Source organism: Apodemus sylvaticus, chromosome 16 (genome assembly GCF_947179515.1).
Source record: "Apodemus sylvaticus chromosome 16, mApoSyl1.1, whole genome shotgun sequence".
Classification (NCBI taxonomy): Eukaryota; Metazoa; Chordata; class Mammalia; order Rodentia; family Muridae; genus Apodemus; species Apodemus sylvaticus.
In genome coordinates, this window is record NC_067487.1 from 45,978,956 (window position 1) to 46,051,044 (window position 72,089).

Genomic DNA, 72,089 nt, shown 5'->3' on the forward strand with positions numbered 1-72,089 from the left:
ACGTCACCACACCTTGTTTCTGTGCTACTCGGGACCGACGGCTGAGTTAGGCAAGCACTCCACTCACGGAGCTACCTCTCCAGCCCATTTACAAAGACGTCTCGAGATCAAATGTGTGATGTCTCCCTGGAAGCAAAGTGAAGTTTTTCAAAGTTACTACTTTATAAAACACCATACATTATTTAGTTTTTGTACCAGGTATACAGGGTTTATTGACACAGAGCAAAACCGTGGATAATGTCACTTTTAAAATAACTTCTTGGTGGTCAAGTTCATTTCCAGGAATTACACTTGATCTAAGTTCTAAGATCTGCCCCTTACCTTTTAGAAAGACTGCAAAGAAGGCAGGTAGGGTGGCACATACCTAGAGGTGGATCTCTGTGACTTCTGGACCATCCTGGTCTACACATCGAGTTCCAGGCCAGCAAGGGCTACATAGTGAGACCCTGAAAGAAATAAAGAAAAAAAGCCATAAACATTAATAGATCATTCTGAGAATAAGTTTTTAAAAATGCAGAAAGTTAGAGTTCCAGCCAGAGAAGCGCAAAGGGCAAAGGCTCCCTGGAGCAGTGGTTCTCAATCTTCCTAATATTGTGACCCTTTAATACCGCTCCCCACATTGTGATGACCCCCCAACCATAAAATTGTGTTTGTGGCTACTTCATAGCTATAATTTTGCTACTTCTATAAATTGTAATGCAAATATTTCTGGAGACAGACGTTTGCCTCAGGGATCTCTATCAACCAGTTGAGAACCACTGCCCTAAAGAGTCTTGCTTCTTTCTTCTTATAGATATCAGAGAACCTACCAACAAACCAGTGGGTAAAAGATAACGAGGTTCTTGAACAACTTTTATATTTTCCTTTCTCAAACTCTGTATGGTCCCTACCTGGCCAGAGTGTCACCAAGAAATCTTTAGTGTCTCTTTGAATTGAATCAGTATTCATTCATTCATTCATTCAACAAATATTTATTCATTACTTTCTACGTGCCAGAACAGTGTAAAAGAATCAACAGTGTAGTAATCAAACAAAATTGACCTTACGCTCATCTTCAATTGGTTGGGAAAGAGTTTGTTAATGCAATCAATAGGCTAATTTTTTTAATTAGAATTGAAATGTTTTGTTGTCTTGAACGTAAAACAAATTTTTAGAGAGTGACTTAACTGTTGAAAATTGATTGAACAATGACCCAAAATTCTTGTGGTGTGACATTTACTCCAAGAAAAAACCTCATTCACCCATCCAAAGAGATATTACAAAAATGACTTCTGGTAGGGATTCTAATATATTTTATATAAACTATAAGGTATTATACAATTACTTTTTCCAGTCCTCAGACCCTTGGTGGAACATTATGTCACCACGAAACATGTCCTATGCCTCACTCAACTCCTGAATGCCAGAAGTCAACTCTGCTGAGGGGTACTTGCCATAACTTGCCTGCGTGGGTCCAGGTGGCACATCAGTTTCACTTAGTCAGTTCCCAGGAGACCAGAAGGAGCACAGTGAAGGGGTTGAGAAGGGAGACTCTGACCTGTGTTGTTGGAGTTTGCACTTAACTGCGTAACCACAGCACCTGTGCTTTAGCTTGCTTGCTCTGAAAAAAAAAAAAAAAAAGACAATAGATGACAGTCAAAGAGATGGGTATGTGGATTCGTAGGATAACTTTATAAAACCACATACATTATTTAGTTTTTGCAGCAGGTAAACAGGGTTAATTGACCCAAAGCAAAACCACTAATAATGTCACTTTAAAAAATACACACACACATACATATAGACAGACAGACAGACAGAGATGGATAAGTAGAAAGTAGATGAGTATGTGGGTACGTAGAATATGCCTACCACATAAAATTATTGTGACTTGGTATATGATTATACAGCACTTTCGTGGCAGGGGCAGGCAGAGCACTGAGGTAACGCCAGCCTGATCTACATAGTGAAGTCCAGGCTAGCCAATAATGAGTTCTAGGCCAGCCAGGGCTGCACATTAAATCTTCGTCAAAAAAGCAAAAACAAACAAACAAAAACCCAGCCATAGTGGCACACATCTTTAAAGCCAGCACTTGGAAGGTAGAGGCAAGCATATATCTGTGAGTTCAAGGCCAGCCTGTCCTACGTAGGTAGTTCTAGGTCAGCCAGGGCTACATAGTGAGACCCTATCTTGAAAAAAAGGGACGTGATGAATAGATAGATAGATAAATACATACATACATACATACATACATACATACATACATACATACATAACATACATACACTCTAGTATAAAGTGTCACAACAAGAAAAGGAGGAAAACAAGGTGACTAAAGACAGTGTGCCCTTATGGCTACAGAGGAGAAAAAAAGAATTATCAACAAAGAAAATTCAGATAAAGTATAGACTTTCAAACTCTATATGCACCATAATTAAGTTGTCTTAATTAATTATATGTTCCTGTAAAGAGAAGGCAATATAGAATTTTTATACTATCTTTGTAACTTTTCTATAAGTTTAAATCTACTCTAAAATTGAGAAAAAAATTATTTTAGGGGCTGGCAAGATGGTATCAGGTAGAGCACCTGCTACCAAGCCTGGTGACCTGGGTTCCATTCCCAGGATACACATGGTAAAGGAAAAAGATCTCTGACCTCAACACATGCCTCACCACATAAGTAAATTAATGACTGCAATGTTAAATATATTTATACATTTAAGTAAAATTTATAAAACTTGGGACTGGAGAGGTGGCTTAGCAGTTAAGAGCACTGGCTGCTCTTCTAGAGAACCCATGTTCAAATCCCAGCACCCACATCACAAACATCTGTAACTCCAGTTCCACGAGATCCAATGCCTTCTTCTGGCCTCTGGGGACATCAGGCATGCAAGGCAAAACACCCATACCCATAAAATAAAAGTAATATTTCAATTAGAAAACTCTTAAGTGTGCTAGATTCACTTCCTTTGCTGTGATAAACTGCTGAACAAAAAGTAACTTTCTTTGTGGAAGAAAGAGTTGTTGTTGTTGTTGTTGTTGTTGTTGTTGTGGCAGCAGCTGCTGTTGTTGTTTGGGGTGAGGGGTAGGCCTAGAAGTCCAAGTTGTAATCCATTATGCCGGAAGGTCAGGAACTCAGGGTATGTCCAAGATCAAGAGTTGACAAAGAACCAAGGCACCTATACTGCCTGCTTGCTTCAGCTTCTGCTTCTGCTCAGCTAGCTTCATTCTTACACAGACCAGAGCCCAACCCAAGCAATGGTGCCAGCCACATTTAGGGTGGGTCTTCCTATCTTAATTATCAAAAATAAAAATGTTCTCAACAGATATGCCCACAGACAGACCTGATCTAGATAATTCCTCTTTTTTTTTTTTAAGAATTATTTATTTATTTTATTTATGTGAGTACATTGCAGCTGTCTTCAGACACACCAGAAGAGGGCATCAGACCTTATTACAGATGGTTGTGAGCTACCATGTGGTTGATGGGAATTAAATTCAGGACCTTCTGAAGAGCAGTCAGTGCTCTTAACCACAGAGCCATCTCTCCAGCCCCCTAGATAATTCCTCTTAAAGACTTACTTCCCAGATGATTCTTGGTTGCATCCAAGTTGTGCACATAGATTTCATAGATACCCAGTACCGGCAAAGGCATAAGGAAAACACAAATAACTGAATAGCATAGCACTTGAAACAGTTAAACGATTGATGTGGGGAGATTTAAATTGTGTAGGTCCAGTTAGACTTGGTCCTGGAGGCAATGTAAAGTCATCAGAAATATGAAGCACAACTATGCACTTACTATAGTAAAACAAAACAAAACAAAAAACAATAAGAACAACAAAAACAAAACAAAAACAAAAGCATGAACACCATCCAGAAATTACAACAATTTAAATAATTTAAACCTAAAGTTTGTATCTTCTTACAGAGATGCTACTAACACTGTATCTATTTGTAATTATTTGTTATATCTACTTGCAACAGTTAAAACTAACCAATGAATATAGTTACAATGCTAGAAGAATATATAGCCCATAATAGGCATTCGGTTAAAGTTGCCTTGGTTGAGTAGCATACTAGTAACTAGAGTAGAAAGCTAATAAAAACCTATGAGGCAAATTTTTCAGTTTCTTTGTCCTTGTGATTTCTATTTGTGTTGTTGCTTTAAAGGTTTCATAATGGCACAGTATTTAACAATAATCTTTAACTATAACTATTACTATTTTAAATACATTGTTTCACCATTATGGGGGGAAGGGGTAATATGCCAAAGACTGTATTGATTATAGTGCCTTTGGCCATGATCATATGAGATATGATTGGTTAAACAGGGATGCCTGAAATGTGAACAGTTATAAACTTACACATGAGTTCCCATTTCCACTGTTTTACTGGATTGTACTTTTATTATTTTACTATAGTAAGTGCATAGTTGTGCTTCTTATTTCTAATGATTTTGCATTACCTACAGGACCAACTCTAACTGGGATCTACACAATTTAAATCTTCCTGTGTTTATCACTTCAAAGTGATCTGTTCCAAGGGCTATGCTATTCAGTCATTTTCTCCTGTCTTTGCCTGGACTGTGTATCTATCAATTCTATTTGCAATGAGACAATTCTCACCTTTGAAGCGTTCTTCTATATGCCATGAACACACTTATTTCTTTGGAGAAAATTAACCACTGATCCCTCCATCTTCCCATACCATACGAACATAAGTATTAGAAAAAATGATAGTCTTCTGAGAAAGATTGCTACTTGTGGGTTGTTCATCTATATTAGAGTTTTCTGGAGAAACAAAATCAATGGGACAAATCTACATATATAAAATTGGGATTTCTTAAGAGTGGCTTATAGGTTGTGGTCTTATTATTCCAATATTTGTTGTTCCTTGTTAGAAACTTACAAGAATCCAATAGTTGTAGACAAGGCTGTATGTCTAATGTGGCTTTCAGAATAGTTCAAAATTCCATAGAAATATACTAATAATACCAGTGAAAGAATTTGCCAATCCCACTAAAATCAGGGAGTAGACAAGGCTGCTCAGTCTCTCCCTACCTACTTAATATAGCACTCAAAGGCCTAGCCGGAGCCTTTTTTTTTTTTTTTTTTTTTTTTTGGACAACAAAAGGAGGTCAAAGGGATACAAATTGGAAAGGAAGAAGTCAAAATATGGCTATTTGCAGATGATATGATAGTATACTTAAGTGACCTTAAAAATTCCACCTAAACCTGATAAACAACTTCAGCAAAGTAGCTGGATATAAAATTAAACAAATAAGTGGCCTTCCTTTCCTCAAAGGATAAACAGGCTGAGAAACTATGGAAACAACATCCTTCACAATACTCACAAATAATATAAAATACCTTGGTGTGACTCTAACTAAGCAAGTGAAAGATCTATATGACAAGAACTTCAAGTCTCTGAAGAAGGAAATAGAAGATCTCAGAAGATGGAAAGATCTCCCATGCTCATGGATTGACAGGATTAATATAGTAAAAATAACCATCTTGCTGAAAGCAATCTACAGATTCAATGCAATCCCCATCAAAATTCCAACTTAATTCTTCATAGAGTTAGAGCAATTTCCAAATTCATCTGGAATAAAAAAAATAAAAAAAAAAAAAACAGGATAACAAAAACTGTTCTCAACAATAAAAGAACTTCTGGCAGGATCACCATTCCTGACCTCAGGCTATACTACAGTGCAATTATAATACAGAATGGCATGGTCTTGGTACAGTGACAGGCAGGAAGATCAGTGGAATAGAACTGAAGACCCAGAAATGAACCCACACACCTATGGTCACTTGGTCTTTGGCAAAGGAGCTAAAACCATCCGCTGGAAAAAAGACAGCATTTTCAACAAATGATGTTGGTTCAACTGGCAGTTAGAAGAATGCAAATTGATCCATTCTTATCTCCTTATACAAAGTTCGAGTCCAAGTGGATCAAGGACCTCCATATAAAACCAGATACACTGAAACTAATAGAAAAGAAAGTGGGAAGGACCTCGAGCACATGGGCACAGGGGAAATTTTCCTGAACAGAACACCAATAGCTCATGCTCTAAGATCAAGAACTGACAAATGAAATTACATAAAATTACAAAGCTTCGGTAAGGCAAAGGACACTGTCAATAGGACAAAATGGCAACCAACAAATTGGGAAAAGATCTTTACCAATGCTACATCCGATAGAAGTCTAATATCCAATATATACAAAGAACTCAAGAAGTTAAACTCCAAAGAACCAAATAACCCTATGGTACCCAGCTGAACAAAAAATTTTCACCTGAGGAATACCAGATGACTGAGAAGCACCTAAAAAAATGTTCATCATCCTTAGTCATTAGGGAAATGCAAATCAAAACAACCCTGAGATTTCACCTTACACCAGTCAGAATGGCTAAGTTCAAAAACTCAGAGGAGACAGCAGGTGCTGGAGGGATGTGGAGGAAGAGGAACACTTCGCCATTGCTGGTGAGATTGAAAGCTGGTACAACCACTCTGGAAATCAGTTTGACAGTTCCTCAGAAAACTGAATATAGTTCTACCTGAGGACCCAACTATACCACTCCTGGGCATATACCCAGAAAATGTTCTAACATGTAATAAGGACAAATGCTCCACTATGTTCATAGCAGCCTTATTTATAATAGTCAAAAGCTGGAAAGAACACAGATGTCCCTCAACAAAGGAATGGATACAAAAACTGTGGTTCATTTACACAATTGAATACTATTCAGCTGTCAAAAACAAAGAATTCATAAAATTCTTAGGCAAATGGATGGAACTAGAAAATACCATACTGAGTGTGGTAACCCACTAACAAAGAACACACATGATATGCACTCACTGATAAGTGTATATTAGCCCAGAAGCTCAGAATACCCAAGATATAATTCACAGACTACATGAATCCCAAGAAGAAGGAAGACCAAAGTGTGAATACTTCAGTCCTTCTTAGAAGAAGGAACAAAATACCCATGGGAGGAAATACAGAGACAAAGTGTGGAGCAGAGACTGAAGGAAAGGCCATCCAGAAATTGCCCCACCCAGGGATCCATTGAATATACAGTTACCAAACCCAGACACTATTGTGGATGCCAACAAGTGCTTGTTGACAGGAGCCTAATATAGCTGTCTCCTGAGAGGCTCTGCCAGTGCCTGACAAATACAGAGGGGGTCACTCTCAGCTAGTCATTGAACTGAGCACAAGGTACCCAACAGAGAAACTTAGAGAAAGGACCCAAGGAGCTAAAGGGGTTTGCAGCCCCATAGGAGGAACAATAATATGAACCAACCAATACCCTCAGTGCTCCCAGGGACTAAATCACCAACCTAAGAGTACACATGGAGGGACCCATGGCTCCAGCTGCATATGTAGCAGAGAATAGCTTGTTGAACATCAATGAGAGGAGAAGCCCTTGGTCCTGTGAAGGCTAATTGCCCCAGTGTAGGGAAATGCCAGGACAGGGAATCAGGAGTGGGTGGGTTAGTAAGCAGAGGGAGTGGGGATAGGATAGAGAACTTTCAGAGGGGAAAGGAGGAAATGGGATAGCATTAGAAATGTAAATAAAGAAAATATCTAATTTTAAAAAAAGAAAAGAGACTTTGCAACAGAAAATGGAATCAATAAATAATTAATTAATGTAAAAAAAGAAGAAAAAAAAGAATTTGCCAGCAAGAATAAGGAGGAACAGACAAAGAATAAGGGTTTCCTTTTCCCATGTTATTTCTGTAGGCAGCTACTAGAAGGTGTGGCCCAGATATATGATAGATCTTCCCTCCTCGAATGATCCAATCAACAAAAATCCCTTACAGGAATATCCAGCAGCTTGGGCCTTGGTTACTTCCAGATGTAGTCAAACTGACAATCAAGAACAGCCAACACATCATTTTCATTATTTAATTTTTAAGCGACTCTCTAAGATTCACGATAAACCTAATTAACTAAGCTAACACATCTACACAGAAGATATTTCTACCAAATTCTATTGGTCATCAATCAAATTACCTATGTACCATACTGCTATGCTGGTGGAGTTTGTTGTGTGTCAAAGCTTTTCCTGGGGAGATGTATACATATCTCCTCACCCCAGATAGGGATCCCACTACACACTAAAATAGAGATACCACCAAAGTCCAACTTGGTGAGCTAATGAATTTGATTGAAGTTACTTACAGGAATATGAATGAGGGGTTGCTTACAGCAACCAAAATGACAACTGCATCACAAAGCCCACCCAGCATGGGTGGCACAGGTCACAAATCTGGGAACCTGGGAACTACACAGCCTGCAGGCAGCTCAACAGGTCAAAGAGTTTCCTTTTCAAGTGCTTCGGTTGTTCCGAGTCTCTTCCAGAAGTTTGGCTCATCTCTACTTCTTCCAGGCGGTGGGCCTACTCTTAAAGAGTCTTCTTTGCAGCTTGCCTTGTCTGAGAGGGACTCTCGACTTTTATTGCTGGCATATTCTAGCAGGGAGATACCTAGTGAATCTGGTCATTTTCAGGGACTTCCTGGAGCTGTTTTGAGCTGTTTACCTTCCTGCTTAAGGAACTTCCCTGCAAAGAAGAATGTTTCAATCTCAGAAGCAGAAGTAACAGTTTTTGGAGTGATCCCTTAGCATTTCATGTACATACATGTCTATCTTAATTAAACACTCCTCAAGATACATGATCATACTTTTTCTTTTTTTCCTCTCTTGAGTTGAAAGTGTCGGTCACAGTGGCTACATATAATGAATAGTCACATATTAATTGACAACATGGTCTACCACCACTCTTAATTCAAATATTCTAATTCTTAGTGTTTACTTCAGTTTATTTCCTGAGTTCCCTCATCTTATTAAAAACTTGCCTACATTATTTCTTATCCTTAAGAATCCCATTACAAATTTTTTCTTTGTAAGGATAATTGAACCCTCTTACAGATAGCTAAAGTTGACCTTTCAAACGTGTATTTTCTTTTAAAAATAAATAAACTGAATACAAAGGATTCAAATAATACCAAAAATCAGAAAGAATATCCCTCATTACCTCCTATAATATGTCAATTTATTGCATAATATGTAAGGTATCTTCTTGTATCTATATATTTTAAATACCTCATGTATATGAAACACGTACATTCTTCTTATGTTAAATACATAGCTAGATATTTCAACACTTCTGCTTTTAAACAATAAAAATAGTCTCATGCATTTATTTTATCTCTTATTTTTCCTACATAAGAAAAGCCTATTTGGAAAGAGAAGTTTTATTAAGAGGCAGAATATTAAATATAGAATATGGTTTTTTAAGGCCCAAATTTCACCTCTGTCTTCCAGACACACATTGTTCTTCAAATAAACCCATCTGGAATAAGAAATTTTAATAAGAAGCTATTTTGGGGATGCTTTGGTGGGAGGCTTTGAAGTCTGGAACTGAGGCAAGCAACATAGTGGGACTCTACCTTTAAAAAAAAAAAGGCACAGAATTTAATTGTAAATTTAAACTTAATCCTGCCTCATTTTATTTCCACATCATCCCTACTATAGCTTCAAGCCCCTCTGTTAACCTAGCTCACACTCTTAAACCAGATCCTCTTCACAAGACAATTTCCCTAAACTCAGAAAATTACGACGAAGCCAACATGTTAGCTTCAATGGCAGACTCTGCTAAGCTGGGAAATCTGCTCTCCACCACCAGTTGAATTTGGGTACATCTATTTGTGCAGTGTGCTAGACAAAACCATGCTTCTAAAAGCCAGAATCAGACTATGCCCAGCATCCTCTTAAAAACCAAGCCAGCACAGAAGGCGGTGTCACGTGACGTTGGTGCGCTCATTCAGGAACTTCTATGCAGTCTGTGACTCTGCCTCCAAACCCAAAGCACATGAGATCCCTGGGATCCTTTCCTAGATTATACAAAAATGGAAATCAAAACGCAGGGAGCATAGTCAGTTTTCACAGAGGAAGCCTCCTCAGGTCTTTTGGGAGGAGAATAAAGCACCTTCCACTGCCTAGGGCACAAACTGGTCAGACTACAAACATAGAACACATTCGAGCATCCTCCATCCCCCCTCCAGTGGAAATCACCCTAGAAGGGCTAAGGCATGGCACCAAAGGCAAATGAAGAAACCTGTACACTCTATTTAATAGAACGACCAAAAAAAAAAAAATGGGTTCCCATCTGCTTCCCTTAGCAGTCTCCACAGCATCATTCACTGGCCAAACTGACAGGAGGGGAAATAGGGACTGCCAGAAACACAGACCCAAAATGTCACGGCATTCAAGCTCTGTTCGTTGACTCCCTGACCCTAGGCTTGTATGTTAAATCCCAGCCGTTGCTAACCGCTAGTCAGAAGGCTTGGTAAGAAGCGGGGCCAACAACCGAAGACAGGAAGAAGGTGTCGACGCCGTTGGCAGTGCAGCACAGACTCCAGTCCTTGGAAGACCATTCAACACATCCATGCTGCTGACTTCAGAGCTGGGAGATCTTCTGTTAACTGAGATTTCCCACAGCCTCAGAGGTAAAGAGGCAAGGCCATCAATGGGAGACGCAGGCTAGACCGGCTACGTGTGTGTTTACACAGGAGGGTTCTACTAAGAGTATTTTCTAATAGCAAGACGAAAAATAAATACATCAACATGAAGTGGCACAAAGTAAGATGGGACACTCCCTCTTTAATAATTTGTACTTTTATTTTACGTGCATTGGTGTTTGCCTGTGTATTATCTGGGTGAGAGTGTCAGATCCCCCTGGGACTGGAGTTACAGACAGTTGTGAGCTGCCATGTGGGTTCCTCTGGAAGAACGGCAGGTGCTCATAACCACCGAGCCATCCCCAGCCCTCACTCTCCCTTGAGCTTTGAATTTTCATCATAGTCTAAGGGTGGTGGATAGTGCTGATGGTACACGTTAGTGGGTGTGACGGAGTTTCCCATCGACTTTTCCAATGCCTGCTGCAGATTTTCTTGATCATTTTTAGCCTTTACAAATGCTGTTCTTTCTGAAATCCCCCAGTTCACTCTCCCAAATTGCCTCGGCTCACCTATCCAGGCCGCTGCCCTTCATTTCTGCACACAGCATGTAAGCTTCCATTGTTCACCCACCTGAGCCCTCCCTCCCCCTGTCCCCAGCACCCACCTACCCCCTCCCACCCAGTTCACCAGTTTGTGCTAGTCTATCAAGATGAAAACAACACTATGACACTCAGAACAAACTTCTCCTGTGAGATGCACACAAGAGGCTCTGTTGCACAATCTGCACTCGGCCCTCATGCAAGGGAGATTCAACTCGCCGATAGGAGATCCAGACTGCAGATCCCAGGGCAGACTGACTTCTGCCCTTCAGTTGAGTGCAAGAATGCTTATCTCCTTATTTCCAAATTCGTCTCAAATGGCAGCTAGTCCTGGGGAGATGTAAATATGTAAGCAAAACCCAGGACCATATTCACAGGTTATCCTTTCTCAAATGCCAGCACTTTGCAGTTGCCTTATCAGGAGCTGATTCAACTCCTTATTCATAAAAGGCCAGCAACAAGAAAGGGCAGCTAAGTATGCAGGGAAGACTGCAGGAGTTACCACCATATACTGATCCTTTTGTTCTGGTATACTGTGTGGGATCGAGCTGTGGGCAACTCTTCTATGTGTCTCTTTCTTGGAGCCCCCGAGGCTACTCTTAGCCTCCCTTTCAGGAGTAGACACAGGAAACTTTTTAACAATTGTTGGTGGTGTTGAATATTTATCCAACACCCAGGACTACCCTCTGCACTCTACCAATGTGTAGCTTGCAACTTGTTACAACTTTTTAGAAGGAAAAAAAATCACATTGGCTAAAAGCTAAACATTGTTTAGTCATTGTAAGGGCAACAAAGATACACATTTTTCAAATATCTGTAGTTGCTTTCCATAACACAATGCAATTTTCTGTCCCTGCCATTAAGAATAATAATAAGCACAATAGAATCTATGAACGTGTCTATTATCATACTTGAAACATTTTTCTACACTTGCCAGTAGCTCAGGCTGAAAAAAGAAAAAAATAAAGTTGCCATGTTAAAACATATTTTAAAGGTTCTTCTCCCAGAAAATATACAAAATAATTGGAACTAAGTTAATTCATTTTATTTTTCAGTTTTCATTTTATTTCATATGTATGGGTATTTCAAGTGTGTTCCTATGTCTACACATCATGTACACGCTTAATGCTTGCAGAACCCACAAGAGGGAATCAGATTCTCCTGGATTAGAGTTAAGATGGTTGTGAGCCACTATGTTGTTGCTAGAAATTGAACTCAGGACTCTAGAAGAGCAGCCAAATGCTCTTAACCTCTGAGCCATCATCCATCCAAATAGATTTGTTTTCTGTCTGTACAATGTTAATGCTTGTCTTGGTTCCCCTTATGGCTGTCTTCTACAACCCAAAGTTGGCACCTTTGAAAATCTCCACCTGGGAAAGACAAGTCCACTCCCTTTCTTGAGATGCCCTAACAGGAATAAAAGTACAGAGTGATCATAATCCATCATCCTTCTAGCAGGTCAATATTCCTCCACTCGGGTACCTTCTGACCTGTCTTCTTCCTCTTCCTCATTGGAAAACTGATCTGGCATATAGCTAGAAACAGTATGTGAGCTAAGAACCCTGAAATTGTGTCAACTCCTTCCCAACCTTTTTTTTTCCTTCTTTTTTTTTTTGTTTTGTTGTTGTTGTTGTTGTTGTTTACTTCACAGTATTTTATTTCATTTTTATTGCATTTAAACTTTTCATACAACATATTTTGGTCATATGTTCTTTCCTTTCGCCAAGTCCTCCCAGGCCCTCCTGGATGCCTACCCACCCAACATTATGTTCTCAATCTCTCTTTCAAAAACAAAGACAAAGAAAGACAAAAATAACAAAAACCTCTAACCCTAAACAGAAAAACATACACACATGCGTGAGCACACACACACACACAATGGAGTCCATTTTATATTGGTCAGCCACTCCTGAGCACGGGACCTGCCTTGATATGTGGTTGATATGTTCAATGTCACTTCACTGAAGAAAACTTGTTTTCCATTTTCCAGCAGGTATCAAAGCAAATGTCTCCTTGGTTACGGATGGGACCTTATGCGTACTTTACTTTGTCTATACTGAGATTTTTTTTTATTCTATATATTTTTTATTTACATTTCAAATGATTTCCCCTTTCCTGGCTCCCCACTTCCCGGAAGTCCCATAAACCCTCTTCCCTCCCTCTGTTCCCCCATCCACCCCTTCCCACTTCCCTGTTCTGGTATTGCCCTACACTGCTTCACTGAGCCTTTCCAGAACCAGGGGCCACTCTTCCGTTCTTCTTGGACATCATTTGATGTATGGATTATGTCTTGGGTATTCCAAGTTTCTAGGGTATATATACACAATGGAGTACTATTCAGCCATTAGAAACAATGAATTCATGAAATTCTTAGACAAAAGGATGGAGCTGGAGAACATACTAAGTGAGGTAACCCAGTTTCAAAAGATCAATCATGGTATGCACTCAATGATTAGCAGATAGTAGCCTAGAAATTTTTTCTTCCTTCTTAGACCCTGCATGTTGGCAGAAATATTGAAAGGTAAGGATTCCTACACTTTTCAAAATACCTAGATCTCTACTAGATTTGACCTGCCATCTTGGGATGGTATTGGTGATTTCCTGTACATGTGGAGAGAACTCTGTGGTGGGGTACGTACCAAAGCATGAATCATTACCTCTTTGTAGTAAGGACTACATGGGCTCAATTGGTATCTTTACATACTGTATTCTCTAAATGTTCTGCAGATGAATTATTTTCATGCTCAAAAAGAAAAGTGGTTTTTGTTTTGTTTTGTTTTTATATTTGGTTTAAACACTATACCAAGACATACTGTTTACCTTGTCCTGTGTTTTTCCCTCAGTGTATTATTATTTCTTCTCTTCTCTACACCCAGCCTGATGAGAAAGGGCTTTCTCTCTATGAAGAAGGCTGAAATCTAAAGACAAAATTTTAAGAGAAAATACGTGTTGAAGGTTTTTAAACCTTATCTAACATAAGCCATGATTTGCCACCATGTGCTTTAACATCATAGGAAAAAGAAAGTAAGTCATTTATCGACAATGTATTACATCCGAATTCTTCTGGTACAAAAAGAATCGTAGGACTAAAATTTAAGTTAAATATAGTTTGTAATAATTAAATTTGAATGATACAAAGTTAAAACTGAGTTGAAAAAAATGTAACTCACAACCACAAATAAGGGAGCCCTGGAGATGGAGAATTGTCCTAGAGGCAACGCCCGCTGTCCGTCAGCTACAGATAAGTTTTCCTACCTGCTTCCCCATGCTGTGATTTGGTTGAAAGACATGTATCCTTCTGTGTTGATGGGACACACCTGTCCTACTGATCTTACTCTGACTGTGAAGCATCTGTCCTCCCAAAATGTACTCTTTGTGCTTGAAGAGTTTGTAAGCTACTTCCCTCTTCTGTGTCTAGAAGTATCAAAATCTACTGCAGAATATTTGGGTTTCTTTAGTCAAAAATCTGCAGGTCTCTGTTACTGATTTTCTCACTACAAAAAAAAAATCCCTACATGTGAACTTAGTAACTAGAGTTTACTTGTGAAAATGAAAATATATGAAAAAAGCCCTCAGCAAACTACCATTTCATGCATATTAATACAACTACAATTTTAAAAAAGGTAGTTAATAACAAGTGTTAGAGAAATTGGAACACTCGTACATTGCCAGTGTATACACTGTCAATATAGAAAACATTAGTTTCCAAAATACCATTCTAAAATTGCTTTAGTGATTCCTCAAAATTGTCCACATAGAATTTCCAAACGATTCAAATTCCATTCCTGTGTACAAACCTACGAGGAAAAAAAAGACGTGGTTAAGTGTTTATAGTAGCATTGTTCATAATACTTAAAAGGTAGAAATAACCCAAATGTCCATCAATAACATTGTAAATCCATGTGATGATATATTTATTATTCAGCAGTAAAAAAAATAAAGATAAATAAAGAAGGATGGTAAAAATGGTCCAGTAGAAAACGGCATTAACTGTCAAATCAGATGAACTGAGCTCAGTCCCTGGGATACATATAGTAAAAGGAGCTTGTCATTGACCTCCACATATAAACTGTGGTATGTGCAACACTTTGTTATTCCAATTGCAAGGAGTGCCCTTCACACACAGTTTCATCCCTGACATCATTCCTCAATTTTAAAGAGAACTGGGACTTCTTGACAGAAAGGTTTATTCCATGCTTACCTAGGACAACATGTGCCAGAAAGCAATCGGACTCTCTGTGGTTAACAAGATTAGAGAAAGCTGATATGAAGCTACCCATGAGGACTGCCCAAGGCTCACAAAGGTGACCCACGTGAGTTTTCTTCTGTACGTTATTACTTCTCCTCTCTTGAATTCTATCGAGTTAACCCTTCGGTCTAATGAAGACAAACAAGGTCTCATGAAACACGTCCACATGGTGCTCAATAAAATATGTCTGAAACTATATGTCTAATAGCTTCAGGATTCTTTTCTGCTCCCACCAGGTCCAATTTACCTATTTACTATTTGCTTCCTCTAAGTGAGGCTTGCTCAGAAAACAAAACTTATAAAAATGCATAAGTGAATCTTAAGCACTTTCTTGGCGTATGTAAATCATGGACAAGTAGTGAGGGATACAGACTAAAGAATGAAAAAAGAGACAATCTAACGTGCTATAGAAATAGCCTCCTTGACTGTGACTGGATGTGCAGCTAGACAAAGCAAGTGGATATTTTGCATACAAAGAAGGTGGGAGTTAGAGAAAGGAATAAGGAACTGGAGGGGATTGCAACCCCACAAGAAGAACAACAATATCAACCAACCAGACCCCCCCCAGAGCTCCCAGGGTCTAAACCACCAACCAAGGAGTACACATGGAGGGACCCAGGGCTCCAGCAGCATATGTAGCAGAGGATGGCCTTGTCGGGCATCAATGGGAGGTGAGGCCCTTGGTCCTGTGAAGGCTAGATGCCCTGGAGTGTAGGGGAATGCCAGGGTAGGGAGGTGGGAGTGAGTGGGTGAGTGGGGGAATACCCTCATAGAAGCAGGGCAGAGGGTAGAGGTGGGGAAAACCAAGAAAGGGGACATTTGAAATATAAATTAAAAATATCCAATTAAAAAAGAAAGAAGGTGGGAAAATTTATCCATCAGCTCCTGAAGTGGAAATTTCTAGTTTCTTTAGAGACTCAGTTGTGTTATATGATGTTTTTCTGCAAGCTGTTTTATGGGAGGATGCTTTTGCTGAAGCAGACATGTGGGAGGATGTTTTGCTGAGAGGAGACACTGGTTTTTCCAGAAGTTGCCTGGGAAAAGGACATGTGATGTTTTGCTAGAGCAGACCGTTGAGAGAACAAGGGATGTTTGGAAAGGATATAAACATGGCCCAGCAGACAGTGGATGGAGCTGTGGCATTGGTTTGCCTTGCCCCTCTTTGATGGTCTTCCTTGTGCTTCACTGGCACTGGTCTTCACTGACAACACTGGCATTGGTTCGCCTTGCCTTCTTCATTGACTTCATAGAGAGAAACACACCAAAGAACTTCCATGGTATTCCAGTAGCTTCTTGCCACTTGTGCGGACTCTTGCCACTTGTGCTATTAGCAGAGCCTTGTGGCTTCTTCTGGATCAGCCACTGCTGGTTCACCAATGGCATTTGTGAGTGGGTTGAGCCGCTGCTGCTCATTTGTGTGAGGTGAACTGCTGATATCCTGACAATGCAGATTGGATTTGCACCCCAAAACTATAAACTCTAAAGAGGTCCACATCTTCCTTTCCTCTATTAACCTTTCCTTTCCACTACCCCTGGTGGATGGTGGGATAGAAGGGAGATTAAAGCACTTAAGTACGCTTATTAAAATAGGTTTTGAAATATTTAAACCTACAGGCTCCTGTCTTGATTAAGTCAGGTGAGCCTTCTGTGGGATGGCTTTTCCACTAAATTAGACTGCTTCCCTGTGATAATCTTCTTCCCTCTCCTGACTATCCTATAAATGGAAAGTTATAGTTAACACCTTGATTAGATTCAGCTTACACATTTTTGTCTATCGTGGCACTCGATCCTATCAGGACACACTTAGAGCTGACTGATAGATACAATGGCTGACTGCTGGTTTTCAGTAGTAAACTGCTCTCTCCATAATGCCTTTCTAAGTTTCCTCTTGATACAAGAGAGAGATATAATTACTTTGGGACTATATAATTGTCTATATAAATTACTAGCGGGCCAACACTTCCTCTGAGATCGAAGCATTCCATCCTGCGGGAAGCTGTGGATATTTACAAGTATGTGACGAGTCAGATAGTTTTCCTTTAAAATCTTTCACATTTTTTTGTATGTGTGTGAATGTATGTGCATGCATGTGCAAGAGCACATGTAGAGATCAGAGGACAACCTGTGGGAGTCAGTTCTCTCTGTGTAGTGTATGGTTCCCAGGGATTGAACTCAGGTCGTCAAGGTCAATAGCAAGCACCTTTCCCTGATGAGCCACCAGGCCATCCCTAAAGCCATTTCTCACTGCTGTACATACCTTGTTACAGGAAAGTAAACAACTCAAAATAGCTTCAAGAAGTCCCTGAAACTAACCAGAGGCTCCTCCCTCCCTTGTCAGAGTAAGCAAAATAAAGGCTGAGAGTCCCTCTCAGACCTTAGGAAGATGAGCTGCGATGAAGATTCTCAGAAGAGAAATGTAGCCAAGGAGACTCTGAGACCAGACCAGACACCCGGAGAAAGCAGAAACCATCTGAACTGCCTGGAAGATGTTTGAGCCAACTGAGGTACCGAGAAAGGACACTCTCCAATATGTTGAACTTACTTTGTGAGCTGTCACCCATGCTGTGTGAGCTTTGGTGATGCAGCCTTCTTTGAGTCACTTCTGCTCTTCTAACCAACCCTTCACCCATATTCCCATACGTAACCCCAATAAAACTCATCAGTTCATCAAATTGGACTTTGGTGATATCTTTACTTTGGTCTTTCTGTTTTCCTATGTAGGGTAAGGAGATGTGTGTTGTGTTTCCCAGGAAACATCTTATCACCCATCAGTTACCCATTAAACATTCCCCCAATGGCTTTCATATCTATTCTCATTCAGGCCTTTTCAATAAGTCTTACACACAATGATATTGTTCAGTGTGTAAATGTATGTCAGAGCAGGTGGGGATTTATTTCTCCTCTCCACTGTCTTTAATCCCACTCCAGGTATTGGATTTTGGGTGGTCTTCAAGAGACTGAGATTAATCTGCATAAGATAAAAGGCTCCGAACATTTCTACAACCTGAGAGAGTGTTTAGCCCCCTTTCATCCTGTTAATAGGCAAGTGGTGAATCTTGAGCTGTGACTTTTCCTTAAAGCTAATGCTTCCAAAATACAAAGGAAGAAAGCATCTTCCTAAATGTTAGTTTATGAAACATCCGCATTCATTTGTTGGCTAATTCATGCAAAACTGCTTTGTGGCTTTGGTGGTAAATGGTTGTGTCTGCAACCAGCTGTCTCCAAAATCATAAAGGAAAACTAACCTTTGGTACCTACCAGACTCTTCTATAAAGATGACCTTGGCAATTTAGGACATAAAAAAAATGTTTACCTTCTGAAAGCTCCTTAAATCCAAGTCCTAAACAGAGACTGCCCAGCCTTCCATTATTGCTTACATTGTGAAATGATACTGCCACCCACTCAGCCCCTCACACTGGAAACATAAGAACCAGCCTCGTTTCCTGTTGGTTCTGCCTATTCTTTGGCTCTTGAAAGCATCCTTTTCCTCGGTGCCAGCGCCTCCCCCATGTCAGCATCCCTCTCCACAGAGCTGGGAGGAAAGCATTTCAAAATGCAAAGGGACTCCACTGCTTTCACGTCACAGGATTTCCTCTGGGAAACCCAAAGCATCCATCAGATTTACAAGAGCTCGTAGAATGGCAACCACCAGCTTCGCCACTTACCTCAGCTTCTGTGTTTCTCACACTTTAGTCTTTAAAAGTTCCTTTGGGTTATTGAACGAGTACTTTCTTACCTCCCAGGCTTGACAAGTCTGCGTCTATCTTCCGAAACACCACCCATCACACACAGGACTGCTAAAGTACTACTTAAAGAAATCCCCCTCCTGGTTCTCTTTAGCAGTATTCACTGTCCTTATTACACAGCTGTCTTCTCTTTCATACTGAAATTTCTATAAATGCTTCAACTGGATTTTTCTTCTTTCTTCTTCCTCCTAGTGAACCTCAACTGCAAAGACAGCAGAAAAACATTAAGAATATCTTACTTGGTTTAGCATATAGCAGTAATTTCATACATGCTTATTTAATCTTGCCAAGCCAAATTCAAAATGCTCTTTTAAAAAGAAAGGCTGCCTGGCAGGGGTGCACGTCTTTAATCCCAGCACTCAGGAAGCAGAGGCAGGTGGATTTCTGTGAGTTAAAGGCCAGCCTAGTCTATAGAGAGAGTTCTAGGACAACCATGGCTTCCAAAAACAAATAAGCAAAACAAAACAGAAGGGATTCTGAATATAAAATTGTCAGATATATCAGAGGTTTATTGTTTAGTTGATTTATTTAAAATCTAGAGTGAAGTTTAGACCACTTGCTACCAAGTTTAACCTTAAACTTGAGTTCAGTTCTTGGGATGAACATGGTAAAAGGAGAAACCGACTCCTGCAGGTTATCCTTGGACCTCCAAACACATGCAATCACAATAAAAAAAGATAATGAAAGTTGGACTATTTCCTAAAACTACCTCAGCTTTGTTATGATTTCTGGAATAACCCCCCAAAATGGTGATGATAACAAATACATCTACTACAAGATACAGGAAAGGAAATACTGATGGCATAGGAGGGTCATGTTTCTGGCATGCAATATGTACTCAGTTTGAGACAATTATTATTAAAGATCAAAATAATTGATTGGTGTGTGAACAGGAAATAAGGAACAGGGAGAGTTACTCAAGATGACACTCAAGCCATGATGGTAGCAACCACTAATTTTGTAAGATGACAAAATATACGAAGTTACACACTAGCAAGAACATTCTAACTTCTAAAATCTGAAGGGTTCTTGGAAGGCAAGTTGACAAAGTGTACTGGCAGAAGGAACAGCCTGTATTAGAAGCTCACGCCTTCAAAAATCTGGGTCTTAATCCAGGATCACTGAAAGCATACAATATCCATGCATAGACTTCTATGTCTATAACTCTTTTAGAACAAGTGCAAATTTTTGTTTGAGTGTGTAAGTGTTCTATTCTCTGTACTATTCTGGGAAGATGGTTCATATATTGCAAAGCTGTTCAAAAGGACCACAAACATTAAAAAAAAAAAAAGTGAAGAATCACTGCCTAACAGTTTCTTCAGGAAATCTGGTGCCTTGGCAAAAATGGAAATGTTGACAGTGTGACGGTTGTGTCATCTGGCTGGCCAAAACAATGTTTTCTGTTAAAGCAAAGATTAGAAGTCTTGAGGCCAAAATGATCTCAACTAAATGGTTCTTCTATGCTAGGTTTCCATCTGTCCCACATGTGAGCCATTAGCACATGCTTCCTGTTGATTTTCATACCCTGTTTGCAAGAAAATCGCACTGAGACCAGTACATTATTCAACTAATGTATTGGAGAATCAAATAAACATTCCTCTGATACATGCTATTTTATACCGTTACACAATGGGTATGAGTTTAAGCATACATTAACCAGAACTGCGTCTAACTAATCTGCCTACCAGTTTTTTATATACACATATATGTATATATAGTTCCATTCCAGTTCAGGAACTAGTGAGGCTCACCATGTGTTGAAATAATTTATTTCAACACTTAACGCATCATCAGTCCTGTATTTCCACATGTTGTGACACCATTTGACCTCAGCCCATTGTTAAATATTTAATAGCACTGTTGAATAAACAATACAAAGTATTGTTTACTTTTGAATGTGACACTTACATGAAAAATAAATAAATAAAAAACAATACATGCTCCAAAAGGTACAAGGTATATTGCTGTTGTTGTTACCTTCTTGATGGACGGAAAAGGAAATACAAGGGGAAGTCCAGGGAAGATCAATGAATCAGGCGGCAACCACAATGGAAAAGATGCCACAACCCACCAAGAGAGAGTGAAGGCAGTGACTGCCACCCAAATGCTGGCAGAATGGACACCGCAGGTTTCCACCTCTCCGAAATGCAATGATGGATTGTTCCGAATAGGAATCTACTTACGTAAAAATGATAGAAAAATATTCAACAAACCACTAGCCAATGAGGGATCTTTCTCAACATTCACTGAGTATAAATTCTGTGGTGGATGATTTTTTTTTTTCCTGACTAACTGACTAGGATCTGAAGGAAACACCAGTAAGAACATGTAAGCAACTTTGGTCAGTTAGTGTGCCTCTCCTGGAAAGTGTGCTTACTACATTCCTTCTGATGGCCACAGACAATCAGCCTTTGGAAGGAGGAAGACAAGGGTCAGCCTACACAAGGAAATGTCCATAACTTGTTCAGCTTCTCTGAGATACAGAAGTAAATACTGCTCTCATTCTCTCTGTCTCTTTGTCTGTCTCTTTCTCTGTCTCTATCTCTCTCATACACACACACACACACACACAAACCCTTTTTCAACATATGCTCTTCATTAACAAACAAAGCACAATGTGAATCCCCTAAACCATAGTTGAGAGAAATGTTATTTTTTTTGTTTTGTTTTTTAAGTGAATGAAAAGATATACTATGTTTATAGTTTTCAAAGATTTCTTTTTGCTAACAGGCTACCTCTCCACAATTACACTATCACAACCATAAACTCTGTCAAGATTTTGTAGAAATAGACAAGCAGATTGTATAAGTTGTGTATATAAAAAAAACAAGTAGATTACCTAATGAGATCTTGAAAAGAAAGAACAGAACAGTAGAATTATAGTCTCTGACTTCGTTGCTTCTGCTAAAGCTGGTAATAACAACAGTTTGGCACCGGCTTAGGATCAATAAATAGATCAATAGACCAGATCACAGGCCAGATATAGAGCTCAGTGATGAGGCCATCTGATTTTTTTTTTTTTTTTACAAGATGCAAAAGCAAGGCAAAGCAAAAGTTCCCTACATGGAAAGATGGCGGTCCTGTATCATTCTGCTACTGTAACAACACACCATATGTTAGGTCCTTTATAAGCAACAGCAGTGTATCGGTCACTGTTTTGAAGTTTTGGTTTATCCTGATATCATGGCATCAACAGATTCGGTATCTGTTAAGGCTTCTTCTCCCTGCTTCCAGAGCAAGGCCTTGTGGCTGCAGCCTCACAGAGAATGAAGAGGTAAAAGGGACAGACGCCCACCCTTAAGCCCCTTGATAAGAGATGAAATCCCAACCATAAGAGCATAGTCCTCATGGCCACTCCTCCTAAATATGTTACTCTAAACCCTAGCAACAGCTGGACAAAACTTATCAACATAATACAGTAGATGTCCATAGTTAGTCTAACTGCCTACAGACTGAACTCTGACTAAACAATACTTCCTTCTTGAATGAAGTACACATCACAACAGAGATAAGATTCATGCCAGTTTTTTTTCTTAATGAAAGTGACAACAACACAGATGACCAAACAACAACTACACCAACTACTAACTCCAATAATCAACAGGAAGCCCTTAGAAGGAGCTAATTATTTCAGTACGTAAGTTCAATGGCTTGCTGCTTAATTGAAAGCCAAAATGAGGTATCAGAAATCAAACTATAGCAACATGACTATAATATACCAACTCACCTTTAGCCGATGAATCACCCAGGAAGGAGGCTCTCGCTTTGATCGACACATTGTTTTGAACCCAGTATGGGAAGCAAAACAGCAAATACTGGGTTTGTTCTCATGCTTTCCATGATGTAGGATGTGTACATGGAATTGGGGCAGAAAGTACTGAAGTTCACATGCTGACATTTTCAGTCACACTCAAATATATGAGTCCCTTATCTTATCCAAGTGGCCAGAAACTTGTAGAACTTTCTATGAACCCCACATAATATTTCTATCCTGGGGCAAAATTTGAATGGCTTGTCTTAATGAATATGCTGATAGTGAATTAGTTTAAGTGCCTGTGTGTCCCAAATCTTAGCTGAGTTCTGGAAAATCAAAGTAGTTCTAAAATGAAGGGGGAAACAAAGCTACACACACACACACACACACACACACACACACACACACACACACACACAAAGTTACATAGAAAAAAAGTACTCCTAAGAAGAAAGAGTGGAGACACACCATATAAAGCAACCAACTAATCATTACCTTAATGCTTTATTTAAAGACAGATTTTATAATATTTTTTTCTAAACCTTAGTGGTTTTCATATCCTATACAAACACTGTTTGACTGGGACCACATTTCTTTGCAATTTAGGGTCACAACAACTCAGGCAATGCAGAACTACCACTCCACCCCCAACCCTGCAAACGTTCATTCTAACCTATGAAATTACGCCACTTCAAAAACACACCCATGCACCAACTGTCTTTATATTTAAAAGGACAAAATCTGATTCAAGAGAAGTTTGACTTTCCAAACACAAAAGGAAACCCATCAGGTTATGGCTTCCCCCGCACTCTACACTCAACCTCATCTCTCTCCTACGGTCCACTTCAGGGACTGACATTAAACCAGGTTTGTTCCAGTGTGAGTTTAATAGCCATCATAGAAGCTGGCTGAAATCATTTGTTAAAGGCTAATATTTTAAATTTATAAACTTCAGAAGAAAGATAGCTTTTGAAGCTGGAAAAAAATCAGAGAACAGTAGTCTTTTTTGTGTGGTGCCCAGAAATTCGGCTACAAAGTGGTTCTATTGTGTTTCTCATAATTTACATTTACTTTTTGGCAAAGCAGAAAGGAAAAAAATCAGTCAAACTTGAAGGCATACAATGAAACTGAAAAAATGGCATTTTTTTTCTTAATTTTAAAATGTGCCTTTGACATTTAGATATCAGCCAAACCAATATTCAACATTATAAAACACAAAACAGTAAAAGAGGCTGCAGCTGTTTGTCTGTGATGTCACTGAACAGGTGTGTGGTACCGTATGACACCATAGAAACTGCATGGATCTCTTGGGGATGCCCACAGGAAACCAGTATGGAGCTGGCATTGGCTTGGGACTCGGTTCCTCAGATGTGACGAGAAAGCCACCAGGGATGACAAGAGTCCTGGTGACCGATCTGGGCAAATTCGGAGGCAGACATTCTCCCAAACAGATCAATACTATCCAAGGTGCAGCTGAAAAACAGGATGGGTTTGTACCACTAAGCAAACAGAAAACCTGCTTATTCACAAGGCCAAAAGCACCGGGAACTTGTGTTGTCCACATTGTGTTTGCCAGTGACCTCGACTGTGACCTACAGGGCCACCCTGTCGGGAACTAGAAGTAATCTTGTGTTGGGGTTTCTGGCCACAAGGAAAGCCTATGGGATGGTGGCATTTTTAACTCTATCCCGTGTTAACCTAACCAGAGGATTGTGTGATGCCAAAATGGCTCATCAATGTAGTTAGTAAAGTGAGTGCTCTGATTATTTGATATGACAAAAGGAAAATAGAAATGAATGGCCATACATGAAGGACGTCTGTCTGTCCTCCAAGCACTTAGAAAGTAGAGGCAGGGGTTCAAAGGCATCCTCAGCTATATAGCAAGGTTGGGGCCAGCTCAGGCTACAGGAGGCCCTGTCTCAAAAGGCAAACCAAGAAAAATTACTTTTTTTTCCCAGTCATTTTGGAATTGTGTGGGTACATCTGGGATTAAATTGATTTACATCGTTTTTTATGGTACACACCCAGAGATACACACACACATGCACATGCCATTTAATTTGTGTGGGTAGACCAAATACTTTCATTTGGATAAATATGCTTCTAAGTCAAATTAATTGTTTCCTAGTTTCCATTAAGCCTGAAATACTGCAACCCCCAAAAAAGTAGCATTTGTATATGCTTGTATGAACCTTTTACACTGGGTGATGTGTGCTTGCATAAATGAATATTTAAATCCAATCAGTTCATGCAAGATACATCAGTATTTTCGATGTTTAATGTTATTTTTAAAGGGGGGCGGTTGTAGTCCTTTAAACAATATTTCCAAAAAAGAGCTGAGAATGTGAAGATATTAAAAGTGGTCTTTATTTTGTGACGAAAGGTTCCATAAGGAGATGAACACACACATCTACTCAACCCAGACAGAGATCCTGTGATGGAACAAAACACAGATACCACCACAGTCCAACCCATGCCTTTTATTGGGGTTACCTACAAGAGCCTAATTGACTCAAAGACAGCTGCATTACCATGGCCCACCACAGCATGGGTGACAGTTCACAAAAGGAAACCCATAGCACACTTCACAACCTGCAGGCATCTCAGCAGGTTCCAGAGTGTCCTTTCAAAGTGATTCTAGTCTAAACCGCTTCCAGGCAGCTTAGCTGGTTTCCGATTCTCCTGGGGAAGGAAGCTGCTCTAGTCTCAGAGTCTTCTTTGCAGTCCTCTTTGTAGCTCATCTTCCTCTAGACTCTAAGCTTTTCTTGTTAAGTCTGTAGGAAGGAGCCTAGTGAATTTGGTCATTTTCGGGGACTTCCTGTAGCTGTTTTGAATTATTTGCCTTCCTGCATAAGGAACTTCCTGTAGGAGAGAGTATCTCAATCTTCTCTGTTACACAACAGTCCAATGCGAGTCTAGGCAAACTGACCTCATAAAGGATGCTGGGTATACCTAAGGGGTTAAGAAGGTTCAGAACACGTGCTGCAGAGGACCTGAGTTCAGTTCCCAGAACCCATCCCATGGTCCTTCTTCTGAACTTCTTGGAAACCTCCACTCACACATACATACATAATTTAAAGGAATAAATAACCTTTATTTATAAAATGACCTCATCTACAAGTAGGCATAAGTATAATTTGAACATCTTATATGGTTCCAATTTTGAAAAGTTTTAAGACAAACCTCTCAAGTTTCAAAGGCTACCCGATGACTTGGAACCAAAAGATGTGTTTAAATTGGAAAGAAATAGAAATTTCTGCAATTATGCTTCTATCCTAAAGACATTCTAATGGCCATTGGTAGCCATAGGAATCAGTAATCTACCAACTAAGAGTTTATGTGCACTTAAAATGCTTATTTTCCAACTCCAGATAAATAGTTTGATATTTAAAAAATAAAGTCTAGCTAAAACAGAAGCTGGGTGTTTTGCTGGCAGGGGAAAAAAATCATATAGGATGGGGAGAGGTCAAGTAACAGTAATTGTTAGCTCTCCTTTAAGTAAAATTTCCCCCTGGAATATTGGTGGGGAAATATGAAGGGGAAAAAACAAAGTTCCCCGGTAGTGCATCACAGCATACGTATCTCTGAGTAAAGAAGAAATAGTTTAACTTTGAAATCCTGCCTTTAAGTGGCTGCTCCTGCAAGGGGGACAATTTGCTATTAATTGTTAATGTCGCCTACCATTAGAGGGCACTAAACAACTCCACATTAATGCGTTGGAGGGAAGAGAAAAGGAAGCGAGGAAAGGGGAGGGAGGGTATGGGCAGAGTTCGGGGAGAGGGAGGGGGAGAGAGAAGCCGGGAAGGGCTGGGAAAGAGAGATGAGGGGAGTGGGAGGAGGGAGGAAAAAACCCGAAGAGGAAGGAGACAAACAGGCAGACAGACAGTAACAGACAAAATGAATCAGGAAAGATTAAGAAGGATGTGGAGCCCCAGAGCCGTCTAAAGTGAGCAAAAAGCCGGCTCTCCCGGGTCACCCACTCCCCTCCCCGCCGCTCCGGTCCTCATGACTGTAATTATAAAGCGAAAAGCGGCGGCGGCGGCGAGGTCACTCGTTTTTACCAGCCTGCTGCACCGAATGCGCGCGGTGCAGGTGCGGCGGCCGCGGGGCCTTTGTGATTCATGCCCACTTTCAAAGGGGGGCTTGGGCCCGTCTGAGAGGCACCCAAACAACTGTCTTCTAATATTAGCACGGCTGTATTTCGGGATCTATTATAGTCTGTCCAGACAGATCCCATTGTAATGGGACCTTTTATTAAAAGATTAGCACTATCTCCTGCAGTTGGTGGAAAAAAATCTGTTATCACTGAGTTATTTGCAGTTGTGGAGGGGGTGGGAGGAGGGTGATGGAAGATGGGGGTGGGAGGATGAGAGGAGGACTGGGGGGGGGCTCTAGGGCGGGGGTAGAGAAGAAGGGCGAATTTGAAATCTGCAGAGCAAATCCCAATGACCTGGGAATGTCCAAGAATTTTGTCTGCATAGTTCGCTGTTTGTTGTCGTTCGGGCTTCAGAAGCGAAAAGAACAGAAAAATGTAAAAGGCAGCTTTGAAATAAACAATATAGCATTTTCCGTGAAGTAATCGTTTTAAATAAAAGGAAATATCGCCTCCTCAGTTTCATTGAGCCGTGCCAGAAAATGTTATAAATGAGAAGACCCGCCAACTTTCGGCGAAGAATGCCAGGCATTGCACTCAAGAAACTGAAGCTGCAGAAGTTCATTATCATGGTGCAATCTTTTTTTTTTTAAATATGAGAGGAGAGAGAGAGAGAGAGAGAGAGAGAGAGAGAGAGAGAGAGAGAGAGAGAGAGAGAGAGAGAGAGAGAGACTCGGGACAGAAACTGGGGCGTCTCGGAGCGGGGGAGGAGGGGGGCAGACCGCCTACGTCGGCGCCCCCGCTCGGGGCTGCGACTCCAGACGCGAAGTGAAAGGGGAGAAAAGAAAGGGAGAGGGCGAGACTGCCGGGGGCGGCCGGCTCCGAGGTGTTAAACATTTTTGTTTGCCTCTGACTTGTGGAGACCGAGGGCCGGGTCTCCGCAGCGCTCGGCCCCGGGCAGAAGGTGCCCGGGGGGTCGGGGGTTCTTAGCAACCTACTCCAGGTTGGGGGAGTGGGAGGCGGGGGAGCGGGCAGGGTGGCCGCAAAGTGAGACACGCAAGAGACCTCGGGACACAAAACGTCTCCGGGACCCTGCGCCAAGGCTCCGCGGGAAGGATCCTGAAACTGCTCCCCGGGGCATTCCCGCAGCTCCGGGATCCTGCGGCTTGTCGCCCAAGTGTCTCCCGAGCCCTGGAGCAGTGGTGCTGGGGACCCACTCCCGGGGTCCCCGCGCTCCGCCGCCGGTCGCCTCCTCCAGCGTCCTCACTCACTCGCGCACACGCACACACGCGCGCGCGCGCACACATACACACACACACACACACACACTCGCACGCCACCCCGGGCGCGCCGGCTCCGAGCGGCGGCTTGCAGGACTGAAGTGGATGTTCCTCCCCACCCCCGACGCGTCGCCCCCCAGCCCCCGCCCCTGCCTCCTTCCCCCTCCCCTCCCTCTCCGACGCAAATAAGAACTCGGCGATTCCCCTCCTGCCGCTTTGATTTCGGGCACCTCCGACAGATAATTGGGAAGGGTTTCCAGAAGGTGGGAAATGTCACCTGATTCACACTGAACTTTTAAAAGCTCCCCACCCCCAAAAGAGCCGGCACACCCTCGGTCTCGGCCGCCCTCCCACAGCCCCACACACTGGGAGACCGCCCACCGCAAACCTCGGAGACCCCCGTCTAGATTTAAAAGCGCGGCTGCGCCCGGCTTCTGACGTCCATTGAATCGCGCGGGCGGCCGGTGGCGAGCGCGGGGCTGCGCCGGGATCGCTGCGCCCTCCGCCGCTCGCCTCTGCGACGCGCACCGCTCGCCCAAGCCACCCGCCGCCGCGCTCCTCGCCCCGCGCCGGCCCCAGGATGGTCTGCGCCAGGCACCAGCCCGGCGGGCTCTGCCTCCTGCTGCTGCTACTCTGCCAGTTCATGGAGGACCGCAGCGCCCAGGGTGAGTGGTAGGGATGCGACCGGAGGCTCGGGGCTGGGGCAGGGGTTCTACTTTTCTGTCTTCTCCACTTGGTCTGTTCTGACCGACGCTGCTCTCGGAAGATGTTGGAACCACCCGGCTACTCCTATAGAAAGGAAAGGGAGGAAAAGACTGAAGGCAGTGAGTGACACTTCGGGACAGAGAGCGGAGTTTAGAGCCAGGTTATCCTCCAAAAGGAAAGGGCTTGAGTTGGGGAGCTGGAGCCTCAGTAGTTAGGGGTAGATGCTCCAAGTTCTGGTCCTAATGACTTTAGATGTTATCTCCCGTAGCTGGCTCGGGAGAAGGACGAGCATCCGTAGCCTGGAGATTACAGTCGACCCTACTAGCAATCTACCCATCTTCCTTCCATATCTTCTGGAGACTTTTTTTTTAACAAATGACGGAGTGGGGGATGGGAGATACCGAATTTTCTTGGGTGGCTGGGGGACGTGGTTTCAGAAACTTTGCCCAAACTTGGAAATGTGGGTCCTGAAATTTTTAGAGGGAGGTGGTTTTGTGCTTAGCGGTTGCTCCTTCTACCCCATCTCCCCCCGCCCAAGCCCCGCGAAAAAGAAGAAAGACAAACCAAATTATTAGCCCGAAGTGTTTTAAGTACTTTACAGTTTTCTCCACTTTGCCTCATTCCTGTTAACGTCTGTGAAACAAGCAGCCCACGAGCTATTTAGACTCCGATTAAAGAGCAAATTTCTGAAGTTTATCTTCTAAAATTAATAAAGGGATTTATTTTATTGCAATTAGTCTCCAGGCGGGATTTTTTTAAAAAATAGTGGTAACCCCGCAGTTTGCGCTCCAACTGCTCGAGTCACTTTGGTGGTTCATGAGAAGTCGGCTTTGCCCAAAATCTGAACACATAAAAAGAGACAGGGGAGGAAACTATTTGTAAAGAGGTTCTTGGTAGACATGAGGTAGGTATGTGTGACCCGGTAGACGCCTCCCAGTTCTAACACTGCAGCGCTGCCTGTTGGATCGGTAAGGTTTTGTGTGTCGTAAGCTGCCCTCCCGGGCACCGGCCCTAGCCGTCTGCCCGACACTAGGCTGGGCAATCCGCCTTTCTGATAGGGGCGCTGCCTGGGTGCCCGGACGTGGGCGCCAGGGAAAGCAGCCCTCGGAGATTTCGAAAGACCGCGGTGGCTGCGGGCGTGCTCCGGGCTGACCGATTGCAAAACGGGCCCGTCGGGCGGGCGGGCTGCGCCTCGAGGCCGCTCAGGGCAGATCCAGGCTGGGCCCGACTGCATTTTTTTTTTTTTTTTTTGCTTTCATTTTTCACAAATGTCCTTTTGCTTGATCTGTTCCTGCAGATTCATATTCATTCTCCCTAGCCCCCTCCTTCGCTCCCTCCTTCCCCTCCCTTCCACATCTCCCCTCTCTTACTTTCTTAAACCCCTGTCACAAATAATTCTCTTACCGCCTACATGAAACCAACATGTAAAAACATCCGTCGCATCCTGTTTTTGTCAGGTTCTTTAATCTGTTCTTCCAGTCGCTGCAGGTTATGAAATGGGACGAATAAAAGTAAACAGTCTAGTAAAAGTCACTGCAAGCTGCACGTGTTGTGTCTGGGTCACTGGTAACTGACATTGATATGGCTGGAGCACGGCGGCGGCTGCTCTAGCCCACCTCCCACCTCGGTGACGGCTTTCCCCACTCTCCCCTTTGGAGATTCATATATTCTCTCTCTCTCTCTCTCTCTCTCTCTCTCTCTCTCTCTCTCTCTCTCTCTCTCTCTCTCTCTCTCTCTCTCTCTCTCTCTCTCTCTCCCTCCCCCTCCTGTCCCCCTCCCGTCCCCCCCCCCCATCGTTTGCTCTCCCGGCCCCACCAGGCCTCTTTGCCGGGCTCTATGCAGCCTTCCTTCCTGGCCACTACCCCACGGCTGGCTCCTTCACCTCCTGATCCCTGTCTCTTCACAGCTGGGAATTGTTGGCTCCGCCAGGCAAAGAACGGCCGCTGCCAGGTCCTGTATAAGACCGAACTGAGCAAGGAAGAGTGTTGTAGCACCGGCCGGCTGAGCACCTCGTGGACCGAGGAGGACGTCAATGACAATACTCTCTTTAAGTGGATGATTTTCAATGGGGGAGCCCCCAACTGCATCCCTTGTAAAGGTGGGCCTCCTCTCCCCTAGGCGGCAGGCCCTCAGTAGAGGGCGTCTTACCCTCAGAGTTTCTACTATCTGGCTGAGGCTTAGGATTGACAGAGTTTTTGTTCAGTTTCTCCATTTTTTTTTTTTTTTTAATTTTTACCCCGGGTGGAGTTAGCTAGGTGAAATCCGTCTCGCGCTGGAGGCCAAACAAGGTCGGAAGAGGTCAGTCCCCAGACTTCTTAGCCGAGAATGGTAATGGAAGCGAGCAACCAGTGTGGTCTTTGAGAGAATTTGGATGCGGGACTTGGCCTGAGGTCCCCCAACCCCCATATCCCTTCCAGGAGACTGTCTGGGGTCCTCCATCTCGGATGCATGATTGCGCAAGACATCTGAGACCACCAGTCCACCCCACCCCACCCCCTGCTGACCCTCCAACTGCCCTGGCCTTGGTTTGAATGTGTGCCTCTTTCCAACTCCTAGAAACGTGTGAGAACGTGGATTGCGGACCTGGAAAAAAGTGTCGAATGAACAAGAAGAATAAACCCCGCTGCGTCTGTGCCCCAGACTGTTCCAACATCACCTGGAAGGGTCCAGTGTGTGGGCTGGATGGGAAAACCTACCGCAACGAATGTGCACTCCTTAAGGCCAGATGTAAAGAGCAGCCGGAACTGGAAGTCCAGTACCAGGGCAGATGTAAAAGTAGGTCCTGCCTACTCTTGAGCATCTCCATACATTCATAGACCCCCTGAAGACCCAAGGGGGATAGATAGTACAGTCTGCATAAAGAGCCCGGGATATGGAATAGTGATACCAAATAAGGGGGCTCTTATCTAACTCCTAAACAGTAATGAAGGGGCCAGCCTGGAGTCACAGATGCTCTGGGAAACAGCCAGGCTCCCCCAGATGCCTGCTTAAGATCTGGATATTTTGCTTTTAATGATTTCCTTCATAATATCAATTGCTTACTCCCCAAGGACCAGAAGATGCCTATTGAAATGCCATCCTCTTTTTTTTTTTTTCCTTTTTTACTCCAGAGACCTGCAGGGATGTTTTCTGTCCAGGCAGCTCCACTTGTGTGGTGGATCAGACCAATAATGCCTACTGTGTGACCTGTAATCGGATTTGCCCAGAACCCTCGTCTTCTGAACAGTACCTCTGTGGGAATGATGGAGTGACTTACTCCAGTGCCTGTCACCTGAGAAAGGCCACCTGCTTGCTGGGCAGATCCATTGGATTAGCCTATGAGGGAAAGTGTATCAGTAGGTATTCTGGATTGAGGAGAGAAAAAAAAAGATGGGAGAGTAAAAAAAAAAAAAATCTATTTTAATAGTGTAATTGGGGGCTGACCAATGAATAAATCCATTAAACATTTCTCCCCCCCCAAAAAAAACCACTGTCTTCTAGAAGTTGCATTGACACAACAGCAAGAAGCAGAAAACAATTTTCTATCTTAGAAAACTTAGAACTCACACAATTTTACACATTTTTTTAAAGTGCCAGACTTGCTGGAGGCGAAAAATAATTACTTAACAGTTCCTAAAACCTGTTACCGGATTCCAGTAATTGATGGAATTTGGTTTTGTTTTGTTTTGTTTTTTTAATCCCACTTGTAGGAAATAATCAGATGCAGAGTTAACTCAAGGAGATTGTGAGATTCTGACCCAGAGAATATTATTTTTAGAGTGGTTCTATAAGACGCAAGAAAGCACGGTGTGTATGTGTCTGTGTGGGTGTGTGTGGGAGAGACTATAAAGCAGTTTTGTGCAGCACTGTTATTAACCCAGTAGTCATAATATATATAATATGCATATATGAATAGGGAATGGAAGAAAGGGAGAAAAGAAATGAGACACTCAGTTTGCTCATCACAGGTGTATTATATCCTAGAAGCAAAGTCCTGTGAAGATATCCAGTGTGGCGGTGGGAAAAAATGCCTATGGGATTCCAAGGTTGGCAGAGGTCGCTGCTCTCTCTGTGACGAGCTGTGTCCTGACAGTAAGTCGGATGAGCCGGTCTGCGCCAGTGACAACGCCACGTACGCCAGCGAATGTGCCATGAGGGAAGCCGCCTGCTCCTCCGGTGTGGTGCTTGAGGTGAAGCACACCGGCTCGTGCAACTGTAAGTGTGATTTTTAACCTTGCTGCAATTTAAGGCATTTCCAGGCCAGCCCTGGGGAATGGACAGTTAAACAGACCTGGCTGTGTAAACCTGGTTCTGTTCAAACTAGGTAGCTGCTAAATTTCACCAGCAATTCCTTGATCCTCAGTCAGCATGCTCTGCAGTGTTTGCTGGCTTTTAGGATCTACCTGGTGGCCCGCCCCTGGGCTGCCTATGAAAAGCTCTGCCCAGTTGTTTGACGCTCATTCCTTCCTTCTGGTACTTTTGCTTTGGCTGCTGCCTCCTTAACACTGGAATCTAAACTAACTGCTTCAAACCTTCAAAGTTCTGTTGTTCTGTTTTGTTCTTTCCAAGACAGCTTTATATTATCACACCTGGGCTGCGGCTCAACGCAGTTGCCACCGACTAACTCTGAATTGAGAAGCCAAAGTAGTTATACCTAGAACACAAGAGCGCTTTTTATCTGATTTCAGGAATCTGCCTGTAAAACCTGAGCCATTGATTCTTCAGAACTTTCTGCAATTTTGACTTCATAGATTATGGTGGTTTGTTGTTTTTGCTTTTGTTTTTTTTTTTTTTTAAGTAAACTCATTGCATAACTGCAGAGGCCCAAAAACAACAACAACAACAAAAAACCACATACAGAAAACAAAAACAAAAACCAGAAAGCATCCCACTGCAAGTCATGTAAAAATGCAACGCTGTAATGTGGCTGTATCAGAGGGCTTTGAAAACATACACTGAGCTACTTCTGCGCTGTTGTGATCCGTATTTAAACAACAGCTCCCCCTGTATTCCCCATCTAGCCATCTCGGAAGAAACGGAGGAAGAGGAGGAGGAAGAAGACCAGGACTACAGCTTTCCTATCTCTTCCATTCTAGAGTGGTAAACTCTCCACCAGTGTTCAGTGTTGACATAACCTTTGGGCAAAACAAAACACAACAAAATTAAAAAAAATTAATAATAATAATAATAATAATAAAGGAAAGAAAAAAGATAGAAGAGAAAATAAGAAAAAGAAAAAATATATTGTTCATAATGTAAATAAGTGTATGCTTATTTATTTGGGGGGAAAACTATACATTAAAGGACTTTGTCCTAAGGTTCTCTCAGGCCATAAGGTTACTCACTGGGCGTGGAGAGATGGTCATTTTGTGGTCTACTGGATGAGGCCTATAGTTGAGACTTGTAGACATTTATTTATACTGTGTCATGTTTTATAATTTATACATAAAATGTCTGGTTGACTGTACACCTTGTTTTTTGAAGAAATTTATTCGTGAAAGGAAGAGCAGTTGTTATTTATTGTGAGGTCTCTTGCTTGTAAAGTAGAACTGTTTTTTTTTCCCCTTGTAAACCATTTAAGTCCATTCCTCACTATGCACACCCACCTGTCCCCTTCAGCATCTCACTGTTAGATTCTTTTTCCACCTTTTAACAAATTTGCATGTCAGTTTCTGTCATGTTTATTTATTGGATTCTCAGCTGCCTAATCTGTACATACCTGATCCCTTCGGGTTTTGTTTACAAGGAATCTTGACTGACCAAAAGGCATTGTAACACTGCCACAGATACAAGGTACAGAGGATGTGCATCTTAGAGGAAACGTCTGCTTCCGTTCCCTCGTCCTGGTGAACGCTGGGAGAGAGGATAAGAGAGGCATGAAAATTCTAGAGACGTGCTTTTATGGTATTACCAATCCAAAGACAGAGTGATGTGGGTGTCAGGAGACTGAAGAGACGTGGAAGTCACACTTTCTCCCTGTCATTCAGTGTGTCCTTTGAGCTCGCTAGCTGTACCTTTTCAATTAGTTCCTTTTCAGCCAATGTGTCACTAAAAGTTCCATCAAAGCTTTATCAGTTCAAGTTTCTTGCTTTTCATAATACTTTTTTCTGATGCAATTTTATATTTTCAAACATGGCAAGTTAAATATAAATTCATTTAAATATATAGTTTTGTACTTTTCTACCATGTAAATGTGCAATGTATATAAAAGTTATAATGTGTATTTGTAGATAAATGATGAGTGAAAAAAATAAAAAAAATGTAAAAGCCAGTGGTCTCAGTTTCTGGTGATGGGAGAAAAAAAAGAACTTATTTTGACTTGTGAATGAAAACGTTTGTGATACATGTGTTGAGTTGTATGTTGACCACTAATATATTAAGTGGTGAAGTGGTGAAGGACAAATGGGTGCTATAATGTGAGGTAGGATGAAAATCATCCCTGTAGACCTGGCAGGGGGCAGAGGCTCAACCATTAAGAGCACTGACTGCTCTTCCAGAGGTTCTGAGTTCAATTCTCAGCAACCACGTGATAACTCCAAGGGATCCACCGCCCTCTTCTGGCCTTTGAGGGTACCTGCACTCTCAGGCACACACACACATACGCACACAAACACATTTTTTTTTTCTGATCAAGGCTCAAAATTTAATGTTCAGCTCTCCACAATTTAAAAAAATAAATAAATAAACAAATAAATAACAGATTCCTTTTTTTAAAAAAGGGGGGGCTAGAGAGATGATTCTGATTCTGCACCTAAGAGTGCTCACTGCTCTTAGGAGCCGGGGTTGGTTTCCAGTACCCACAGGGAGTCTCACAAACAAACATTTGTTACTTCAGTTTTATAGGATCCATCACCACACATGTACGTGGCACACATATGTGCATGCGGGGAAACACATAAAATAAAATTCTAAAGTTATTTCCATGAGTGATTATGCCTGGAGTCACAGATTGTTGTGAGCTGCCATGTGAGTGCTAGGAACCAAATTCTGGAAGAACAGCAAGTGCTCTTAACTGCTGAGCTATCCACCCTAAATAAATGTTTAAGACAAATCGGTGGAAATTAAAGGGGCCAGAGGTCCAGAAATTCTTGTAGGACAGACATGTGTTAATGGCCAAAGACCAAACACTGAAGATGTGACTTCTTCCTGAATGGCATCTATTACAGTGTGCCTATGAACATGTTATTATTGCTGGTCTTAGTTGTGTGGACACGGCCATGGGCCTGCATCACCTACGAAGTTCGTCTAAATAAAGTATGTTTCCCATTGTTTAAAAGGCAGCACACCACACGCTCAGTGGTTAAAAGCACTCGCTGCCCCTCTGGAGGGCCAGAGTGCAGTTCCCAGCGCCCACATCAGGCAATTCGCAGCCGCCTATTGCTCTAAATTCAAGGGATCTGATGCTTTCTTCAGGTCTGAATGGACACCTGCATGTGTGTGTGCACTCGAAGACAAACAGACATACACATAAATGAAAATAAGATTGTTTCTAAAATTAAAAAGCAGTCATATACAACACAAAGAAAAGTAGAAACACTGATATGTATTTAACAACCACAGTCAACAATAATCCAGTAAGTTTGAAGCACCGCACTGGACAGCATAGTAATGAAATATTGGAAAGGGGAAGGGGAACAGAAGTGACTTCCACCACAATGTTTATGATTCACCCTGAATAATGACACTCAAGGTAGGAGGAAAACTGTCAAAATTTTGAGGTTTTTGTGATACATTGAGGAGCCTCAGAATAGTATTTGGGGCAGCAACAGGGGCCCCAGTGATGCATGGGATATTTCATCAACACAGGTGTTTAGCTCATTGTGTGCTTCCTAATCAATCTAAACAACATATTTAAAATGTCAATGAAACTCAAGCTGTGAGGGAGTGAAGAAAACTAGGAGAGAAAGAGCCAAGAGCATTCCAGCTCACCCATGCTGAAGAAGCACCTTCTTTCAGAGACCAAGGTCCTGGTTGGCGCCGTTTATCCCTTTTTGTTATGAATGATTGCTAAAAATTATTATCAGAGACCATTGGCTCTCAACTAGTCACCAAAGGAGAAATTGAGGAGAAGCAAGGGTGTGCATTTATGTAATGAGCAGGAGCCTAGAGAATTCTGCTCCCCCGATTCCCATGAAAGGTGGAAGTTGAAATAAAAAAAAAATAATATAAATAAATAAATAAATAAATAAATAAATAAATAAAAAGAAGTGGAGACTCTTACTTAGTTGGAGAGTTTCAACCACTGGATTTTGGGCGGTGGTGGCACATGCTTGTAATCCCAGCACTCTGGGAGGCAGAGGCAGGCGAATTTCTGAGTACGGGGCCAGCCTGGTCTACAAAGTGAGTTCCAGAACCACCAGGGTTATACAGAGACACCCTATCTCGAAAAAACCAAATCCAAAAAAACAAAAAAGAAAGAAAGGAAGGAAGGAAGGAAGGAAGGAAGGAAGGAAGAAAGAAAGAAAGAAAGAAAGAAAGAAAGAAAGAAAGAAAGAAAGAAAGAAAGAAAGAAAGAAAGAAAGAAAGAAAGAAAGTTGAGGTGCAGAAGTCTAACCACCTGCCATTGACTGCAAAGAAGGAGATGGTCAAAACTTCTCTAGCACAGACAAGCTTCTCACTTCGGCTAGGAAGGGCCTCTCTGAGGGAAGGACTGGCCAGATGCAGTTTCATGGCCCTTCCTGAAGTGGGTTTGTGGCTTCGCCTTGGGATGCTACACGTGCTCTAAAGCTGCCATTGATGATGTGAGAAGATCAGACTTAGCAGGCTCTGGCGTGCCTTTGGCAGACAAGAGTGTTAAATCCAACAGCTTGCCTTTTAAACAGCATCCAGGTTATTTATTTAAAATTGTATTCTATATTTGTCAGCCTCAATCATGCAGTGGTGGCGCACGCCTTTAATCCTAGCACTTGGGAAGCAGAGGCAGGCAGATTTCTGAGTTCAAGGCCAGCCTGGACTACAGAGTGAATTCCAGGACAGCTAGAGCTACTCAGAAAAACCCTGTCTGGGAAAAAAAAAAAAAAAAAAAAAAAACTGTATCTCAAGTTCCTTCTCAGAATTCCATACTTTACACTAACTAATCTTACACTAGCTTAATTAGCATGCCTTTCTCCCTGCAACAAAGAAGAAAAGAAATCTCTAGATAAGCACTCTACCACTGAACTACGTTTGCAACCCTAGAGATTTCTTTTAAATTTAATGGTTAAAATTATTATAACTGGGATTCCAGATCTGACTCAAAAATATGTAAGTAAAAAATTATCTAATAATAATAATGTTATTAAGAGAAACAGTTGCTAGTAACTAATTTTAATATCAATATGACTACATCCTAATCCTTTGGAATTGCAAAATAAGAAATGATGATGAAAAATGCCAGTCGAAAGCTCAATTTTTTTTTTTTGTCAAATCACACTCCAATGTAGGTTTTTGTATACTATATGGAATATAGTTTTTTAAGCATGGCAAAAATTAAATTTACTTAGATTGAAATCACCCTCAAACAAGACAAACACAAGGCACCTGAAAGAATGTGCCTAAGACGGAAAGGCTATAAGGTACACTGAGTTAATTCACAGACTCAGAATAGTCTCCAATGAGAAGGCCTGTATCCATGTAAAATATGCTAAACCTGATGACTGCACTGTAATTATATGAAGGAACAGGCCTTCAGTCAGGAAATACAGAAGTATTTAGAGGGAAGAGCAAAATGTACTTATAATCTTTAAATGGCTTTAAAAGTATTCTATGTTTTATCACAGTCTTCGTATCTAGTATATTGAAAGACAGTACAAGAAGATAAAGGGAGTATGTTACCGACAAACAAGTCTCAATAAAAGGCTTGGAGGAATTTTTAGTACCATCATTTTTGGCAAATTTCCTGCATGCTTGAAAATATACCCAAATGAAAACTGAAAACTCTTCAAACCCCCTTCTCAGGAAGGAAAGGTGTACAGTGGATATCTATTCATCCTCCAGGGAAGCGAGTGCTATGCAAAGTCACTTCTAAAACGCTCATGTACCAGCAGTGAGGTGGCCCTGTGGACCTTGCAGCCCAGCTTAATGATCTAAGTTGGAGCCCCTGGAAACAACAACAACAAAAGGCCAAAAACTAAAGGTCTGGGGTAGACAGATAGATGGCTCAATGCTTAAGAACACTAACTGCTCTTCTAAAGGACCCATGTTCAATTCCCAGCACCCACGTGGCAGTTCACATCTGGCAGTGACACCAGGATCCAACATCCTCACACAGACATATATATACAGGCCAAACACAATGCACATAAAAAAATTTTAAAGTATTAAAAACAACAACAACAACAAAACCTTAAAACGTTATTTGATATAATAAGCAATCCCATGAGTCAGGAATTCAACTTAAATAATTAATGCTGGGAGTAAGAGAATTTCTGGAGAATAAATTACCCAAATGGAGAATCAGCATTTTCTTAAAAAATGAGGGTAAAATGTTCCAAATACTCAACATTGCTGTTCTCCCTACTGTTTGCCATACAAAGGACCAACTCATTTAACCTTCTTGGGTCTGATTATCTCTAAAGTCAGGATGGAGAAAGGACTCATCTCACAGTAACGCCATGAGCATTAGAAGACTCCAGATGTCCATGTATAAAGTGTTTCTTTTCAGTGGCTGATACCCCAAATGGATAGTAAATAAGTTTCCTCCCCTAGTATAACAATTACCATTAGCTAAAGAAAACAATTGCTATTGTGCATTATCACATAATAATAATAGTAGTAGTAGTAGTAGTAATAATAATAATAAATGAGAAATGAAGCCAATTGAGACATGAGGCAGAAGCATAAATAATTTTTGAAGGGAGGGTAAATATAATTTAAATTATTTTACCCATGTTGGTATTCAACAAAACTAAACAGTTCTGAGTACTATAACAAAAGTGTACTTTTTTTAAAAAATAGACTTAAAGATATTATTCCCTGTTATATTTTATTTAAAAAAAAAATAGCCGCCTGTCAGACTTTTCCAAAACTCAAAATGAGCCTTATATCTTTTTATTCACACAGTCAGCTTAATTCTTGCTAGTAAAATAAACAAAATCAATGCCCTGCCTCAGGCTATAGATCACTAGAAAGGATCTATAGAGTAGATCTATAGATCCCTAGAGCAGACTGCTTGCATGCTATCTAATATGCTAATACAAACTATGGGACTATCAGGTTAGAAAGAATCCTGTTGCCTAATGAAACTCATTTATTAAAGGAGATTTTTTCAAAGCCCGTCTCCCAAGATTGACACATTTCTGCTGGTCCCATCCCAGTTTCCAGTCGCTGCACAACACAATCCTACCTCAGCCAAAAGTAGTTATGTAAATAGACTCCGGGCATGCTTGCCCTATGTAGTCAGCAGACCTGCCCAGACATGCCCAAATCCCAGCTTCTATTTTGCTGGAATCCCCCCACGAGTACTGGATGGTCACTGGGGTTTGCCATCCTTGAGCCTCAGATATCTTGGCTGGTGCCATCAAGATTCCTGTGGCAGAGTCCTTCAAACACTTAAAAACATATTCTCTGGATTAGAACAAATGTCGTCCTGGCAAAGCTATACTATGTCATTCTTCTATTTTAAGAATATGGCCAAGGAACCAGCTGGCAAGGCTAGTGGCTAGATATATTCCCACCAAATATCTCTTGTATTCATTCCCCAAGGACTTGGGTCTCTGGCTACAGTGAGTAAGTTCTTCTCAAGAACTTTGGGTCCCAGCAAGAAGTCAGAGGAAAAAGTTAAAATCCGGGTGAGGGAGAGGTTGAGATATACTGTTTCCCAGTGGAAACTTGAGGCAAAAATTCACTTACCCACAAATATTTTTAAAGCCAAAGCTGTGTCTCTAAATTGAGTCCAGTTTTTTTATTTTTTATTTAAAAAAAAATCGAAATCTCTATCTCTTCCAGCAACAACAACAAAAGTCAGTTGGAGGGTTCCTTGACCTTAGTACACAGCTCATTGTAGTGATGAGAGTGTGAAAGGAATATAAAAAAACCATTTCATGTAGTTTCCTGACCATGCTGTGGGCTTGAGGCCATGTGTACAGGTAATGGGGATCAAATGATACAAAAGGCTGTGAGAACCGGGATGCCTAACATTGATTTTCCTGTGGAATCAGTGCCCAAGGAGACATCATCAAAATGGGCTTTGGACAGTTTAAGCATCCAGCATGTGGCATTAACACAGCACAGAAACACTGCAAAAATAAAGTCAACGTGGACAGGAAAGGAGGTCTGATCTCAGAGACTGGATAAAAGTCAAGAAGTCCAACACCTTTAACAAACTTTGCTGTAAAGGTAGCCTACATATAAATAACGCTCCATCTATATAGAGATATTTCAAGTAAGAATGTTAGGAAAGCATGGAGTCATACTGGACAGTCATGCAGACGTGACCTGGTATGGCCTTACTCTGTTCCCATGTGTGAAGCTGCAATTTTCTGGGAATCCCACAAACAATCTATAAACCATTTACAGATAAAAATAATAATGATAATGATAATAATAATAATAATGATAAGAATAAGAATAATAATTTTAAAGCTGTCTTAATTCCCTTGTGTCACTATTGTGATCTTTGGTTTTTCCTTATCAATTGTAATCCTCTCCACGACACATCAAAACCACATTGCCATCTCACCAAAAAGAACACTCCTTTAAACCTTTGAACAAACTAACTTCAGAAGACACCAGAATTGCGTATTTGACTACTGCTAAGACAATTAAGCACAACCCACCACCACAGTAGCCGACACTCATATCTGAGTGTCTGTCCTTTTCTAAGGTATCACTTTTTCTAGTAATGGTCGATGCTTAAATCTATGTTAAAATTTCTTCCTTGTAAACTCCATTTCTGCTTCGTACTGACTGGTTCTGAAATCCTTTCTCATCATCTGCATCAGTGGTTCTCAACCTTCCTAATGCTGCAACCCTTTAATACAGTTTCTCTTGTCGTGATGGCCACCCCGGCACCCATAAAATTACTCCGTGGCTACTTCATAACTGGAATTTTGCTACTGCTATGTATCGCGGTACAAATATTGGATATGAGGGATAACAGATACACCACTTCTATGGGGCTCATGACGCACATGCTGACAACTGCTGGTCTACATAGTCAAGAACACAAGACTGTGAAGACACTCTGGATTCTTCCAAATAGAGCTCCCCCTGGTACTGACATAAACAAGACATAGTGACTGAAATTCTCAAATACAAGCAAGATAGTGTCTAGATTTATTCCCACTAAATATCTCTTGTATACATTGCTCAAGGACTCAGAGATTTGGCTACAGCAAATAAGCTTTTCTCAAGAACTTTGGGCCCCAGCAAGAAGTCAGAGGGAAACAAAAGAATGTGGCTGGACTCTATCTCTCTATCACTGAGCCGAATTCACAGCCTGCAGGATCCAAGATTCTGTGTTTAAATAAACCCTTCCTGTAATTTGAACATGGAGCAAAATTAAGAACACCCCTGCGATGACTTTAAACTCTCTTGAGTGATCTCCAACTACATGGGGTTCCACAGGATCCCAGAGTTCTTGTGGACACTTTATTAGAATCCCAAGAAGGCTAACCTCAGCATGCATTTTGTGGACAATCACATTCACCTCCTCCCAAACCCTCCATCTTTCCCAATTGTCAGTGTCCATTACTCATCTACTGAACTCGGAAGGGTTTCCCTCCACTGCGTCAGTAGCCCAGGTCTACTCAATCCCTTACTGCAGTGAGTTCCTTCCCTTCAGTCCTGGAGAACCTTATTTCTATATCTGTGTTTTCTACCTTACCTCTCTTCTCTGTCTTTTTACACACTTCCCTTAACTTATGTATGTACTTTATATTTTTAAAAGGTATTAAACTGAAATTATAATATGTAGTCATATATAAATAATAATAAAAGTGATAAATAGTAAAGTTTACATCATTCGTTCGAGGTGTGTGTGTGTGTGTGTGTGTGTGCGCGTGTATGTGTATGTGCGCGCGCGCGCGCGCGTGTGTGTGTGTGTGTGTGTGTGTGTGGACTTGGTTAGATCTTTATAAAGCACCTTCTTGTATCTCCCTATAGATGAAAACACTGGTAGAGCCGTCACTTGCTGTCACCACTGTCTCACCTCGAGCATTCTCCAGAATACTGTTATTTGAACTTTTCTTCTGTATGCTTCAGAAGAGGTTTTCGAAGATCACCAAGGACTCCCAAGATTTCCAGTACAATGAACACAATAGACACCATTCAGCCCTTACCTGGCAGAGCCTTTCTTTGCATTCTGCCCTGCTAAACTGTGAATTCTCTGGGCTCTTAGTGTCCACCCACTCCTATCTCCTAACCTCTTTATCTTCTTTATGAACTCTGTGCCTCTCACTAGGAAAGCAAGCAGGAAACCCACAGGTCCTATCTGACTTGAATTTTATTGGATAGCACAGAAGTGTGAAACTTTACCTTAATTTATTATATTTAAAACTTAGAAATTTTACACATGCCAATCTAGAGTTCTACTTTTCTTTTTTTTTTTTTTTCAATTTTTATTTTTTTGGTTTTTTGGATTTGGTTTTTTCGAGACAGGGTTTCTCTGTATAGCCCTGGCTATCCTGGAACTCACTCTGTAGACCAGGCTTGGCTGGAACTCAGAAATCTGCCTGCCTCTGTCTCCCAGAGTGCTGGGATTACAGGCGTGCGCCACCACCGCCTGGCTGAGTTCTACTTTTCTTTGCTAGACATCACTACAGTACGACAACGCGTTTTCTGGGAGCACAGCCGGCAACAACTGTGTCCTTTAGAAGGAAGATGCCCTTCTGCCTTCATTCCTCTTAGCTTTCCCCCCATCATCCTGAAGCTGCCTTGCTCCATTTGCACAGTCATCTGACCGACTTCCCTGTTCCTGGGTCAGGGCCTCCACGCTCTGTTCTCCCGCTGGGAAGTCCACAATCTTTCATCCATTTCTCCACATCCTGTTACAATGAGGGTTTGATCTCTGTGGCTTAGTCCAAAGCTGGAGCTTCAGACCACACTTCATCTTCTAAGACAAGACACTGGCCCCCTAAGATACATGCTGCCCCTCTGGAAGGGATGGCATATGTCCTGCTTGTATCCTCAGTTAAAGTTATTATGAATAAGGAAACTAAGTCCCCCTAAGGGTTGCTTCGATTCTAACTTAGAAAAATGGAGTTCATCAAAGAGAAACAAAAAGATTATAGCAAAGATTTTCCAAAGGTCTTAGCCACGAGGACGGTTACATACAATTAGATAATCAAAAATAATAACAGGCTGAGGCGATGGCTCCCTAAGTAAGAGCGCTTACAGAGCAAGAAGTGTAAGGGCCAGAGTTCAAAGCCCGGCTCCCAGGTGAAAAAGCTTGGCACTGTTTCATATGCCTGTAACACTGGCACTGGGCTGGGCAGCAACTGGAGGATTGCTGGAGCTTGTCAGCCACCAACCTAACTGTAAGTTCAGTGAGCGACCCTATCTCAAAGAAATAAATGGAGAGTGTTGGAGCCAGTTGCTATATCTTTTCTTTGGCTTACACACACACATACACACACACACACACACACACACACACACAGTATCTCTACATTCATAAAAAGGTAATAATAACTACAGAGAAAATATAGATACTGTCTAAAAAGTCTGAGAGTTCCTTCCAAGGTTCAATCAACATCTGGGAGTCGTTCAGAATCCACTTCAAGGCAAAGCTTCCATCTTATAAAATGGCAACCGCCACACACTGCAATATTTCAGCAGAACTGGCAGATTCGGAGATGGTGACTGAGAAACATGGCCAAGGAAAAGTGATAACAGGAACACAAAGAAAAGCAATGTCCTAGACGATCAGCAAGAGCGATAAACAGAACGGTAGTCTTCAATGAATCCAAGCAGGAGGATTCATGTTCAAATATGTCGTCCAAGTCTTCGCCTAACCTCAAAGAAAGGCTTGTAGGCAACTAAGAGTTCTCTGACAATAGAAAAAACTCACATGAAAACGTCAGGTCCGTGATTGTGAAGTGGACCAGAGGTTCTAGGTGACAGGAAAGGAATAGAGGCCACTCCTGTTATCCCAGTACTTAAGAGCTGAGGCAGGAGGTTTGCTGCTAGTTAAAGGACGAGCTAAATAATAGAGTGAAACCTTGCCTGGGGGGAAGGGGGGAAGAAAAGAAGGAAGGAAGTGAATAAATATTTCTCTTCACCAATATACAGGGATATAAGAAATAAATACAGATTGATATGACATTGTAGCAGCCATACTGTTTGACTGGATTTTTTTTCCCCAAAATTGTTTCAACATGTTTTAGCTCTTTAAGGCCTAAACAGGGATCCTTTGTGTCATTTATATTGAACATTAGAAATTTCCAAGTCAGCTATAGTTGTTTTCAAAATTCTTATGCATGTACTTAAAGCATGTAAGGACACATTTCTCTCCATACGAAAATTTAGAAGTTGTCAAAGATAAATTAAATTGCACTTTTAAAATTTTGCTCAAATGTCCAGAACAGACAAATATATAGAGACAGAAGAAATGCAGACATGACAGTGAGTAATAACTGACAGGTCTCATAGGAGAGACTGTACTTTATAAAAGCATTGAGTTTCACAGTTTAAGTGGATGCAATGCATACACTTTGACTTACATGCCAATATAGTTTTTTTTAATTTTTGCAGATCATTTAGGTGAAAGAATTTTTACTTAATTCTTAAAATTTCCTTGGTAGAGACTCACCTCCATCTTGATTCTGGGCTCCAGAGATCGGACAAACTGAGGTACACAAACATAATCCTAGGCCCAACACCGCAGGGGTCTGAGCCTGACGGGCGTTGGCCTGCACCCAGGCCCTGGGCTGTTCGAGTGGCCATCGGGGCGCCAACCCAGCCAGGAGTTTTTTTTGCCCTGGCCGGCACACGCGCCGCCATTTTGCCTACAGGACCCAGAGTGCTCGGGAGGGCAGAGACGGCTAACAAGCGTAGCCTGAGACTAACAAAACGGGGGTCTAGGCCCCAAAAGGCACAGGACTGACCCCAAGAACTGGGCGGCTTGGTGGGCCATCTGTGTGTCAACCCGCCCAGGAGGTTATTAGCACAACAGACTCTCCCGGTGCTTTCGGGGAGCGCGGACGCGCATGCCCGCCATCCGGGTCACCTGGCGGACCCAATTAACAGTCATAGCCCTAGGGGAACTTTGCTCGGACCTTGGCCTCCCAGGCTTTTGCCTGAACTCAGGGCCTGGGCGACAAGGCTAACCTAGTGTGCGCCAGCACGGTTGGGGAAATCGGCTGCCCAGCGGAGTGAGCGGAACACAGGGGAGGTCACAGCAGCATACACCTTCGGAGCTCCCTGGGGGTGCACACGGGTTCCACCTGGTCCACAGACACAATCTGGGGCAAGGCCTCAGGCAGAAGCCCTCAGGTCAACTCTCTCCGCTTCAGATCAGCCTGGGTGGCCGCACCACATAACCAGGTCCCTCAAGAGGCTAGTGGGGGCTTCCGGGCAGCCAGCTGGGAGAAGTCAGTGTGCTCCAATGAATCCTGCGGGCCCCAGCGGGAGCCTTCAGGTGCCTGCTTCGGGATCTGAACAGCCTGGACAACAGCATCCTGTCTACAGGCAGTGCAGGGTGTAAGCTGTGCACCAGAGGCCAACGGGGAAGGGGCAGCTTGCACTGGTGAGTCCAGCACTGACAAGACCAAGTAACACCAGTGAGAGCTAGATGGCAAAAGGCAAACGCAGGAATGTCACTAACAGAAATCAAGGCAATATGGCAACATCTGAACCCAATTCTCCTCTACCAGCAAGTCCTGGATACCCCATCACACCAGTAAAACAAGATTTGGATTTAAAATCACTGGTCATGATGCTGGTACAGGAACACATGAAGGACATTCAGGAGAAAATGGATCAAAAGTTAGAAGCCCTTGCAAGGGAAACACAAAAATCATTGAAAGAAATCCAGGAGAATACAAAAGCCAACAAGGAGGAAATGCAAAAAACACTTAAAGAAATACAGGAGAACTTTGGTCAACAGGCTGAGGTCATGAAAGACGAAACACAAAAATCTCTTAAAGAAATGCAGGAGAACTTTGGTCAACAGGCTGAGGTCATGAAAGAAAAAACACAAAAATCTCTTAAAGAATTACAGGAAAGCACAAACAAGCAAGTGAAGGAGCTAGGCAAAACCATCCAGGATCTAAAAACAGAAGTAGAAACAACTAAGAAAACTCAAAAGGAGACAACTTTGGAGATAGAAAGCCTTGGGAAGAAATCAGGGGACAGAGATGCATATATCAACAACAGAATACAAGAAATAGAAGAAAGAATCTCAGATGCTGAAGATTCCATAGAAACCATGGACTCAACAGTTAAAGAAAATGCAAAATGCAAAAAGCTTGTAACCCAAAATATCCAGGAAATCCAGGACACAATGAGAAGACCAAACCTAAGGATTATAGGCATAGATGAGAGTGAAGATTTACAACTTAAAGGGCCAGCAAATATCTTCAATAAAATTATGGAAGAAAACTTCCCTAACCTAAAGAGAGAGATGCCCATGAATATACAAGAAGCCTACAGAACTCCAAACAGACTGGACCAGAACAGAAATACTTCCCGTCACATAATAATCAAAACACCAAATGTTCTAAACAAAGAATATTAAAGGCAGTAAGAGAAAAAGGCCAAGTAACATATAAAGGAAGACCTATCAGAATCACAGCAGACTTTTCACCTGAGACTATGAAGGCTAGAAGGTCCTGGGCAGATCTCATGCAGACTCTAAGAGAACACAAATGCCAACCAAAACTATTATATCCAGCAAAACTCTCAATCACCATAGATGGAGAAACTAAGATATTTCACGACAAAACCAAGTTTACCCAATATCTATCCACAAACCCAGCCCTAAAAAGGATAATAGGAGGACAACACCAATACAAGGAGGGAAACTTCACCCTGAAAAAAGCAAGATAGTAACCTTTCATCAAACTCAAAAGAAGTTAAGCAATCAAATTTAAAAAATAACGTCAAAAATGATAGGAAGTAACAATCACTATTCCTTAATATCTCTTAACATCAATGGACTCAATGCCCCAATAAAAAGACACAGACTAACTGACTGGATACGTAAACAGGACCCTACATTTTGCTGCTTACAGGAAACACACCTCAGGGTCAAAGACAAACACTACCTTAGAGTAAAAGGCTGGAAGACAATTTTACAAGCAAATGGTCTCAGGAAACAAGCTGGAGTAGCCATTTTAATATCAGATAAAATTGACTTTCAACCCAAAGTCATCAAAAGAGACTCTGAGGGACACTTCTTGCTGGTCAAAGGAAAAATACAACAAGAAGAACTCTCAATCCTGAACATCTATGCTCCAAATGCAAGGGCACCCTCTTTCATAAAAGAAACTTTATTAAAACTCAAAGCACACATTGCACCTAACACAATAATTGTGGGTGACTTCAACACTGCACTTTCCTCAATGGACCGATCAGGAAAACAGAAACTAAACAAGGACACAATGAAACTAATTGAAGCTTTGGACCAATTAGATTTAACTGATATATATAGAACATTCTATCCTAAAACAAAAGAATATACCTTTTTTTCAGCACCTCATGGTACCTTCTCCAAAATCGACCATATAATTGGTCACAAGACAGACCTCAACAAATATAAGAAGATAGAACTAATCCCATGCCTCCTATCTGATCACTATGGAATAAAAGTGGTCTTCAATAGCAACAGAAACAACAGAAAACCCACATACACGTGGAAATTGAACAATACTCTACTCAATGATACCTTGGTCAAGGAAGAAATAAAGAAAGAAATTAAAGACTTTTTAGAACACAATGAAAATGAAAACACAACATACCCAAATCTATGGGACACAATGAAAGCAGTGCTAAGAGGAAAACTCATAGCCCTGAGTGCCTCCAAAAAGAAAATGGAGAGAGCATACATTACCAACTTAATGACACACCTGAAAGCCCTAGAACAAAAAGAAGCTATTTCACCCAGGAGGAGTAGAAGGCAGGAAATCATCAAACTCAGGGCCGAAATCAATCAAGTAGAAACAAAGAGAACCATACAAAAAATCAATAAAACCAGGAGCTGGTTCTTTGAGAAAATCAACAAGATAGATAAACCCTTAGCCAGACTGACCAAAGGGCACAGAGAAAGTATCCAAATTAACAAACTTAGAAATGAAAAGGGAGACATAACAACGGAAACTGAGGAAATCCAAAAAATCATCAGATCCTACTACAAGAGCCTGTACTCAACACAACTGGAGAATCTGGAGGAAATGGACAATTTCCTTGACAGATACCAAATACCAAAATTAAATCAGGACCAACTAGACCATCTGAACAGTCCCATAAAGCCTAAAGAAATAGAAGGAGTCATAGAAAGTCTTACAACCAAAAAAAGCACAGGACCAGATGGTTTCAGTGCAGAATTCTACCAGACCTTCAAAGAAGAGTTAACACCAATACTCCTCAAACTATTCCACAAAATAGAAACAGAAGGAACACTACCCAATTCCTTCTACGAAGCCACAATTACGCTGATACCAAAGCCACACAAAGATCCAACAAAGAAAGAGAACTTCAGACCAATTTCCCTTATGAACATCGATGCAAAAATACTCAATAGAATTCTTGCCAACCGAATCCAAGAACACATCAAAACGATCATCCACCATGATCAAGTAGGCTTTATCCCGGGAATGCAGGGTTGGTTCAATATACGGAAATCCATCAATACAATCCACTACATAAACAAACTCAAAGAACAAAACCACATGGTCATTTCATTGGATGCTGAAAAAGCATTTGACAAAATTCAGCATCCTTTCATGCTTAAAGTCTTGGAGAGAACAGGAATTCAAGGCCCATACCTAAACATAGTAAAAGCAATATACAGCAAACCGGTAGCCAGCATCAAACTAAATGGAGAGAAACTTGAAGCAATCCCACTGAAATCAGGGACCAGACAAGGCTGCCCCCTTTCTCCTTATCTTTTCAATATTGTACTTGAGGTACTAGCTCGGGCAATTCGACAACATAAGGAGGTCAAAGGGATACAAATTGGAAAGGAGGAAGTCAAACTATCATTATTTGCAGACGACATGATAGTCTACCTAAGTGACCCAAAAAACTCCACTAGAGAGCTCCTACAGCTGATAAACAACTTCAGCAAAGTGGCAGGTTATAAAATCAACTCAAGCAAATCAGTGGCCTTCCTATACTCAAAGGATAAGCAGGCTGAGAAAGAAATTAGGGAAATGACCCCCTTCACAATAGCCACAAACAGTATAAAGTATCTTGGGGTGACTCTTACCAAACATGTGAAAGATCTGTATGACAAGAACTTCAAGACTCTGAAGAAGGAAATGGAAGAAGACCTCAAAAAATGGGAAAACCTCCCATGCTCATGGATCGGTAGAATCAATATAGTTAAAATGGCCATTTTGCCTAAAGCACTATACAGATTCAATGCAATACCCATCAAAATCCCAACTCAATTCTTCACAGAGTTAGAAAGAGCAATTATCAAATTCATCTGGAACAACAAAAAACCCAGGATAGCTAAAACTATTCTCAGCAACAAAAGAAAATCTGGGGGAATCAGTATCCCTGACCTCAAGCAATACTACAGAGCAATAGTGTTAAAAACTGCATGATATTGGTACAGTGACAGGCAGGAGGATCAATGGAACAGGATTGAAGATCCAGAAATGAACCTACACACCTATGGCCACTTGATCCTCGACAAAGAGGCTGAAAACATCCAATGGAAAAAAGATAGCCTTTTCAACAAATGGTGCTGGTTCAACTGGAGGTCAGCATGCAGAAGAATGCGAATTGATCCATCCTTGTCTCCTTGTACTAAGCTCAAATCCAAATGGATCAAGGACCTCCACATAAAGCCAGACACTCTGAAGCTAATAGAAAAGAAACTGGGGAAGACCCTTGAGGACATCGGTACAGGGAGAAAGTTTCTGAACAGAACACCAATAGGGTATGCTCTAAGAGCAAGAATTGACAAATGGGACCTCATAAGGTTACAGAGTTTCTGTAAGGCAAAGGACACCATCAAGAGGACAGATCGGCAACCAACAAATTGGGAAAAGATCTTCACCAATCCTACATCAGATAGAGGGCTAATATCCAATATATATAAAGAACTCAAGAAGTTAGACTCCAGAAAACCTAACAACCCTATTAAAAAATGGGGTACAGAGTTAAACAAAGAATTCTCACCTGAAGAACTTCGGATGGCGGAGAAGCATCTTAAAAAATGCTCAACGTCATTAGTCATTAGGGAAATGCAAATCAAAACAACCCTGAGATTTCATCTTACACCAGTCCGAATGGCTAAGATTAAAAATTCAGGAGACAGCAGGTGTTGGAGAGGGTGCAGAGAAAGAGGAACACTCCTCCACTGCTGGTGGGGTTGCAAATTGGTACAACCACTCTGAAAAGCAGTCTGGCGGTTCCTCCGAAAACTGGGCACCTCACTTCCAGAAGATCCTGCTATACCACTCCTGGGCATATACCCAGAGGATTCCCCACCATGTAATAAGGATACATGCTCTACTATGTTCATAGCAGCCCTATTTATAATTGCCAGATGCTGGAAAGAACCCAGGTATCCCTCAACAGAAGAGTGGATGCAAAAAATGTGGTATATCTACATAATGGAGTACTATTCAGCCATTAGAAACAATGAATTCATGAAATTCTTAGGCAAATGGATGGAGCTAGAGAACATCATACTAAGTGAGGTAACCCAGACTCAAAAGGTGAATCATGGTATGCACTCACTAATAAGTGGTTATTAACCTAGAAAACTGGAATACCCAAAACATAATCCACACATCAAATGAGATACAAGAAGAAAGCAGGAGTGGTCCCTGGTTCTGGAAAGACTCAGTGAAACAGTATTTGACAAAACCAGAACGGGGAACTGGGAAGGGGTGGGAGGGAGGACAGGGGAAGAGAAGGGGGCTTACGGGACTTTCGGGGATTGGGGGGGGCTAGAAAAGGGGAAATCATTTGAAATGTAAATAAATTATATCGAATAAAAAAAATAACAATAAAAAAATGTAAAGCAGGCAAAAAAAATTTCCTTTGTTATTACAAGGACTCATTTATAAAGGGAATATATTATATTCATTTAAACATACTGTAATTGCATACCCACATTTACATAAGATTTCTAAACTCTGAAGTGGTAGTTTTGATTTTAATATAAGTATTGAAAATGAGGGGGGCACTAAAAAAGAATTATTTCATGGGTAAAAAAATATGCTTAATCCTGGTTTTATTTACTGAAATAGTAATTGTTATTAATAGTACAGTTGTATTTTGCCAGAGATGATAAAAAAAGAGTCATAATTCTAAGAAAAATTTTTAAAATGTATTTTCTCAGTGTAAGCTTGTATTAGTGGCACTAAGAGAGTAACAAGCCAGAAAAATAACAAATTTCCTGTGCTTCTCACACAGCTTTTCTGTGATAGGTTTTTATCATTACATTAAAGCAACCATAACCAAACTCCTATGAAATTTTTACTTTCATATGATCAATAACTTTGATCATATCCATCTATGGGCAGTGTTTTGTTTTATTTTGTTTTTTGTTTGATAAAGGGTCTTTCTCCACAGCCTAGGCTGTCTTGGAATTCACTATGTAGATCAGGCTAGCCTCCAGCTCACAAAGCTCTGCTTCCTTCTGCTTCTGGAGTTCTGGATTTAAGGTATGCACCACTAAGCCCAGCTCCTATTGGCTGTCTTAAAGCAATTAATTATGTTTCCAAATGCTTTGTGGGGGGAGGGGCTGATAATTTCCACCATCAGAAAAAGTTAATGTCGGGAGTTGGCAAAATGGCTCAGAGGCTAAAGGGCGTGCACGGCTCTTTCTGAAGACCTGAGCTCAGTCCCAACACTGTCAGGCCATACATATCTACCCTTAACTTCTGCTCCAGAGGACCTAATGCCCTCTTCTGGTCTCAGAGGATATCTACAATCAAGTGTATATACCCACATATAGATACACACACACATGTAATTTTAAAATACTTTTATTGAATATATATTGTATATGCATATATATGTACAATCCTTTAAGTTAAAAAAAATCAATGTTCCTTTCCGATGCAAAATAATGTTAGAAAGGAGAATCATTTGCATAAAGTTTTCAATCTGTAGTAATAGTTTAGTTTTACTTCTTATATTTTATCTCAAAATAAAAGTTTGCAACTTTTTTTTTGCAAATGTATTTATACACTCTCATTCTTTCTGGTAACAGCAAATTATTCCTTCTTTAAGAACTATTTTCACACCTAAAGTAAATATGTGTTATATTCCACTTAGAACCCATCTGAATGCTAATTTTTCTGTAACTAATTTAAATTATTGGCACAAATTTCTTTTAAGACTGTGTCTTGCACCCTCAGACTGCCTGAAGAAAGGGTTAAGTGTCTGTCTCTTTAACCAGATCACTCAAAATAGTTTTCCACTTTATTCCCATTCCTGTCCTTTAAAGTTGGTAGTGGGTTGTTGTTGGTTTTTGTTTGGGTTTTTTTTTTTTTTCACTCCTTCAGGTTTTAATTTGTTAATTTAACTTGTGGGGTTGGGGTGGGGTGGAGGGAAGACTTGTGAATTTATGCAAACACTATGCTGTTTATCTGGAATATTAATCACTTGTATCAAGATATCATATTCAGCACAGTAAAGCTGCCCTTAAAACGATCTGAATTATCATGGGAGTCATCCCAGACCACTCAGAGGTGAGACAAGCTAAGTTCATCAGTCATTTACCTGACCTAGACCAAGACATACTGCTTCACCTTGAGATGGTCTCAAGTAAGTAGACACGGCCCTGAGCACGCTGGGTATTCTGTCCTGCATTCCCAGTCCCCATTTGTACTCTATCATCTCTCTTTTGCCCTGTGCTCTAGAAGGCTGAACCCAGAAGACGGCAGCTCCCAAGCACTCACAGATACTGGTTTCCATCCAAGTTTAGTCAGGCCTTTGAGAAGAATGTAGAGGACAATGAAGGGGGCAGTGCTGATTGATACTAAGGTCTTGTTCACCAATTGGTTCTTGATTTGTCAGTAAGGAAAGCCAAGGCCAATTTCTGGGCTGAAGGTACAGGTGGGACTTGCGAGTCCCAGGAGAAGAAGGAAGACATAAGGAAGGAGAGAGGCCTTTCTGCCATGCTTTGGAGGAAGAAGAACGCATCGATCATGTGAGGTCTGGGGGTGGGGTGGGGGCTGAGGCCTGTGTCCACTGCTATAGGTGATTAGCCAAGGATGTTTCTAGGGGCTAGAAGGGATTAGCCACTGACCTTTAGGGCAGGTGGAGAGGCAGAGATAATGAACTGGCCAGGGCATGCTCTTCCAGGCAGGAGCTAGTAACGCCCAGCAATTGTGCCAAGAAGGAAAATTGTAAAGGAACAAACCGTGTGTGTGTGTGTGTGTGTGTGTGTGTGTGTATGTGTGTGTGTGTGTGTGTGTGTGTGTTTTATCTGTGGACTCAAGGAAAGCTGAGAAGGGCCTGGTAGCATGGTCACCACCTGGAACTAAAGGTAGGTAGAGCGAAAGGGAAGCCGGATGGGGGCTGCTTGCTCAGTGGGTACCGCAGCTAAAGGCAGTAGTGTAAAACTGCCCCCCAACAGACCAGAGCAGGCAGCTCTGGGCGGGCTCTTCCACTTTGTGTTAGTACTGCCCAGACTTGAAGCTCTCCTTCAGGACTGCCTAGCAGAAGCAGAGAAGCCGGCTGCTTCTGTTTCTTAGCTGTCTTGCATAGTCTCGGCCAGGAGCCCCCGCATCCCTACCGCTCTCAATAGCCCATTTAAAAAAATCCATTCGCTGCAGTCATCTAAGGCAGACCTGATTATTTAACTAACCCTTAATCCCGACAGGAAAGAGAAGAGAAAAGGCCTTAAGGGAGAGGGTTTGTCTACCACAACTTCACATAAGAGCTTCTCAGTTTGATCTGTCAGATTCATATCATTGAAAACACTGATCTGTGCCTGGGGATATATTCCCACTGATGGAGTGCTAGCTTCTTATGCAGAAGGGTTTGGCTTTAATCCCAACACCACATGAGCCAGAGGTGGTGGGGCACACCTGTAACCTTAGCACTCAGGATGACCACCAAGTTCAAAGTGATCTCCAATGACATAGTGACTTTAGGCCGGCCTGGAGTATGTTAGATCTTGCTAAAAATAAAATTAAAAAATTTAAAAAAAAAAAAGCTTTTGTGGGATAGATCAGAATGCAAGTATACACCAAAAATGAAATACCTGAAAAGGAAAACAAGAATGCAATCTCATTATAATGCCTACAAAAAATGATGCTCTGTTTTAAAAGCTTAAGAGTCACCTGGAAGATTTTTTAAAAATTATGCACTGACAGCTTTATATTGTAAAAGCAATATCATGTGTTTATGAATTAGGAGAACTAATGTTGTTAAAATACATGTGCCACTGAAAATGATCTATCCACTCAACGCTAACCCTTTCAAAACGAAATGAAATTCATCATAGAAAAAGCTGTGTGTAAACCATAAAGGACACAGAGGAGTCAAAGTCTTATGAGTAGAAACAGTTATGCCCATGATTACGCTGATGACATCATCGTACTTGACTTCAAATAGCCTTCCCAGCTACAGTAAACAACATAGTGTCCCACTGGCAGAAGAACAGACATATCAATCAATAGGATAGAACGGAGAAGCCAGAAATAGTTGCACAAGCTGCCAAGATTTTCATCAAAGGCAACAAGAACATTCGTTGTAGAAAGAACCATTTCTTCAGGAGGTAGGGCCGGTTAAATTGGGTAGCCCCGTGAAGAAGAATGGAATAAGATCTATATGGCTCTCACATACACAAAAAAGCCCCATCCATCAGTGGTAATTCAACAACAAATGTCATCTCAAAGAAAAGATGGGGGCTGGAGAGATGGCTCAGTGCTGACTGCTCTTCTGAAGGTCCTGAGTTCAAATCCTGGCAACCACATGGTGGCTCACAACCATCTCTAATGAGATTTAACACCTACTTCTGGAGAGTCTGAAGACAGTTACAGTGTGATTACATATCATAAATAAATAAATCTTTAGAAAAAGAAAAGATGGGCTGTTTCTTTATTTTGAAGATAATGCAGGGTCATAGGAAACAATAAAGGCGAGATGAAAAAGGTTCTACCACCACAGGTCTAGTTGCAAAGGACTATGCAGACTTGTGGACCAGGATTTCATCCAGTGCAGGCAACATTGCATGATTATCCAGTGTATTTGTAAAATATATCCATTAAAAAGTCTTTGCTCTGAAAAAAAAAACACAACAAAGAATAATAATTCAGCTAAAGTGGGCTAATAATCTAAATGACACTTCTCAAAGGGAGATATACAAATGGCCAACAAGTATATTTAAAAGGCTAAATATCACAAATTATCAAGGAAATAGAAGTAAAATTTAAGTTAAAAATTACATTCATTTTCATCCCCATGTGAACAGCTAAAAAAATACAAATGTTATACTAATGCAGGAAAAGAGGAAACTTTTACGTACTATGGGTGGGTATATAAATTGGTGTGGCCATTTTGGAAACCAAATATGGAGGCTCCTTAGCAAACCTGGAAATTAAAGTTACCACATGATCACAGCTCTACTAAGTATCTATACAAAGGAAGCAAGTCAGTATCTAGGAGACATTTTTGAAACTCCCAGGTTCACTGATACTGTATTGATAATATCCAAACTATAGAATCAATTTAGATGCCCATCAATAGATAGATGGATGGATAAAAAAATGATATATATTTTTTCTTGATATAAATATAAAAAGTGATATATATATATAATATTTTCTTGTATATACACATACATTAGCTATAATTTTAACAAGAAAATTAATAACATATTTTATTAAAAATAAAATATAATTTAATAACAATAAAATATTAACTATAAAATTGGCCAGGCCTGGAGGCACATACCTTTAATCCCATCATAGGGGAAGGCAGGGTGGCAGAGGCAGGCAGATCCCTGTGAGTTCAAGGCCAGCTTGATATACAAAGCAAGTTCCAGACCAGCTAGGGTTACATAATGTATATAATGAAACCTAGTCTCTTAAAAACAGTAGATAGATAGATAGATAAATAAATAAATAAATAAATAAATAAATAAATAAATAAAGCTGCTGGCAAGATAATTAGGCAAGGATATTTGCTACCTAGACTGACAACCTAAGTTTCATCCCTGGATCAGAGACCACCAACAGGACACTCGCAGAGCTGAAAAGAAAGTCCTGTTGCTAGCTAGCGGCTGCAGAGGGAACTTGCCCAAATCATTCATCCCCTTACAGCCTTAAAGCTCTTTGTCAGTTAACAAGAAGCAAACCAGCAGCAGCCCAAAAGTATAGTACACAAAGATGAGAATGAAAGCCAAACATGCCAGGCAGAGGTGGCGCACGCCTTTAATCCCAGCACTTGGGAGGCAGAGGCAGGCGGATCTCTGAGTTCGAGGCCAGCCTGGTCTACAGAGTGAGTTCCAGGACAGCCAGGGCTACACAGAGAAACCCTGTCTCGGGGGAAAAAAAAGAAGAAGAAGAAGAAGAAGAAAGAAAAAAGAAAGAAAGCCACTTTTTTTTCCATGATGTCTCCTAAGAGGAAAGCTGTACCAAGGTGAGGCTGAATATTTCCTTCCTAGCTATCGGCTATCAGAAACTCATTGAAGTGGATGATGAATATAAAGCTTTGTACTTTCTATGAAGAGTACACAACCACAAAAGTAGCTGTGGATGCTCTGGGTGAAGAGGGATGGTTGTTTGGTCCAAATCAGTAGTGGGAATGACAAATGCAGTTTTATCTCACAAAGCACAGAATCTTTATCTATAGCAGTATGGGCCTGCTATTGAGTAAGGGGCCTTCCTATTGTAGACCAAGGAAAACTGGAGGCAAAAGTCTGTTCATAGATGTATTATGGATGCCAATCTGAATACTCTCAAGTTGTTTTGGGGGTAGGGGTGGGGAGAGAGGATATTTCTGAACTAACGGGATACCGCTGTGTCTTTGTGGTTGGGGCCCAAAAAAGCTAGCAAAATAAAAAACCTTTTCAATCTCTCTAAAGAAGAAGATGTTCCCAGTATGTTGTCAGAAAGCCCTTAACCAAGACGGTAAGAAATCCAGGACCAAAGCATCCAAGATTCAGTGTCTTATTGCTTCATGTGTCCTATAATACAAATGTTAACATACAACTTTGAAGAAAGAACGCAATAAAGAGAAGTGTTGTAGTAAATATTTAAAGCCCATTCTGGGGTTTGTATTCTACCTTTGGATATTGAGTTTCAGGATGAAAGACCACTCGCAACCTTTATATTTATAATAAGCCCCCAAACAACACAAGAGCTGGGCAGCTGCCTACCCTCCATGCTGTTAAGATCTACTTTCCTATCAATAACCCCAAGTTATTATTTACTATTTATTATGTTCCGTCTGGGCTGCTCTTAGCTCCCATTGCGTAGCCCTCAGGACCATGCTCTCTTGACCCTTAACCCGTGGCAGCTTCTTCTTCCTTCTCTCCTGCACTTTCTTCTACCTCGTGATCCTCCTCTCCTCCCAAGCCTATGAAACCTAAACCCCACCGATCTCTTATGCCCAAATATTAGCTATCAACATCTTTATTCGCCAATTAAAATTAACTTGTGGCCAGGGTCATAGGGGCTAGGTACAGACTCCAAGTCTTTGGAGGCCATACCTAATGTTACAATAGATAATAAAAGACAAAAACTTCCTGAGGAAGCTGTTAAAAATGCTAAAAATTTGGGTAAAGAGAAAGAAGAAAGCCAAACAAAAATGCTAGGAATGGATGGCCAAGAGATGTAGGCCATCTGTGCTGAGAGGTTCGACATCTAAGTCTCAGTCCAATCAGAAATAAATCTTCAAGCATAACAAATTATCAGATCCTGGGGGAAAAGACAAAAGTTTACTGATAATGAACAATGAGATTATATTTTCAAATGACTTTATAGAATATATATAATTTTGCCATTTATTAAGACGGAAAATAAATTTGCATACTGAAGTAATGAATGCATTTCTATATTTTTACATAAATAATTAAATGTAGGCTGGATATTTTGATTTATAATCATCAGTGTAGGGGTTGTTGCTTCACATAAATATTTAGTATAAAGTGGCAAAAATATGTTTGAGGCCATTTCAAACGTGAAAATTCTACTCCTAAACCAAAAATATGTTTAGTGATTTGTATGTTTGTGAGTGTGCGTGTGCACATGTGCGTGTGCATGTGTGTGTTCATGAAACTCCAATCAGCACCTCAATTTCTAAAAAACAAACATTTTAACATAATACAATCCAAAATTATACTAAAATCTATAGCCTCCTCCTTACCCTCCTTAAGTATGTTCTTTCTTCAAAGTCATATGTCAGCATGTGTCACACAAGACACAAGAAGCAACAAGACACTGAATCTTGGATGCTTTGGTCCTGGATTTCTTACCTTCTTGGTTTAAGGGCTTTCTGACAACATACTGGAAACATCATCTTTAGAGAGACTGAAAAGGTTTTGACTTCAGAATTATACGCTGCAGAATGGCCATAGGAAAATATTAAAAAGTCTCTGCTTTCCATAATTAAAACGCTGTGTTTTCTCGAGAGCAGAAAACATTTTTGCACGTTCAGTAAAACACTGCAGTAAACAGTGCGCCAGGAATAGGAGCTGAGGTGTTGGGTCTGCATCGGTTGGCAGTGTGTGAAGTGATGGCACAGTGCAAAGCAAGCATGCCGTTTGCTCAGAACCACGGCTGTGGTGAAGTTACGTGACAACGCAGGTGAGCACCGCCAGAGGAGCCCTCCTTCCTGTGCAGATGATCTTGAGTTACTTTTTAAGTTATTGCACACTCGAAGTGCCAAATTTCCAAGGTACCCACATTCAGTTACCCCACCGATATGGGTGACAACCTGTGTTTTAAGAAGCTGGGCTTTAAGCTTACAACCTTCTAGATATGATTGTAACACTATCAAACCTGAAATTAAAAAGAAAAAGCAAAAATTAACTATGGATAAGTATGATTTTCCTGTGCCCATCCATCAAGTCTCCCACCTCAGAAATAACTGATCATTAGCTTCTCATATATTTCAAAGAAATACACACTGTACAGCAAGCAGACAGCTGTACTTATATTTCATTTTATGTAAATGGTAGCATACTTGCAATTCTGTTGTACAGTTTGCTTCATCTACTCCTTTAGTTGTGTATGTATGTGCATGGGTGGTGAGGTGTGGTTGTGTGTGTGTGTATGTGTGTGTGTGTAAGTACACATACCACAATACACTTGACAACTGAGGACACCTATGAGAAGTCAGTTCTGTCCTTTTACCTTTACACAGATTTGAGTTAAAAAATCCAATCGTGACGTTTGCACAATAGGCGCCTGTCCCAGCTTGTCCCAGCAGCTGGCTCTTACCCACTCATATCTCATAGACTGTTTCACATAAGTTTAGCATTAGCTGTTTTTATGTTTAAAAGATACATAGTTTCTGGACAGTGGTAGCATATGCCTTTAGTCCCAACACTCAGGAGGCAGAGCTTTGAGTTCAAGGCCAGCCTGGTCTACAGAGCTAGTTCAGAACAACCAAAGGTACATAGAGAAACCCTGAATCAAAAAGAAGAAAAAGAAGAAGGAGGAGGAAAAAGAAGAGGAGAAAGAGGAGGAAGAGGAGGAGGAAAGGAAGGAAGGAAGGAAGGAAGGAAGGAAGGAAGGAAGGAAGGAAGGAAGGAAGGAAGTTAAGTTACGCAGATGTATAACAACTTTGTAGATATTAAATTGTTCCAATATTTTATGTTACATACAATGATGCCTGAACATATAAAAATATATATTTTAATAGTCCCACCTATCTGTGAATGCACATATTAGAGTTAATTCCTAGAAGCTTGATATTGAGTCAAAGAACAAGTAGGTGCACTCTACATTTTGGTAGTGAAACTATACATTCGAGATCTGGTCAATGATAAAGTATATATTTAAAGTAGGAAAATCTAATTGGAATTCAAAACCTAAATAAACAGTAAAAAATAAATAAAAACAATAGCAAAAACAGGTGTTTCTATGATCACAGATTTTTATAGAGATAAACTTATAACTAGTAGTGCTCAATTTGGAATGAAAATATAAGCTGGGCTTGGTGGTGCATGTCTTTAATCCCAGTATTCAGAAGGCAGAGTCAGATTTCTGAGTTCAAGTCCAGCCTAGTCTGTAGATAGTTTCAGGACAGTTAGGGCTACCTAGAGCAAACCTGTCTCAAAAAACACTAACACCAAAGCTAATTCATTATTTTGAGGCTATGGGGTCTGGGATCTGGAGCTGACCCACACTCTAGAGCTCAAACTCCTCTTGTCTCTGACACCTAGACCAGAGACAAACAGCTGTGTCACTAGGTCTTGATAATTTCCCTAATATTAATTTATTTGGGAAGTGTGTGTACAACACTCTTCTCAGCAATACTGGATTGGTGTTTACCTGAATACATTGGCAAAGACCGTGACCAAGGGCTAGGATGTATGAGTACTAGGAACAGGTTGAATGGATGTTCTTCTTTGCCCCAATTAATACCCAAGTGGTAGGTCTTTGGGAAGTGGTCCAGCCTTGATCATAGAGTTCTTTCAGTTTTGGTTTTGGTTTTTAAGTGTGTGTGTGTTTGTGTGTGTGTGTGTGTGTACATGTGTACTTGCTCTTTACCACTAGGACACCTCACCTCTCCAGCTTAGAGTTCTTGGGAAGGGGTAAGAGTGGTTAACCTAGAAGGCCGGAGTGCTCTCTCTCTCACACCCTCCTTTCCCTGTGTTGAGAGGACACTGAAAAGTCAGCAGTCCCCAAAAGAACTCATTCAGGGTGTCAGGGAGGCCCCCTCATCTTGGACTTGCAGATAACAAAATACTAACAAGTGTTTATGTAAGCCAGTAAGCCCGTGACAATTTGTTAAAGCTACCCAGACACCCCCCCCCAAAAAAAAGTGCCATCTTGAAATTTCGCCCACCACACAACAAAATTTAAAGTGTTGCTTGTTGTCATTTGATGCCTATTGCTGCCTAAAGTCACTGAGTTCATTTAAGTTACAATATCAAGAAAGAAACAAATCTTGGAGACTGTGCTCTCTTGCTCATTCTCTCTCTCTCTCTCTCTCTCTCTCTCTCTCTCTCTCTCTCTCTGCACTCAAACTGTCCCTACCATTCTTGATAGGGGGATCAGGTTCACAGACATAATCATCTTACAAACAAAGCCCAGTTTATGTCCTCTCTTCAGAAACTTATAAAAGTATAATATTTACACCATGATGAGAAATAAGGCTCCTTCAAGTGTAATCATACTTAAATAGCGATTGTTTCAATAAAAAGGATCAAAATAGACTTATGTGAAGATAATTGGTTTTAATGGTCTATAGCACACAAGGTATTATGGTCTACAACAATTAATTATGCATTTAAAATAAATAGAAGCGACCTTGACAGTAGCTGATTTGTAGAAGTAGTGTTTGAGGAGATGGAAATGCTAATTGCTCTCATTGTATTATTAGGCACCATAACATGTATTGGATTACAATACTGGGCCCCATAAATAAACATAAACACATTAATTAAAATGCAAACATATCAATGGGGCATGGTAGCAGACACCTGTAATCCTAGTATTCAGTAGGCTGAGTGAGGCAGGAGGATTGCCAAGAATTTAAGGCCCACTCTGCCAAGAATTTAAGGCCAACTCGGGCACATAGCAAGTAGGAGGTCAGCCAACACTATAGAGCAAGACATTGTTTCAGAGAGAGGGGGATGGTTTAATTAAGTCAATTTAAAAATAAAACAAATGGAAGTGTTCTTTCCCACTTTTTAAACATAAGCATTTCTTTCTAGTTGTGTATTTGAAAGAAGGTTAGGACAAATTATTAGGAATACGGTAATGAAATACATGATAATTCAAATGCCCAACACCAAAACAAAAAAAAAGTTAATATATAAAGTGAATGTCTTCAAAAATCTTATTTGTAAGGTCACCAGTTATTTCGTCAAGTTTTTAATTCATAATTTTGAAAGCCAGGTCAAGAGGGCAGACGAACCCAAATTCATTGTGTGCAGCTCTAAGAAGAACTTTCTCATGGGCCCAAGTCTAATGTTGCTTGTTCTTTGAGCTCTTCCAGGCAGAAAGGGGGAGAGCACAAAGCCAGAGGAAGGGTTCAGGCACACAAAAGAGAAGATTTGGTACAAATTCTCCAGGAAGATCTTCTCAGAGCCATAATTACCTTCTTTAAAGCAGGGCCAGACTGTTCTCTTGACCAGAATAAACAACACTGTATAATTTAGCAAATGCATACCCACAGAGGGGGATGCTGCAGCAGGAGGCAAGGTCATACAAATCCAGTAAGAATAAAAACAGACTGCTTCATTTCTCACAGAAGCAGGGTGGGGTATGGCGAGGGGAGGAAGCAGACAGTCCATATAAAGTTACACAGGAAAGCACACAAGTTCATTCCCAATCACAGACTGGGAACTCTCATGTGGCCAAAGCATGGATGAGAAAGAATCTACAAACTCAAGGAGAAACATGCTGGAAAGACTCGATAAAAAAGAGAAGAAAGTGCCAGAACTATTAGAAATAAGAGACCAAACGAGAATGCGACCTGGGAGCCAACTTAAGGAAGAAGATAAGTTTGTGGTCAGCCAACACGGAGGAGGTCTGAAGGATGGACAAAGGAAAAAACTAAATCAATAACATTTGAAAATATCCAATTGCCAAAAAAAGCTACTGGTGATTAAGAATAAATAATAAACGTATACTATCCAGGAATACAAAGTATATGAAATTATCTGACAATCAAAAATAATGCAATAAGTCAAAATATAAATCCATAGCACAGATTGCCGAGTAGACCAATTTCATGGACACTTCTGACAATCAAGCAGGGTTTCGTTGCTTGAAATGCATTTATATCCTGGGCTAACCTCAGACACATACTGTTAGTGTCACTAGTATGATCCAAAAGACAGAATTTTAGAATGTATTAAGACTGGAAACATCCCAAATCGTGGTAGGCTTTTAAAGTTGTAAGCTTATTACAAACCCAATGATAAAGCACTCTACAAATTTGTTGTGTTACACTCAATGAACTATTAGGAGTGCAATCAAAATACCAAGTGTGGTGGTGCTCACCTTTGATCCTAGCACTCAGGAGGCAGAGGTAGGTGGATCTCTATAAATTCCAGGCCAGCCTGGTCTACAGAGAAAGTTCCAAGACAGCCAAGACATAAAGAAAAAAAAAACTCTGTTTGGAAAAAAAATTAAAAACAATGACAGAGTGTAACCAGAGCTCTCTCGGTTGCTTTGGGGTCCTCCGTCAGACTGTTATCTCTCTTTCATATTCGTTTTTGTTTTGTGAGTTTTCACTTGCATAAAAACATTTTTTAAAACTTTTACATGGATTTGTTGTGAGTGTGATGAGTTCCAGAAGGTCAGAGGACAGCTTTCAGGAGTCAGTTATCTCCCTCCATTGTGTGGAATCTAAGGCTCAAACTGGAGTCATCAGACTCCAAGGCCAGCACCTTGGCCTGGGGAGCCATCTTGCAAACTCTTCCTGCTTTTATTGTTACACACTGAGGATTCAGAAAGGGGAGGAGACAATTTGCTTTTGCTGAGACTTTACGGCATTCAGCAATCATTTCTCCATGGAAGAAAAGATCTGTTTGCAGCATTTGCTGACTGTCCAGCCAGTTGGCTTCACACTTTCATGGTGACTTCAGAGTACAAAGCAGGGAGAAAAAGTGTGAAAAGTGTGTAACTTCATCCTCACAGTCAAGAGTGAGGAAATTAAAAAAGTGGACCATAACTTATTAACCACTTTAGTATAAACATAATTTAACTCTACACTTGCATTTTGAATAGCACCTTCTTAATTTGTACCTATTCGTTCATAAGACTCCTGGAAAATCTATCACTTCTTGAACATACCAAAGAAGGTTGTCTCTCAGAACCATCATATTTGGCATCTCTGCTGTCTGGACTGCTGATTCTGATCCCTAGAAACATATAAACCAGGTGTGGCAGCACACACCGATAATCCCAAGACTCAGGAGATCAGAAGCTCAAAGTCTTCTTCAGGGACTCAGGGCCAGCAAGGGGCCACAAGCAAGTTTGTCTCCAGACTTATTGGCTACATGCTTTTTTAAAAAAAAAGTATTTATTTATTTATTTATTTATGTATTTATTTATTTATTCGTGTATTTATTTATTTATCATCTATTTATTTATATATTTATATATTTATCTATCACCTATGATTCTGTTCATCACCTGTCTCACAGCCTGAGCTCCAAGAAGGAATGACTGCTCTCTCTGTGAATGTTGACACCTAGAATGTTGCCTTTGGAAGAGCAGATACTAAATAGAAAGAAAAAGAAAGAAAGAAAGAAAGAAAGAAAGAAAGAAAGAAAGAAAGAAAGAAAGAAAGAAAGAAAGAAAGACAGACAGACAGACAGAAAGAAAGAAAGAAAGAAAGAAAGAAAGAAAGAAAGAAAGAAAGAAAGAAAGAAAGAAAGAAAGAAAGAAAGAAAGACAGGAAGAAAGGAAGGAAGGAAGGAAGGAAGGAAGGAAGGAAGAGTATTTTGAAAGAGAATGTATCTCAATTTTCTCAATTTTGTGGTTAGATTTTCCTTTGTTATTATCCATCCAGAGAACTTTTAAGTGGGTCTATTTCCTAAAGAAGTGTTTATCGTTTTTAATCCACACAGTAGAAGAAAACAACTGATTCCCACAATTTATCCTTTGACCTCCATATATGTATCCTGGAACATTTGTATCCACACACTCACACAAGCGTACACAAATAAATAAATGAAAGGTTAAAAATGATAATGAACTTGGTTTTGTGAAGAATAACATGTTATCCTCCGTCTTATGAGAGACAGGCATAATTATAAACAATTCTATCATTAGTTATTTTGAAAAGTATGTGAAATGCTATGACTCTGTCTTAAAAGAGAGATTAATTTCACCTAAAGGTAAGGTGCAAACCAGGTGTAGTAGTAGATGCTCTTTTTTTAAAATTAATTTATTTATTCATTATGTATATGAGTACACTGTATCTGTACAGATGGTTATGAGCCATCATGTGGTTGCTGGGAATTGAACTCAAGACCTCTGCTTGCTATATCCCAAAGATTTATTTATTATTATATATAAGTACACTGTAGCTGTCTTCAGACACACCAGAAGAGGGCATCAGATCTCATTACAAATGGCTGTGATCTACCATGTCGTTGGTGGGATTTGAACTCAGGGCCTTTGGAAGAGCAGTCAGCGCTCTTCAACGCTGAGCCATCGCAGTACATGCTATTAATCACAGCACTTGGGTGGCAGAGGCAAGTGGCTCTTTGTGAGTTCAAGGCTAGCTTGGTCTACATAGGACAGTCCAGGCTACACAGTAAGACTCTGTGTCAAAACACAAAATATAAACAAAATAAGGTTTACAATTTGGTTGCAGAACATGGAGAAATCAAGCTGGAACTAAATTCAATATTTCCTCCCTGCTGTCTGGCCTTGGTGATGCTGGGAAGTTGTTATGCAAGTTGCTGGGTGAGAAACATCATCAAAATTCCTACCAAGCTGCAAACACCCCAGACAACCTGCCTAGGACAATATGTCCATGAGCACAAGTGGCATGATTGGTATGGAGAAACCAACAGCTTCCTAATCAGACTCAAGGCCTGCTCCACAGGACAGAATTTGTCTGATACTGTAAATCCTTGCAAGTCATTTGGCTGGGGAAGCCATTGACACAGAGGAAGAACAGACCATTGTTGCTCTGTTAAATGGATGTGTTGTCCAACTGCCCTCGAAATACTTACATCTAAACTCATAGATTAACGCTACTCTTGTTTTCATCAAGAAACCTGCCCCCCCCCATCACCTGGGAGATAAATAATGCAAAGATTCACAATGATCAATGACCAAAGAACAGGGAATAGATGTTTGTCCTTTAACAGGACATATAATACACACACACACACTCCCAAGAATCAGGAAACACTGTGAAAATGTAGCTGGAAAAAAAAACACATAGGTACCAAAAGATGTGTACACAGACGCAGACTGCTGTTTTCTTCCAAGGTAATATGTCATCTCTGTGTTCTCCAGTGAGGACAAATAACATGTCCTCACATAACAAGGACAGGGGCAATGGATCTAAGCTGGCTTGATCCATCTTTTTTATAAGGTATGTATTTTCTCATTGCTGAGATAAAATACAAGACAAAGAAAAAAGAAAAAAAAAAGAAAGAAAGAAAAAACTTAAGAAAGAAGGGTCGATTCCAGCTCAGTTTGGTGGCAGGGACAGCAGCAAAGGCATGACAGCATAACCTCAAGGAGATGGTCACATGGCGTCCACAGGCAGGAAGCAGAGACATGAGTGACTACACTCAGTTCTTAGGCATTCCAGAACACTGCCTCAGAACGGCCCTGACCATCAGTCAAACTTTTCCAGAAATGTCATAATCGACACACTCGGAAATATGACCATGGCGAATTATTTATTTAAATTCTACCTATTTCATATGAATTTTGAAATTTCATGCACTGTTTTTACAAGAAAACAACCCCAGGAGTTTTGGTAGGGAGAGTGTTTTTGAATTCATAGAAAACTTTGGACAGTATGTATCTCTTAAAAATAAAAGCTTTTCTGGGCCGCGGACATGAGTGTGCTCCCATTGTCTCTTAAACAGCTTTTCTCTCCTGTCTTGGTCACTCTCCACTTCAAATCCTGAGGCCAGAGTTCTCACTTGAAGGACGGCTAGGCAGCTGGCTCCAGAGACTTCCCCTGTCTGTCCCTAGCACAGGAATCATGGACAGGCCACCACAACTGTCTGGTATTGGCACGGATGCTATGGCTTTGAAATCTGGTCCCCACACTTTCCAGGCACACACTGAGCTTTCTCTTGAATTTCTCCCAGTGCTGTAATAAAGAAAAATGGCAAAACCAGGTATCCTTATCTTATATTGATTAATGAGGAAAACAGTCACTGTTTCAAGTATACTTGCTGTGTGTTTTCCAGTGTGACTTCTATTGTGTGGAAGAAGCATCCTTCCTCTCTTCACCGAGGGCTTACATCAGAGTAAGGGTATTGAATGCTGTCTCTTGTTTTTTGTTTTGTTTGTTTTTCTGCAACACTAGAAGAATCCTGAGCATTTTAATTCTGTTACTGCATATTACATTAATTGATTGATTTTCATAGGCTTGAGACTTGGATCTCATCAATAAATATCATTTGGCCACAATATATCTCATGTAGTTTGATGGGCAGTCTAGCGTGTTAATATTTTCTTGGCGATCTCTGCAACATTGTTCATAAATGGTGGTAGTATGAAATTTTCTTTTAGCGTTTTTCAGCTTAAATTCAACACAATGATAGCTTTGTAGGTCAAGTTAGAAAGTTTTCCTTCCTCTACAATTCTTATTTTGAAAATGGTAAGATTTTTTTTAATTTTTCATTTTTATTTTGTGTACAGATGTTCTGCCTGTGCATCAAGTGCATTGCAATAGCCTTAGAAGCCAGAAGAAAGCGTAAGATCCCAGGAATTAAAGATACAGATGTTACCTGCCATAGGGGTGCGGGGGATTTAAAACTGGTTCCTCTAGAAGAGCAGTCAGTGCTCTTAACCAAAGAGGCATCTCCCCAGCCTAGTCTTAATTGTTTAAATATTAATAGACTTCTGTGAAGCAATCAAGCCCAGTGTCTTAGTTAGGGTTTTACTGCTGTGAACAGACACCATGACCAAGGTGACAACATTTAATTGGGGCTGGCTAACAGGTTCAGAGGTTCAGTCCATTATCATTAAGGTGGGAGCATGGCAGCATCCAGGCAGGCACGGTGGTGCAGGAGGAGCTGAGAGTTCTCCATCTTCATCTAAAGGCTTCAAGCAGAATACTGGCTTCCAGGCAGCTAGGATGAGGGTCTTAAAACCCACACCCACAGTGACACACCTACTCCAACAGGGCCACACTTTCTAATAGTGCCACTCTCTGGGCTAAGCATATACAAACCATAACATCCAGCGTTATTCTTTGCATAAGGTACTTTTGTTTGTTTTGTTTTAAAGCAGCATCTTACTATGATGCCCAGAGGGGTTTCAAATTTCAATCTTACCTCTACTTCCCAAATGCTGGGCGTCCAACTTCCACCCCCTATCCCACCTCATGTGTATGTGTGTATGTGTGTGTGTGTGTGTGTGTGTGTGTGAGAGAGAGAGAGAGAGAGAGAGAGACAGAGAGAGACAGAGAGACAGAGAGACAGAGAGAGACAGAGAGAGACAGAGACAGAGACAGAGAGAGACGGAGATACACACAAACACACACATACGCACACAGAGAGAGACAGAGACAGAAAGACAGAGACAAAGAAAGACAGAGAGGTGGGAGGGAAGCAGAGAGGGAAAAAGGGAGGGAGAGAGGGAGGGAGGGAGAGAGAGAGAGAGAGAAAGAGAGAGAGAGAGAGAGAAATCTCAGGTCCTTATGCATTCTAGGCAAGTACTCTATAACTAACTGGGCACCCCAGCCAGTTAGGAGATGTTTCTGGTTACTAATCCAGTTTTCTTTCGTTGTTTTCCTCATTTACATACTTACAAGTCTATTAATTCTTTATTTCTTTATGTTTAGATGGCAAATTTTGTTTTAGAGAAGTAGTCCACAGCATCTAATCTATCCACCTATCTCTTATGCTTGTTCTCCCATAATCCTCTCTCAGATTCAGGAACATTGCTGTCACTTTCATTTTTTGTTTTAGGAGTTTGAATGTTCTCTCCTTTTCTTAGTCCTTGGAGCTAAAAGTCCTTTAATTACTTGGATCTTTTCAGAAGATCACCTTTTGGTTTCGTTGGGTTTGTTTGGTTGTTTGTTTTTTAATCATGTTTCTATTCATTCTACTAATTTCTGTTTTAATGATCATTTCCTTCCTTCTGTGACCTTTAGGCTAATGTATTCTTTTTCTAGTTCCCTTCTCTTGCAAAGGCAAGTCGCTGATTTGGAAGCCTGCTAGTTTTGAACCTGAGTCTGTGGTGTGTGGGGCTCTAAATTCTCCCCTCAGCACACCCTTCTCAGCACAGCTTCCTTTCTTTTTTGTCTTAGAGGGCTGCACTTCATTTCCATTCTTTCTAACAGCCTTCCACTCCCCCTTGAGATGCTGTTGATTGCTTAAAACTTGTGAAATTTCCTGGCTTTGCTTCTTTTCAAAGTAATGCATCTTAAAATATTCATTTATTCGGGGAAGGGGTGGACATGCAAGTCACAGCGCATTGGTGGAGGTGGAGGGACAGGGCCTTCCGGATGGACAGAGTCACTGCTCTCTGCCATGTGGACGACCAGCTTTCCCGCGAGGCCTGGCCATCCATCTTCCCTTGGTTTTCATTCCCTCCCTAGTGTTGAATCCATTTGGCTCCTGTGTTATATTTTCTTCATTTCAGCCCTCATACATAATAATAATAAAAGCTTCAAAGTAATAACAATCTTTTACAAATAAGGGCGATTTTATTTTAAAATGCTAGATGTTTTCCTTTCTCTATGCTGAGTTACAACATGTTTCAAGATCAAATTGAAGGCCACATGCACAGAATTTTATCTGGACCATGACTGAGTTTACAAAGCTTGAAACCCTTTCATGGGGTTCTTTTTATTTCTCATCATATGGCCAGCATACATACCCTCTACCTCATACCTGATGTTAGCCATCATTCATTTCCCTTAGCCAAGAAAGTGGGCAGGTTGTTTGTTTTCTATTTTGGGGTGTGTGTGTGTGTGTGTGTTTGTGGAGTGTTTATTTGCTTGATTTTTAAGATTTATTTATTTTATGCATATGAGTGTTTTGCCTACACGTATGTATGCCTACCATGTGTGTGTCTAGTGTCCATGGGAGTCAGAAGAGGGCCCGACACTAGGTTCCTGAGAGCTGCAGTTATGGGTGATAGTGAACCATCATGCACCACGTGGGTGCTGGGAATGGAACCCGGGTCTTTTGCAAAAGCAGCGGTCTATCAGCTGCTTCTGGCCCTTTGCTGGTTTTGTTGTGGTTGCTTGTTACTTAAAGTCTCACGTTTGATCAAGTCCCGCAAGTTTGTCTAATGTGCAAAACCTGAAAACTCGCGAAGGCTAAGATATGAGAAAGAAGTCCAAATTCAGCACTGCTTTCCATGCATTCGTTGTGAAATGTAAGAACAGAAAATGAAAAGACGTCCATGAAAAGCTTCAAACTGGCCTGGCAGTGATGGCACCTTTAATCCCAGCATGGTAGGCAGAGGCAGGTGGGTCTGTGAGTTCGAGGCCAGCAGAGTGAGTTCCAGGACAACCAGAATTAGGCAGAGAAACCCTGTCTCAAAAAATCCACCTCCCAAAAAACATCAAACTGCCTGCACTTCCAACACATAAACCAGTCAAAAATTTGGGATTTTATGCTTCCTTTGTCAAGGCACTAAATATTGTAACATGAACAGTCTGATCTAGCTTCCCTTTAATGTGGAATATGGCGAAGGGGGAAAAAATTAGTGTTTTCTTTGCCAGCACTCCAAAGACTATCAAGACACAGCAACACTCCTGTGGTCAGATCAGGTAGAACTGAGTTCCTCTCATCAATTCTGACAGCCTCTGTATGAGCATCCTCTGGATTTTAAATTCCCAACATCATAAATGGTCTCATCTACAATGTGTGGCACACAGCAACCCCCTAGCACGCCTGTGTTAAATGAACAGTTACACTCAGTTTGACATAATTTTTACACAAACTCGGCTATATGAATCTTCAGTTCTATGAGTTGTCATCTTCCTGGCTACTCCTCTGATTCACACTAATTTTCAGTGGAACTATACATATGGAAATAATTCTATGATAATTCAAAGAAAATAATTCTATGAAGCCTGTTTAAGTTTTCAGTCTGTGAATCTATGAAATCATGGTTACTAAACTGGCCTATTTTTCCAAGTAAATGAAATGTTCTTTTCAAGTAAGTAAAATGATCTTTTAACTGAATTCCTTCATAAAAGTAAAGTAGGATTTTGGTTAGTTATCTCAGTACACATACCTTAGCAAAGTCCATTTTAAAAAAACCATTCATCTTTGCAATGCTGGGGATAGAACTCAGGGCTTACACATACTGAGCAAGTTCTGT

At 41.0% G+C, this 72,089-nt stretch overlaps 1 protein-coding gene across 2 annotated transcripts; it reads left to right on the top strand.

Annotated features, from left to right (window-relative positions):
* The first annotated feature begins 28,399 nt into the window (after nt 1-28,399).
* Fst (follistatin) lies at nt 28,400-35,128 on the top strand. 2 transcript variants are annotated; one of them, XM_052159598.1, is made up of 6 exons: nt 28,400-28,838; nt 30,785-30,976; nt 31,435-31,653; nt 31,989-32,213; nt 32,842-33,072; nt 33,879-35,128. In XM_052159598.1, exons 1-6 carry the CDS (start codon nt 28,754-28,756, stop codon nt 33,959-33,961), a joined length of 1,035 nt encoding a protein of 344 aa, XP_052015558.1. In that variant the 5' UTR covers nt 28,400-28,753; the 3' UTR covers nt 33,962-35,128. The 2 variants fall into 2 exon arrangements, with proteins under 2 accessions (XP_052015558.1, XP_052015559.1); XM_052159599.1 differs by having other exon boundaries at nt 33,546-33,955.
* Nucleotides 35,129-72,089: the final 36,961 nt, after the last annotated feature.

Coding starts and splice junctions, on each gene's coding strand:
- Fst (XM_052159598.1), top strand. CDS start 28,754: ATGGTCTGCGCCAGGCACCAGCCCGGCGGGCTCTGCCTCCTGCTGCTG. Junction 28,839..30,784: donor GGAGGACCGCAGCGCCCAGG/GTGAGTGGTAGG, acceptor GTCTCTTCACAG/CTGGGAATTGTTGGCTCCGC. Junction 31,654..31,988: donor GTACCAGGGCAGATGTAAAA/GTAGGTCCTGCC, acceptor TTTTTACTCCAG/AGACCTGCAGGGATGTTTTC.